At 40.2% G+C, this 60,948-nt stretch overlaps 4 protein-coding genes across 5 annotated transcripts in view; 1 reads left to right on the top strand and 3 right to left on the bottom strand.

Annotated features, from left to right (window-relative positions):
- Positions 1-708: 708 nt before the first annotated feature.
- LOC137258049 (gamma-aminobutyric acid receptor-associated protein-like 2) lies at positions 709-11,446 on the bottom strand. The gene is made up of 4 exons (XM_067795594.1): positions 11,275-11,446; positions 10,311-10,366; positions 5,392-5,564; positions 709-4,035 (listed from the first exon to the last, which is right to left on the bottom strand). The coding sequence occupies exons 1-4, from the start codon at positions 11,306-11,308 to the stop codon at positions 3,945-3,947; spliced, it is 354 nt and encodes a 117-aa protein (XP_067651695.1). The 5' UTR covers positions 11,309-11,446; the 3' UTR covers positions 709-3,944.
- A 588-nt stretch (positions 11,447-12,034) lies between these two features.
- Positions 12,035-41,126, top strand: LOC137257617 (serine/threonine-protein kinase PRP4 homolog). Its single transcript, XM_067794939.1, has 13 exons — positions 12,035-12,107; positions 18,185-18,772; positions 18,934-19,425; positions 20,227-20,311; positions 24,738-24,990; positions 26,219-26,298; positions 27,059-27,143; positions 34,239-34,386; positions 35,120-35,257; positions 35,629-35,782; positions 36,231-36,345; positions 36,936-37,174; positions 38,125-41,126. Exons 1-13 carry the CDS (start codon positions 12,076-12,078, stop codon positions 38,326-38,328), a joined length of 2,613 nt encoding a protein of 870 aa, XP_067651040.1. The 5' UTR covers positions 12,035-12,075; the 3' UTR covers positions 38,329-41,126.
- A 6,170-nt stretch (positions 41,127-47,296) lies between these two features.
- On the bottom strand, positions 47,297-55,574 carry LOC137258386 (insulin-like growth factor-binding protein complex acid labile subunit). Of its 2 annotated transcripts, XM_067796048.1 has the most exons (3): positions 55,452-55,574; positions 55,146-55,248; positions 47,297-51,206 (listed from the first exon to the last, which is right to left on the bottom strand). In XM_067796048.1, the coding sequence occupies exon 3, from the start codon at positions 51,200-51,202 to the stop codon at positions 48,650-48,652; it is 2,553 nt and encodes an 850-aa protein (XP_067652149.1). In that variant the 5' UTR covers positions 51,203-51,206; positions 55,146-55,248; positions 55,452-55,574; the 3' UTR covers positions 47,297-48,649. The 2 variants fall into 2 exon arrangements, with proteins under 2 accessions (XP_067652149.1, XP_067652150.1); XM_067796049.1 differs by lacking the exons at positions 55,146-55,248; positions 55,452-55,574 and adding an exon at positions 52,401-52,489.
- Positions 55,575-60,068: 4,494 nt separating this feature from the next.
- Positions 60,069-60,948, bottom strand: part of LOC137258644 (uncharacterized) — a 14,389-nt gene continuing 13,509 nt past the window's right edge. The window contains exon 2 of the mRNA XM_067796342.1: positions 60,069-60,948. This exon is cut by the window's right edge and continues 11 nt beyond it. Coding sequence (XP_067652443.1) covers positions 60,517-60,948 — 432 coding nt within the window. The 3' untranslated portion in view covers positions 60,069-60,516.

Here is a 60,948-nt window from a genome sequence, read left to right as displayed (position 1 = left end):
ACCTAGTAGAAGGTCGCGTCAGGTAACCTTTGAGCAATCAAATGACAGTCCAATCAAATGCGAGACAGTTAAATAGATTTAACCAATCAGACAATGGCTACTATTTAGGGATCGGAGGGACTTTCAAAATATTCAGGTCACCAACACAGATCTCTCCACAAACAAAAATCAGCATATAACACAGTTATTTGACCTGCAGTATATACGCTTTGGGGTTTCTGTTGACATGGTTACCATTAGCTAATATTTCCGCAAGATAACATCCTTGAATATTGTCAAAAACACTATTTTCAGCGACTGTTTACTCGCCGTTGTCATGGCAGTACGTACGCCGTGTGCATCACCCGGAAGCGATCGTAAGCTAAATAGCATTCGGAATCTTTCGGGTACGAACCTTTTCGAGATAAAAAGTTCATAAGGGATGTGCGAATGTGCACTTTCGCGATTTGGTAAGCTATGTTCTGATTGGTCAATCTCAAAGGTTACCTGACGCGACCTCCCATAAGATTTTGTTAGACTCGGTGGTGGAGTGTAACGAAAAGTACTGAGGATAAGTTTACATAGACTGTAACTTTTATCGTAGTCAATGTGTGAGAATGGGCTTAAGGAGTTCGTTGGGCTACGAAGGTGTCGGGAATAGCTAGCTTGGTATTTTAACATGTTACCAAGGTTACACCAGTAACCTTGAACAGACAATACAACGTAGTATTAAGTTTGAATACTTTATTCACAAGCATGAGTACGTCTGACACTGGGCAGGTGGACGTGACAAGCGTCCCCAGTCTGACACCAACCTTCAAACAACACAGTCCAGGGAATGGACACAGGTGAGAGACAAAAACATGGTCACTTTGGTTTTGAATACTTCCATTCCAAGCCTGCCAAACAAAGGCGCCAAGCAGATTGTGAGGTAAAAAGGGCAATATCAATCAAAGGTGATTGGATATTTTGGCAACTTCAGCAAGACGTACGCAGGAACCTTACATCACAACCTCCGGTGTTACTTTGGAACAATCAGTGTTACATGCATACTACAGGCGCTGTTCAAATAGGAATTCAGAATTCAAGCATATGGGTCCTGGATACATGTATGCTCCTACAGAAACCTTAATGCCTGACAGCTACAGAGGAAGAACTGCAACTGAACAAAGGCAACATGCACAAGCAAATCTTACCTCCAAAAGGAGCTGTTTCAGGCTGCAGCTTGTGGGAATGGGAACTCAAAGATCCCAACTAGAGGGTGTGCCCAGGTTGTCTAAACTGGCTCAAAACTGGTTTACCTTAACCTGATGGATATTTGTATATATTTTTTTTGCAACACAGTGATGGTACCCGGTGTACGATTTGAACAGGCATCTTGGCAACATAATTTATGGGTGTTAATTACTGCTTTCCAATTAGGTTGTAGAATTCCAAATATGCACAAGAATTATAAATACTATTTGGTGCAAAAACTGGTTGTGATAATGCAGATTTTATTTGGTTGGTAAAATGTTTGAAGTGGCACGAGACTACATACAATGCATCTGACCAAGTAAAAGTATCTCCAGGGTTAAGTAAGTCATTTTTATTTGAATTTCCTTCCAGGAAGTCTTATTCTATTTCACTTAGATGGGGATATCAAGCAAATAAATAAATAATCTAACAGTTTATTGTAAAAAAATTAAAATGAAAAAAGTTCATTACATATAATTCTGGCTTTGTCCCGTGGGTCTAAACGGTTGAGATAGAGAAATATGGCTGTTATATGACATCATTAAGGATGTTGTACCATTGTTGACAGGGCAACACACTGATTGTAGTGATGGGTACTGATGACAGCCGCTTTCTCCAGCCATACAAAGCCTCCTGAATCAGATATGGAGTGTTGAAGATTACCAACAAAAAATATAATAACACAACAATTACAAAGTAAAACATGCACACCCACTGAGCAGAGATTTTTCACATTACAAAACACCTCCTGTTCAGTTGACATGTTCAGACCTGTTCCCTTAAGTATGTCTGATATGAAATATTGACAGAAATATGTTAAGCAATACCAGTACTCGAGAAAAACCCTAACTTATAGAAAAGCCCAGCAAGGGTCATTTGATGGTGGGACTATCAACTATAGGGAGACAGAAGGCACAGCTCACCACATCTACATTTCACACATTAATGTGACCACCTCTTTGAAGTTCGCAACATCAGAGCTGATCGTGTGACCCAAAATGTTCCTGGAAGCCGTATGTTGTCTGCTGACAAAGCTCTTCTGACTAGACTAGTAAACCCTGACGCTTCAGCAACTATGCAGTGAAGAAGCATGTTCAGGAAAACACATAAAGGTCCCAGATTGTCGAAGCCTTCAAGCTACAAGCTCTGGACATCTAATTAGGAAGTGTATTTGTATAGTTCATTTTGACTTAAATTGTAGGTCTTCTAACATCTTTAAAAGCATTAGATTTAATCATCAAAAACTCAGCTTTATAACTCCTTCAGGTATTAGAAATCAAACTAACAAACCACTACACCATATCTGATTATATCAGTGTAAACTGGAGACATTTTTACTCCAGTTTGGAATCCAAAGTCTTGAGAACCACGTGTTTCCGCAGCAATGTCTCATAACGACCTTGTCACAATAATTCATAAAAACTCTATGCACGTCTCTAATGTTTGGTAAGTCAAGGATTTCTTCTACAAGACTACTTTATTTAAAACCTTGGTATGACAACATATCAAATGAAAAATTCTTGAAGTTAATTTGTAATCTGCAACATTGTCTACATTCATATTGGCACAGAAAGTCAGTTAATGTGACTAGGTGTTGCCCCACAATATCCTAAACACGGAAGCCATCACAGTGCAAAGAGTCAGATGATACTCCACACTGACTGGAATGAATTGAAATATTTTGTGCCAGATCAACTAAAATTGAAAAAAATTATAACCTGATCTCAATACATGAACGTCTATGAAGTCAAACTTGAGTGTATCTCCTAATACGCACACAGCATAAACAAAAACAAAAAAACAATTTCTAACATAGAAAGAAATTTCCCATTCCACAGGAAGACAATTAGAGATAACTCTCTTTCAAATCTTATGTAAATAAATCACCTATCAAAGCTAATACTGTGATTGTGGTCAAGCTGGATAACACTGTATGAGAGCATTTAGCCCAGAATATTGCTGTCATGTGTTCAGCATATAACATGCATTATAATATTTGTAAAAGTCGCCATAACACAGTTGATACATTTCCGATACCAGTTAATTATATCAATATTTGAAATGTATGTAGAATAGATATGTTTACAAACAGAAGAAAATCATCTACTTCCTGTACAAAGATATATACAGTTTCATAAAACAACACATTAAAACAATACTTTAATACTATATCTCTCACATGATAATACTAGTTTCAGTAAGCACTGGAATTTGGGATGCTTGGTTTTCAGCTAAATAAAAAGACGCTTTTCATGAAAATGCATCCCTTCAGATACTGAACATAAGATAATACATTCGTCAGGTTTTGATTCCCTCCCTCTTACAAAATACAGGATGCAACACCAGTTTTATTTGAAACAAGAGCTTTGAACATTTGAACCCTGATATATATAGAACCATAAAAAATGAAATTGACCACATGCGATACGACAAAATTTGATGCCATTGTTGTGTCTGTTGTTGAACAGGGAATGTCGGATTCCTTGGGCTTGGTATCCATGGTTACAAATAAAGGCGGAATGCAAACACATACATTAAATCACGGATCAACACTACTACAGTACAATAAGACAAATACTTTAACCATGTTCACTTTCAACAAAGATATCACATTTTTTTTCTGCCATCATGAATGCACTGCACGATATCAGCATCAGTGTGGCTTCCTGTCTCAAATCTTCAAGCATGACAGCATACAATGAAACATATTAGTCCAGCTGCTGACACAGCTACAAGCCGAAGGTGTTTTCTCCACTGTAAGCTATGTACAAAAATCCATCCTCATCCTTATGATCTTCATAAACCTGGCCCATGCTTGCACTGCAACAAAGTTGAGGGGGCACATGAATTAGTGTTTGGCAATAGGAAATCAAATCCACTATCGATAATTGGACTTGGAGAGCTTATGGTGAGCAATTTTTAAATATAATCAAAATATATATTTTTAAGGCATTCATCAGTCTTAAGGGTTTCATCCCAGGTTTTCTTTCTTTCTTTCTAGATAGATATTGTATCAAATTCGTGAAAATCTTGATTTCTTCAGTGTCTAAAATCAAACCAAGATATTCCATGTAACATTTCTGTTAGATTACTCTCAACAAAACCCAAACATTTTTGTTCATTGTTCATCACATTTACATAGTTTGAAAGCTAGGTGTTGTAGAAATATGGAAATATTGATCCCAAGTATGGATTTGCCATATACATGATAATGGAAACGCATCCCTACAGCACCTTCACTGACACCGGAGACAAGTGTTGGTGATTCACTTGAATCAATAACTCATGATACATAATACCGCTGCAGGACACACAGGTCACAGACAAATATACCTCTCAGGTTTCATCACTACACTGAATTACTCCATACTCTTTGCTGTACCTATATATATTAACACAAGTAAGTCTATAATTATCTGCCGGGGGAAACAGATATGGATGACAATGTTTTCAGTAGGTCTGACTGACCTACATATCACTGATTGTTCCAGTTGTCTACAGGGGTCAAAGCAATGAGATGTCATATGAAGCCATTGTCTGCTTAGCGTCACTGATGTGTTGTTTCAGTGTGAGATCAGCAGACACACATCTTGATATATGTTTTACGAAAATGACCAGTGGGTAATAAATAACGTAACCTACAAGCAACTTGCCAAGCCTCAGAGCATCTGAAGTTCACTCAGGATTCACAATCTGTGATAACTTATACATTGCAGGTAGTTTCTCAGTACGTTCAGAGCTTCAGGGAAAACTAGGACCCATCTCAAATATCCCTTCAGCAGTTGAGCTGCACACTGACCACCACATTTTCACCATTTTGGAAGACATTTATAGCAGGAGCAACAAGGCTCCATGTCCCATTAATATCACAGTAACCCGCAAATGATGATGAGGAAAGACGGTGGTTGATAGCAAGAGCACCAGTCAATACTATCAGGGTATTGCCACCATCATACGGGTGAACTACTGATGACTGAAGCATCAACAACATTGTATGGGGTAAAAGTCAACTATGTTCCCCTTGTGGACACACAATCCTTATTCAGTTGCACTTTTGACAACAATGAGATACTGGGGAACTATCCTGCACCTTTATACACAAATAAAGATTGAGATACCGGAGATGAATCCTGCCTGTGGACCAGATTCAAATTACCAAGTTAAAAACCTACTCACCTTGACTGAGGCAGTATTTTCCCTACAAAAAGAAAGATGGCTTTTTCCGACGGAAGTTGAATGCGTTTGCGTATAATCCACATGAACTGAGCCACTGAGATGTCATTAGGAACAAGGAACTTTCTCTTGTCGATGTTCTGTATCTGACTCTTGGGATCCCTCTCCACTATCACCTGCAACAAAAGTAGGGGTTAATTTGTTAACACTTTGAGTGACACTTTTGGTATGATCAGGGTAGGATAACTTTGTGACACTGTCAGTACAATCAGGTGTGGGGTAACTTTGTGACACTGTCTGTACAATCATGTGAGTGGTAACTTTGTGACACTGTCAGCATAATCAGCTGTGGTCTAACTTTGTGACACTGTCAGTATAATCAGGTGTGTGGTAACTTTGTGACACTGTCATTATAATCAGGTGTGGGGTAACTTTGTGACACTGTCAGAATGATCAGGTGTTGGGTATCTTTGTGACACTGTCAGAATGATCAGGTGTGGGGTAACTTTGTGACACTGTCGGTATAATTAGGTGTGGGGTGACTATGTGATCAGGTTTGGGTAAATGTGACACTGAGAGTACAATTAGGTGTGGGGTAACTTTGTGGCACTGTCGGTATAATCAGGTGTGGGGTAACTCTGTGACACTGTCAGTTTAATCAGGTGTGGTCTAACTTTGTGACACTGTCAGTACAATCTGTGATAGGGTAACTTTGTGACACTGTCAGTATAATCAGGTGTGGGGTAACATTGTGACACTGTCAGTATAATCAGGTGTGGGGTAACATTATGACACTGTCAGTATAATCTGTGATGGGGTAACATTGTGACACTGCCAGAATGATCAGGTGTTGGGTATCTTTGTGACACTGTCAGAATGATCAGGTGTGGGGTAACTTTGTGACACTGTCGGTATAATTAGGTGTGGGGTGACTATGTGATCAGGTTTGGGTAAATGTGACACTGAGAGTACAATTAGGTGTGGGGTAACTTTGTGGCACTGTCGGTATAATCAGGTGTGGGGTAACTCTGTGACACTGTCAGTTTAATCAGGTGTGGTCTAACTTTGTGACACTGTCAGTACAATCTGTGATAGGGTAACTTTGTGACACTGTCAGTATAATCAGGTGTGGGGTAACATTGTGACACTGTCAGTATAATCAGGTGTGGGGTAACATTATGACACTGTCAGTATAATCTGTGATGGGGTAACATTGTGACACTGCCAGTATAATCAGGTGTGGGGTATCTTTGTGACACTGTCAGTATAATCAGGTGTGGGTTAACTTTGTGACACTGTCAGTATAATCAGGCGTGGTCTAACTTTGTGACACTGTCAGTACAATCTGTGATAGGGTAACTTTGTGACACTGTCAGTATAATCAGGTGTGGGGTAACATTGTGACACTGTCAGTATAATCAGGTGTGGGGTAACTCTGTGATACTGTCAGTAGAATCTGTAATGGAGTAACTTTGTGACACTGTCAGCATAATCAGGCGTGGGGTAACATTGTGACACTGTCAGTACAATCTGTGATAGGGTAACTTTGTGACACTGTCAGTATAATCAGGTGTGGGGTAACACTGTGACACTGTCAGTATAATCAGGTGTGGGGTAACTCTGTGATATTGTCAGTAGAATCAGGTGTGGGGTAACACTGTGACACTGTCAGTATAATCAGGTGTGGGGTAACATTGTGACACTGTCAGTAGAGTCAGGTGTTGGTTAACTTTGTGACACTGTCAGTATAATCAGGTGTGGGGTATCATTGTGACACTGTCAGTATAATCAGGTGTGGGGTAACATTGTGACACTGTCAGTATAATCAGGTGTGGGGTAACTCTGTGATACTGTCAGTAGAATCTGTGATGGAGTAACTTTGTGACACTGTCAGCATAATCAGGTGTGGGGTAACATTGTGACACTGTCAGTATAATCAGGTATGGGGTGACTATGTGATCAGGTTTGGGTAAATGTGACACTGAGAGTACAATTAGGTGTGGGGTAACTTTGTGGCACTGTCGGTATAATCAGGTGTGGGGTAACTCTGTGACACTGTCAGTTTAATCAGGTGTGGTCTAACTTTGTGACACTGTCAGTACAATCTGTGATAGGGTAACTTTGTGACACTGTCAGTATAATCAGGTGTGGGGTAACATTGTGACACTGTCAGTATAATCAGGTGTGGGGTAACATTATGACACTGTCAGTATAATCTGTGATGGGGTAACATTGTGACACTGCCAGTATAATCAGGTGTGGGGTATCTTTGTGACACTGTCAGTATAATCAGGTGTGGGTTAACTTTGTGACACTGTCAGTATAATCAGGCGTGGTCTAACTTTGTGACACTGTCAGTACAATCTGTGATAGGGTAACTTTGTGACACTGTCAGTATAATCAGGTGTGGGGTAACATTGTGACACTGTCAGTATAATCAGGTGTGGGGTAACTCTGTGATACTGTCAGTAGAATCTGTAATGGAGTAACTTTGTGACACTGTCAGCATAATCAGGCGTGGGGTAACATTGTGACACTGTCAGTACAATCTGTGATAGGGTAACTTTGTGACACTGTCAGTATAATCAGGTGTGGGGTAACACTGTGACACTGTCAGTATAATCAGGTGTGGGGTAACTCTGTGATATTGTCAGTAGAATCAGGTGTGGGGTAACACTGTGACACTGTCAGTATAATCAGGTGTGGGGTAACATTGTGACACTGTCAGTAGAGTCAGGTGTTGGTTAACTTTGTGACACTGTCAGTATAATCAGGTGTGGGGTATCATTGTGACACTGTCAGTATAATCAGGTGTGGGGTAACATTGTGACACTGTCAGTATAATCAGGTGTGGGGTAACTCTGTGATACTGTCAGTAGAATCTGTGATGGAGTAACTTTGTGACACTGTCAGCATAATCAGGTGTGGGGTAACATTGTGACACTGTCAGTATAATCAGGTATGGGGTAACATAGTGACACTGTCAGTATAATCAGGTATGGGGTAACATTGTGACACTGTCAGTATAATCAAGTGTGGGGTAACATTGTGACACTGTCAGTACAATCCATGATGGGGTAACTTTGTGACACTGTCAGTATAATCAGGTGTGGGGTAATTTGGTGACACTGAGAGTACAATTAGGTGCAGGTAAACATTGTGACACTGTCAATAAAATCAGGGATGGGGTAACTTTGTGACATTGTCAGCACAGTCAGGTGTGGGTTAACATTGTGACACTGTCGGTACAATCAGGTATGGGGCAACTCTGTGACTGTTTGTACAATGAGGTGTGGGTTAACATTGTGACACTGTACAGTTAGGAGGTGGGGTAACATTGTGGCATTGTCGGTAAAATAATGTAAATTTCCACATTGAGACACAACCATCTTATACAGAGATGGGGCAATACACTGAAACTGTTGGTAAAATTAGGTAAGAAGCAACACTATGAATATTGGGATAAAATTCATGAATTAGGGAAGACATGAAGGCATTGACAATATTCTTGTCAATGGTGCAGACAGTCGGTGGGATGGGGAAGGGTAGAACAAATAAAACAATATTTATGCTCCACCTGAGAAAAAAATAATGTATGCAACGAAAACTGTCACTGTAGAATCTGAAGGCATGATTTTTTATTTCAGATTTTCATCGTATCGGTGATGGAATGTTCTGCTTGGTGCTGTTAGAACACTTCTGGAAAGAGAAGCGGAAGTCCAACAGCAATTACAAATCAAGCCATGAGACACAGTAACATCTCAGTATAAAGAATAGTAATAACTTAAAGCAAGGCTGGATGCCAGTATTTTGTAAACAATTTTCTGGACACTGTCCAGTGATAGTCTGGTCCATTATTGACAGTTGGTGATAACAGCAGGCATCACAGATATGATGTTGACATGAAACAAGTCTACATGGATAAAGATCTCCAGGTTACTTCTATTACATAAGACACCTAACACCACACCACTATCATTGTTTTCCTGGCATTTCACACATTAGCAAAACACTGAGACAAGAGACCAATTAGCTATTCAATTCGATGACTGACAACCAGTGTTAAACATGTTAAAGCTGATGTTGACATGGTTCATTTAAACCTGCGCAAGATGGCCTCCAGCTATGTTTAAGCAGCAGCCATCATGCCTCACTGAACTTGCTGACCATCCACTGATCCGTGACTAACCCCAGATACTAGCACTGTGATCAGTGACCCACTGGACGTGATGTAACAAGTGTAATTACTTCATCACACACAAACATCTGTCTCTGTCAAATAACACATAGCCCAAGAAACGGTTTCCATTTTCAAACAAGTACCCAATATTTCTAAACTGGCAATTAGAACTTGGGAGAGAAAGTACAGTGACGTCATGGACTCATGTTTTATGAAATAAAAAGTCTTTATCATTCCTATTGTGGTTTCTAGGAACCTTCTTGACCCGTCATCATACAAAAATGTTAAAAAAACACATACAAAGTTTTCAGTGCTGACTGTGTATACACCACTGACATTCAATGACCTTGGTAGAATAATGGCCAAGGGTTAACCTTCATGTTAGGACACAGTGAAAGTATCAAACTCAAGAAGTGATCTTAAAGTTCTTCATGTAAAATATAAAGTAACCTGTAACTGTCAACAAGTGCATGCACAGAAGTATGACAAGCAACAGCAGTATGATTTTTATTGTAAGGGTTTTTATCCAAAACAAACAACTAGGATAACACTTCATATAACTTTCACTCCATCCTGTTAACAAAATCACAATTTCAGTATTTATGCCAAGAATGACATACATAACAAATAAGACACACTTAGCTATCAAAGCAGAAATGAAAATGTTGAATTGGTCATGTTAATATTCCAAGTCACTATAGAAATAAGAAGAAGAAGACATAATTTATGAAAGTTGTCTTACCGGAATCCTTTCTGGATATTTCGTTTTGATCTTTGTTGACTCAGCTTTTCTTTGTTCTGCAAAAAATAAAAAGAAATACAGCTGTCAAACAGATTTGGAATGAATATGACTGAATGTTTTGCGCTTTGTCTGTTTTATGTTTTTTGTTACACATAAACACTGGATCTTTTGTAACAAACTGGTTCAAAAAACCCCAGGAAGTCAACACACAAGTTGACACTTAGTTAAGATCTCCTTATATGATATATATCAGGCTTTTACACATTACATAACTGGCACATTATTCATTCTCAAACCAGGAATCTCAGTTAGCCCTATATGTTACTGTACAAATAGGGAACAATGAAAGTTGCTAGTCAACACATTGGTCACGACATAACATATTCAAAGAATCTTGTAAAGCTAATGTTTTTATTATGCAGGCCATTATGTTAATAAATGCAGAGATGAAACGAGAATGTGTGTACATTAAATCTGGAACATCTAAAAAGGTGTTGTTTTACCATGTTTATGCTTGTGACAAGCTGTGTACATGTACAGTGACACGGACACTTTTGTTTCGTCGATTCAGTGTTGTGATGATTGTTAAGGATAATATATCGAAACAAAGCGTGTATTATGTTGAATCAATTTCCTTAAATGGGATTTTTCCTTGAGCTTACTCGCTGACATTACGATCAACATTTGGGAAGGACAATAGACACATCTGGGTCCTATCACTTATCAGGTTTCATTGTGCATGTCTTCCTCTGATTTTAGTCTAACAGCTATTTAATCAACGTAGTAAGACAATTCAATGCAACGTGACAACCTTTGTATCTGATAGTGTATCATATTTACAAACGGTGGTGATAATCAGGTTTGCATGTGGGATTGTTTACATTTGACAAAACAAAAACAAACCACTCTGATTGATACAATTCTACGTCTCTTCGACTGCCTTTTGTATCATATCGATTCTTACCGAATGTGTGTTCCTCCTTAAACTTGAATTTCATCTTGATTTCTGTTGTCGACTCAAAACGATTACAAAACTGGGCCTGTTTTCGTCTCGTGAGACAGCGCTGACAGTCTTTCTTGTGACTTGTTACTCACTTCGAGGTTGCTGATAGTGACGTCACCGGAAGTATCTATATTTGGATCATACGAAGTATTCCGGAATGTCGCGAAGCTACCTGATATTATCTTAAAACCTTATTGCAGTTGAAATATTGCAGTAGCTGTACCATATAGGTAGGAAAACGCATATGTATGGAAATATCATACAATGTAGATAAACATACAGAACGTGCAGGTTCAGAATCTTTTAAAATGAAAATTTCCTTCCTTGTTTTTCTCCAACGTTACACCCTGTTAATTATAAGTCTATCATTTGGATAGCCACTCTAGGTTGTTATTCATTTGTCTCGACCACCTTGCGCAAGATACATGATACAAGATAGTCTGATTGCGACGTACAAAGATGATGGTGTCATAAAATGATGCTTCAGTTGATTAAGTGAAAATGTGCGTGATGAAAATTAAATATATACCATGCCACGTACGTAAGTTGAATCATGTTATTAGTTCACATGATCAATACTGCAGTTTATATTCCCATTCATCAAGAGTTTTCATACTTTTATTCGACCCATGAGCATCCGGAATTTATAACACGTGTATGTATACAACTTGCCAGAAGCAAATGCAAAGGCGCGTTAAAACAAGTACAGTTAGTCCTAGAGACAGTAGTATATAGTCGACATCGCGCTGACGATCGTCTAACATGGCCGATGTTGATGACCCGATTGAAATAAGGTAACGTACTACTCTGTGACAGGTTATCACGCGGACATGAATACTCTTAAAAACTAGATAATATACATTTGCAATCGTAGTACTTGTTGTCGTCACGAAGGACCCGGTGAAATGTTTAATAGTTACTGCCTAGCAGCGATAAGATGGGGCAAGGTCACCTAATTTCGTTACATCAAAGTAGACAATAATGCGAACCAAATAGCTCTGACTGGCATCCGTTGCGATAGTGTTACATACTGTTTTTCTGTTGAACTGTAGAATGTTTAGAATAATTACTGTTAAACGGAGTTGAGAGAGGCAAGGTCACCACATTTCAAATTTGATACATCGAAGATAAAAATGAACCGATATTTTAATAGCAGATTGAGCTTTTCACATTTTTTTGGTCTAGTTTCGAGTCATTTGTAAGATCTGGAAACATTTTAGCTATTTAGACATGAACCCTGCCTGTTATTTAGTAACCTCCATTAACTACTTTCTGAGTCTCTGGCTTATCGAGGAATGTGTACCTTACTGTAAGATCAATTGAAGCGTTTCTTTAAAGGGGCACTGATGCGGAGCGAATAATGCTTCTCGCCAACAGTCTAATTACGAAAGCAGACCGCAAATTGGTCAGCGCCCACTCCTTCGACCGTGACGGACAAAGGAACTGGACTCCTGTCCATATTAGCAAAATTTCTTCACTTAAACAGTCAGGAGGCCGGATGCCCATCACATGCCATTTGTTTAAAAATATCCATGGTATTCCTTGTCTGATCGTAACCATATATCCCAGCAGTGTAGTTCTTTTCGGATGCTTGGATGGTATACTTACTGATCCAATTTGATCCTATTTCTGTGTTTTTAACCTCGATATTTAATCATGTTACATGAAAATATGATGTCTACAGGCACGTAGCAAGCCATTTGTTTCAGTACGGAAGATTGCAAAGCTGTATATTTAGGTAGTTTTGAGTGTTGGTTGAGCTGTGATAGCAAATAGCATAGGTAAATTTTGGTAGCTATGGTAGCTACAATGGTTTATTATTTATGATAATAAAACACACAGTTGATTTATTTGAATTCGTAAACAAAAAAACGATGACCTTGGCTTTGGTAGAGAAATCTGAAAATTGTCTTACGTACAAAAAAACTTATTTCACTTATTTACCAAAGTACACAGCAAATGCCTGTGTGTATTCCTTATGTAACGAAATTCCGTTGGTATCCTCAAAACAGTTTCGGCCCATAAGTGTTTTCAGGCTGCATGCGACACAGAGATTACATCTTCCTTGCTGTAACTCGCGTTTGATGGTGTAAACCTACACGTGTTATTTGTCATCATTCTCTTGATGGTCAATTCATGAATTTATAACAGGTATAATTAGTAGCAACACCACTTCCGTTACTCAACAAAGGTTCCCATTTGGCATTTCTCCTGTCTGGAGTAAATACTCAACATTATAAATTAAGGTCTGTAATGGCAAATGTATTGTATGTTATGTAATATGTGCATGTAAGTGATGCAAGAGGGTTTATCAGCTGAGTTACAAAAACAAACATCGATCAAAGGATTAACCGATAACACACTGATTGATTAATTACTTTTGTTCTTCTAGCGGATTTGTCAAAAGGCAGTGTGTGTAGATGACTACACCCTGTCGTAAAGTGTGAGTGCAAAAACAACATCCTCCCTTCAAAGAATTAACCACCCTTGCGTTGATTGATTGATTGCTCAACATTGGTCAACTAAATTACTTAGAATAGTGGACATCATACAATTAGTTGCCAGGTGTGCTATCTTGGGAGACCAATGAGAGGTTTATCTAGTTTTCACCAACGAAAGACGTGAAACGATGTGTTACTTTTTCGCAAATGAGACAGTTGTAAGACACGCGACACAGAGCAGGATTATTTACCAGCTGCAGATGAATGGAATACGATTTCTTTTACGTGGATATTGATGGATACATTCCTGAACAAGGTAGTAGCCTGACACTGTTGCTATAAAATTAGTCTGTTTTACGTTCATTATTTGCATTTTGTTTTAATTTATTTGTTGTAGCATTCAGCAGAATCTGTATGACAGAAAACACACACTAGATCGCGTATGTGTGTGAAATAGGATCCACATTGGCAATCTATACAATGTATAAATGTTGCTGTTATGTTTGAAATTTACTATGAGTATAAGCAAATCGTGTGTTCTTTTATTAATTTTCAGAATCATACAAATATGACAATAAACTAATTAGGGTTATGAGACAAAATATAGAGACGTACATTGGCTTCGTTATTTTTCCGTCCTAATAGTTTTTTACCATTTCTACCACTGGCAGATGATTAACCTTCAAAGTGTTTCATTTGTTTTCATAATACATTTGTAATGAAGTACAATTGACTTCACCTCAGTTGATCTGTCTATAATTAAACTATCAACTGCGCTTACGGACTGCGCAGCAGAGGTCACGAACCAGTCACGAATTCTGGGATATCATCCGGGTACTCACGGGAGAAAAACAATAACAAAAGTTTACACCAGTCCACGGAAAATGCTCCGCATCAGTGCCCCTTTAACATGGTTAACAATGTCAATGTCATGAAGTAAATTGACATCATGTCCAAACACTTGTAAAATGAAGAAATAGGGTCTTCATAAACCCCCTGACCACCAATTTTTTTCTTGTTTTCTTTTTGTTTATGGTTGTTTTTCATTTTGGGTTCTTTTATATGCCATTTCTTTTAAGGAAATATTGTCTTAGACATGTTTACCAAGCCAGGTACCATTGTCTCCAGTTGAATGTAGTTGTAAAGCACTTCTCTGACTGCTATAAGTTATGAATTTTTTTCGATAGACTGAACCTTTGCCTTGTCTGAAAGCCTGTCATACATCACCCGACCCCACACCACACATGCATTCAGTGACACATCATTAAAACATCATTGTCTCCTTAGAAGGTTAATAATACAGCATATTTTATTTGGGCTCCATGCCTTTAGGCAGGAGACCTATTGTAATCGTTGGGATAATTATTATTATTATTTTTTATTATTCTGCTGATTTTTGTACCAAACACAACTCCTAAACCAGTGCTCAGAATTGATTCAAACAAATCACCAAGAGGCCCACAGTGCTGAAGATGTTTGCACGAGAAACCCAAGACTCTAGGTCCCAAAACAAAGGGCAAATGCTTCAAATTTAATTCCAAAACTTCAAACTTTGACAGCAAATATCTCAAGAACCCATAAAAGGCGACTGTGCTACTCTGCTAGTCGTATAAGGCGACTAATGGGATCGGGTGTTCAGACTCACTGACTTGGTTGACACATGTCATCAGTTCCCAGTTATGCAGATCGATGCTCATGTTGTTGATCATTGGGTTGTCTGGGCCAGATTCAATTATTTATGGACCGCAGCCATATATTTGGAATATTTTGCTGAGTGCGGAGAAAAACTAAACTCACTCACTCTCCAGAACTAATTATTCCAACATGTCCAAGACTTCCAAATTTCTTGAGCATACATGCATTGAAATTCCCAACAATTTTGGCTGGACGAGTCATCACTAAAATGTACCATTTGACCGTTATTTTGTTTTTGTTTGCAGTTTTCTGAGTAGTTAGCCCCCTAAACATGCTAGATGTACTGAGCTCTAACCATCAGCTCTAGGCATTCCAAACTTTCCGTAACTGATGTCTAGTAACCATTGTGCAAATTCTGAACAAAAAGTGCCAGGATGTGCCTTCGTGGCTGTCATACTGACTGCTACTTCTGACCAGAGTTCTCTTCAAAAGCTATCAAAGACTTCTTCACAAGTTTTTCAAAGGAAACTTACCAGGGGAAAACTGCAAAATCTTTTTACAAAACATTGTATGTACGTGTCTGACAGCTGAGGTCCTGGCGATTCCAGATCACTAATTGTTTTGATTGGACACTAAATGACAGGTGAGATACGGTCTGGTAAAGATAGAATTATTTCTTGTTCAGAACAGCCCATTTATACCAGGCACTATTTTCTCCTACTTTCCCTCTGGGTCATGGGGTAAAACATGGTTAAGGGGGATGCACTGAGCTATAATGCTTGCTGAAGGAATCGCCCGTAATACCTACCAAAGACTACCACCTCTTGCCGGCTTTCCCATGTCCCACGGAGCAGTATACTTTAAGTAACAACTGATGTGTCTTCTGTTTGTTTGTAAGTGACCTGTTTCCAGGTGTTACATGTACTCCCAGTACATTTGCTTGCTCTGTGATCACGGTTGTGACATCTTAGAGTAACAGTGTAAAGAATGTAAGCACAGACCATGGACACACAGGATGGATACACAGATTCAGTAAGACAGCGTGAGAGAAACTGTAAACCTCTGCACCAGTGTTGGTAGACAAATAAAATTTGTCATTATTGGGAATTTGTCAATTTTGGATTAGCAAATAAAATCAAGCTGGGATATTTGTTTAGAAACCACGAACTGTCGTTATGTCATGTATGTGTTTTTTTAAGGCTTTTGTTTTTAAAGGTGGCAGATAATCTGATTCATAATTTCACAAGAAATTCACAAGATTTTTTGCACTTTTCCAATATATTTCCTAATAGACTCTTTTAATACGTTCCCGTGAGAGGAACAGTGTAATAGATATTGATAGTCTATGCAGCACAGGACATTGTGAAAATACAACAACTTGGGTGTATTTGAAATCTGAACATAAAGTATAGTATCTACCGACAGTTGATATGCATTACGACTCGTCAGGTACCTGCTGGTTGGCAACGCATCATCAGGATAACACATATAACAATGTTATGTGAAATGATGGAGAACTTTGATTACTGACAGGTTAATATGGATCAGGAAATGTCAGACACCTCCATCGCTAGGCAATGCATTACTACGATTAACAATACGTTGTATAATTTTTGTAACAACCCTTAGCGAAAAACATTCAACAATCTGCATAGAATTTATAAAGGTTGTCTTTCTCTGCAGTTACATAAGGTCAGGTTATGACTGTCTCATACCATCACTTTTCCCTGCAAAAGCTGTCGATTGTGGTGGTTGATTGCTAGTTGTCATACAGAATTACTTTTAAATCAACTTTAGAATGAGGTGCGAGAAAGACACCTTTGTGAAAGGGAGTGGAAAGCATGCTGTGAACTGATCGACTACCTACACAAAGGTGGAACAGGTTTGAAAACTTTGTGCAGCTTATTGGTTCCTTTCAAGTAATTACTTTCTACTCCATGATTCAGACGTGTCATGTTTCTGCTCCAGCATTTGTATACTTGTATCTTGTAAAGTGGACTTAGGAGAGAGTATAAAACTCTGCAGGTATTTAAAACTTATGTGACACTCTATATTAGGTAAACGGGGTCAAGTCATTCATTAACAAACATGTGAGATTGCCTACAATGTCTTCTATTTGAAAAGCTTTTGACTAGCAGTTTAAGTATGCCAAATGTTAGAGGAGATCATCCATTAAGCTATGGCAAATGATTAAATTACAGTATAACCTACAACCGTCATACATTTCTGCAAAGTTGTAGTAAAGTCAGCAACTATTTGAAAACCATAACTGTGATTAACCAAGACTGGAGAACACAACCATTTGTATCTGAAACGATGTTAGTTCCATTTTGAAGTTAATGAAGGAAACATTTCCTATCTCTGGAAGTGACACTGACATGATCCTCACAATTTTCTTATTTACTGTTCTTTCAGAATCAGGTGGCAGATGATATCCCAATTTCCTCTGAAATCATATCATATGATCTAAGTCAGTGGATTAGCCAGACTTATGGGGTTTTCTGTTTTCATTTCTATTCACAGATTTCCTGTATTTTCCAAACCAGAAATGTAACTATTGAAACTATAGTCATTTGATTGAAAAAAAATTCAAAGAAGAAAAAGACAAATTGACAAACTTCTAATGGCTAATTGAGTTCTGTTGGGGAACAGGCAAGAACTGCCATGGGGCCCTACATTGCTGCTAGCTGCTATATTTGAATATCATGCTTCCTAACTTCCTATTCTTGTTACTGCAAGTCTGTCATGATGCTGAGTTCTGTTTTGTTTTCAAATTCCACTGTTTCTCATTCCAGTGATGATTCAGGCAGTAGTGATGAAGGTATTTTGAAAGAAAAGAAAAAAAAGCACAAGCACAAGAAACATAAGAAGAAACATTCCACCAGCGACAAACACAAACACAAACACAAGCGGAAGCGTCACAAACATGATAAAGGAGATGTTGATGAAAAGGAGAAGAAGAAGTCTGGAAAGCTTGAGGAGAGTGATCTTGAAAGACTGGAAGCAGCACGGGCTGCGTTAAGAGCTGAACTGAATGGTGACACCAGTAACGCTATAGGCCTGATTGCCCAGGGATATGGAAGCGACTCTGAAGAGGAGGGGGAAATAAAAGACTTGAATTATGCTGAGGAGTCAGGGTCAGCAGAAAAACGTGCAACGAAAGAAAGGTTTTCTAGCAAAGCAGATGGAAAGGATGATATACTGGATTTGATACGTGAAGCTAGAGAGTCACAAAGACATCATGGAGAGCAGGGTCATAGTCGTGAGAAGAAGAATGGGGTCAAGGATCGAGGGTCAAGGTCACCCAGCCTAACAGAGTTTGCTGATACATTGCTTGACTCAGTTGATGTGATCTCAAACAAAAGAAGAAGTTCCCCTCACAGGTGGGAGTTTATTTCTTTATTGTTTGTTTCAGGAGAGAGAAATGTATATGAGACATGTCTTTATTAAGTATGTCTGTTACATTGTACGAGATTGAATATTTTTAGTTAGGTCTGTAACCAGCTGTCTTTCAACTGTCACAATAAGCTTTATGTTGTTGCAGAAGAAGAGACAGTTCGCGAGATCGGGACCGAAGATCTAAACGTTCTACCTCACCCTCACGCCAACATTCCTCACGTGATGAGAGACGGGACCGAGAGAGTGACAGGCGAAGAGATGAAGACAAGAGGAATGAAGACAGAAGAAGAGAGGAAGAAAGGCGACGTGAAGAAGAACGCAGGGAAGAAGAGCGACGAAGGGAGGTGGAGCGACGACGGGATAGGGAAAAGAGGGAAGAAGAACGTCATCGAAGACAGGAAGAGGAGCGACGTGACCGGAGGCAGGAGGTAGATAGACGGAGAGAGGATGACAGAAGAATGAGACACAGAAATGGGTCAAGGAGCCCTCAAAGACGACGAGATGACCGAAGGGAACGCAGCAGGTCGAGAGACAGGCGTCGGCGTCGCAGTGATGATTCTTCTAAACCCAAAGACAAATTTAAAGACAGTCTCTCTGAAGGCATGACCCTTCAGAATGAATCATCTGATAGTGAAGAGTGAGTTTACGTACTGTTTATGATAATGTTATTCCTTATGAAGTACCTAATGTGTATTCACTTGCCTTGCCTTTGAAATGTGTTGCTTGCATCCCAAGTACACTGTTGTTAAAACTCTCCATTGTGCTCGGTGCCATTGGTTTGGTACCTCCTGATCTCTTGGCGCAGCTCAGGAGAGTGTCACAGGTTCTCCACCGGGAGCACAGAACTTCTGACACTCTGGGTAATGCAGAAGGTTGCAGTGTTAGGGCGCCTTTATGTTCTGAAAGTTCTTGGTGGATTCGACTAAGCAGTGTTTCCTGGAGAAGTCCCATTCACTGTCTGGGCTGTTTGTAGTTTGGGGCAAGGGCCCTGAGCTGATGATGAGGCATACCAGCCTGACTGTGCCAGGATCACCCAAACCCTCTCTTCTGCATATTAGAAATATTCAGGGGGCATTCAGTCAGACTCTAGGTCTCCAGACTTTTATGATTGCATAGTATAATACAAGTTCCCATCTTCCATAGCCCAGTTTTGGTTGCTGTGATCTATGATATTTCTGTGAAATTATTTATTCTCTCATTTTTTTCACCTGTCCTTAATTTTCAGGCTTAAACTCTTTTCTGGCTAGATTTATGTTTAAGTGTGAGATGCTGATAGTTCTTCTACTGTCCTTTGATCATGCAGATAACAGGATTGTAGGAAATATAAATGCAATACGTAGCCGTGGCACAATATGCTGAATATATAGACTATGTAAGCTCACTGACTCACTCAAATGTTGTTGCCTGTTTTTCAACGCTGTTTTCTTCTGTTGTGTAGACTGGATGTAGAAATCCCCCAGGATGAGTCTGAAGAAGAAGCTGAGATTGCAATGAGGAGGAAGATGAGGAGAGCTTTACTAGTGGTAAGTGTCCACAAACACTTGTACATGTGCCAGATGGTGTCAGATGGCTCATAGTGCATGCCATAAGGTTTCATGTGAAAATAGTGAGTTTAGTTTTACGACTCTCTTAGCAGTAAGCCAGTATTACCAAGGTGGAGAACACCAGAAATGGACTTCACACATTAAACCCATGTGGGGAATTGTACCCGGGTCTTTGGCATAACAAGTGAATGCTTCGGGTCTTTGGCATAACAAGTGAATGCTTAAACCACTACTCCACTCCCTGATGTGACAATATTGACAGGGAAACACACTCCTCTGTTGTGTTGCTTCATGATGGAAATAGCTGAAAGACTGTGAGACAGACAAACGTCTATCCTTACTTTGGTTAACTGAGGCAAATTACATGCACACATCCATATACATCTTTGATCGATATTTCCTCGTTTCCGATATCCTTAAACCAAAGTACAAGCCCTAAACAGGCCTAATAGTCTATGCCAGGCTTATGCCGCTTAGAACTCTGTTGAGGTTATATCCCCGGGATTCCGAATATTGTGCAAGCGAAGCTTACATTTATGCATATTGAAGCTTTTTATAACTTTTGTATAAACCTGGAATTGGAACCCACCATCATCAGACAATTGTGGCGTCTAGAACCACTGGCTCCTCATCTGTGCAGAAGAAATCGTTTCTCATCAGCATATGTTGAATCCCTATTGGTTGTGATGTGTTACCTTGGTTATTGAGCATGCATTTTTATCCCTCCGGTATGTAATGCGGGGGGATATAGTCGATGCCTCATCTGTCTGTCTGTCTGTCTGTCCGTCCCGTCCGTTTGTAGTTATTTTGTTTCTGGAGCATAACTCAGAAACCGTTCAATATTTTTAGACCAAACTTGATAGATATGATAACCTGAACCTATGGTTGTGCCTTTAGCTATTTACAGATTTTTGGCATTTTGATTTTTTTTGTTTTTCCATGGAACATGTTGGTGTTAGTCTAATGGTGGGGTGGACTTCATTTCTGGAGCAGAATTCACAATCCGTTCAATATTTTTCTGCAAAACTTGGTAGATGTATCAATCAGAACCTAAAGTGGTTCCTTTTGCTATGTACAGGTTTTTGTGATTTATGATTTTCTCAGTTTCCTTGGAAACATTTTGGACATGGTCTCAAAAGTGAGAGGTGTGTTTCGTTTCCGGAGCAGAACTCAAAAACCGTTCAATATTTTTCTGCAAAAGTTGGTAGATATATCAGTCAGAAGTTAAAATGGTGCCTTTTGCTATTTACAGATTTGTGTGAGGGATTTTGGAGGGATGGGCTTCGTTTCCGGAGCACAACTCAAAAACTGTTTAATATCTTTCATCAAAACTTAGCAGAAATCCAGAGTTGCGTTTCTGTTGCTGTTAAGTATAGTCATGGTAACTGGCTTGTCACCACTGTCTGTTTGTGTACAGGTGGGATTATGGTGAGATGTGAAGTATTACTGTTTCACCACTGTATGTGTGTGTACAGGTGGGATTATGGTGAGATGTGAAGTACAGTAAAGTTCACTTATAACGTACACGCTTACAGCGAATTGCCGGTTACAACGAACAAATTCAGAAATCCCGACTGCTTTCCTATATGTTGTTATGAATTAACTACCGTATACACCGAACACTGATAGTGTGGGGGCCGGGACTCAAACTTTCAATAAACCTTGTCAGTCTTGTTTTCAGGAAGAGTCAAACACTTCTTTTCATTGAATAGATAGCTTTTTATTCATGGGTTTAAATGTAGTTCAGCACAATACTCTTTTTCACTAAGTAGATCCCTCTCAAGCTTAAGGTTTATGTGCATGGACCAGTGTTAAGGCAATAAAAGTATGACCTATGGCTTCAGTGGTAGTCACTGTTATGTAGCTATAGTGATGGCTTAATTATTTGGTAATCTGAATAACTCGATGGTTATTAAGATAATAATTTGTGTCTGTGTTCGAAAAGTGCAGTCTATTTATAGCATCAGCTATTATAATTGTAAGGACAAGGGGAACTTTCGAGCTGAATTATCTGCCCTTAGTTTGAGACTGACCTGTAGACTGCCAAAGTCAGAGTGACCCAAACTGGATTGCATCATATTTATAGGTGCGAGAAAATGGTCACATGTCAGTTCTAGACCAATCAAATCACGAGATATTACGTCCCGTTACGTCCTTATTCTTTTGAGGGATCTACTTTCACAACATGAAACCACTGAAATAAAAGGGAAGACGCATTACCTCAGAAGGTAATCTGATACGAAAATGACTATTTTTACCCACCAATTAATTACACGTAATTAATTCATTAAATGCCCTCCAATATCATAAGATCAACAATTGCGTCTCTCTACATCCTGCTACCTCCTTGCTGCCTGCTCAGGGGGACGCAATAACAGCGAGCGACGTCGACTGGGAACTCGGATGGACAATTCAAAGAGGAAGATTACAGATGTCAGGAGGCAATTGGGGCTTATCTGACACATACGATGTTTAACAACATGACTCAGTCGCTCATACAATTTGACAGTAGCACTGGAAGTCGTATTTATAGAAATCATGTTCATAAATAATAATGCTGAACATCGCGTATGAATACAACAGTGGGAATCACATAGTTCCCGTTGTCAGAATTAACATTGGCTTTGCAACATGACCTGACATATCATCAAATACAATTCTGGGTTCATCTGTTCGTAATTCACAAGATTACGTAAACTTATAATGCAAAACACTAATCTGAGTCAAAAGTAGCGGTAACCCCATTGCGACATAGGCTGGCTGTCACAAAGTTAAAATGGCGGGCGTCACCGAAACACGTAGCTCGGCCCAGATCACAAATTCACCAAAGAATGGTTAATTAACAAGTGTCACAGGGATTATGTCACAGTTTGTCGAAGGACAAGGTAAGATTAATCCATATCTGGTAGTCAGTTTTCGAAACTGAATGCTTAGAACAAGGAAATATTAAAATAAGTGTGGTCAATTCAAAAGTGCTTGAAAATGTAAACAAGATCGTTTTGACAGGCGACATTGTTGACATTGACTCTTACAAAGTACAACTGTGTTCTAAACCAATAGCATAATGTGATGACAATAGCTTATGATATTTTACGAATGGCAATACATTATAATGCTTCAAACAACATGCTACGATCTTTGACAGATTTCTTACCAAAAAGAGATTTCAAAACACTGAATTACGTGAAAACGAGGTTGCCAATAATATTAGTATATACTCGCAAAACTAATTACATGATAATTATGGTAATAATTTCTGCACTGCCATTAACTATAAAAATTACAAAAGGAAAATACATAAAAAGATATCTCGTAATGACTAATCATTTACAAGCTTTTGTATCTTATAAATTTTGCAATTTAACTGGAAAAGAAAAAAAATTTCTCAATCTTCGTGATGGCCATCACAATAGTACGAATTATCTGTTACAACAAACAAATTGACGGGTCCCTCTGTGCTATTTCACGCGTTATTTGACGTGTTTACAACGAACAGCTGATCCGAATCCATTCGCGTGTCATCTCACGTGTCACCAAGTAACTTGTGAAAACAAACTGGCTTCCTCACATGGGATCAAGGGGATGATAAAATAAACTTACCTGTGAATTTTTATCATTCATTTAATCTTGTTAATCTTGTTGACATTGTCAAGGCATAAATAGCGATCTGGGAAACGTAAAGCTCTAGATCTCGACACAAAATACCAAATCATCCAAGCTGTAGATGCAGGCGGTAAATCCAAGACTGACACTGCAGCAGACTTAGACATACAGATTTCAAGGCCAATCAGTCGTGGTTAGAGAGATTTAAGAAGCGACGAGGGATATGTTCAGCCATGACACACGGAGAAAGCTCGTCTGTTGACAGCAAGTCAGTTGATGATTGGCTGACATCATAGAAGCACAAAATTACCGATTTTGTTAAAGATGCATAATAAAATACATGATCGATGATGAAATGAATGATCCATGACAATTATATGTTCGTTGGTTTTGTCTTATTTTATTTTCTCTGTGAACATGATCTTGTCTGCAACCAGTGGCGTGGTGACGATTCTTGGTAATTTCCGAATATTCACGAACATTCCCGAGTCGCTTAGAACGAACTTCGCTTACAACGAACTGAAAACAACAGTCCCTTTGAGTTCATTAGAAACGAATATTACTGTATTACTGTTTCTACAAAACAGCATCACTTTGCACTGCTAGATTTTTTATATTTATGCCCCTGCTACGAAGTATGTGACATGTATATAATGTTTAGTAGAGTCAAAGAGAAAGTTTTGTCAACTGCTGATCCTTGTCACTTTATATATCAATATCACATCAGTCATTTACATGTCCGAAAGTGGGCAGCTGAGGTATGTGAGCTGTGCTCACTTCTACACTTGTTCTCTACCCACAGCGACTTGGAGCTGAGGGGTCCATTCCTGGGTTAGATGTAGCACCCAGCGAGCCTACTCCACCCCCAGAGGAAGACAGAGCTGAGGAACCGCATGGTCATGGAAGTGAGGACTCCTCCTCATCAGCCACCAACAGTGACGACGACGATGAGATGGCCAACAAGGTGCTGAGGGACTTGGAGGAAGAGTCCCAGGACTTTGAGAAGTCAATGGATGAGAAGAGGAGTGCGGTACGAGAAAGCATTTCTGACACAAGTGAGTAGTATGCGGCATCGTGTTTCATCATTCCTGAAATTTTTTATATATCTAAAGATAACATGATCCTAAATAATAATCAGTAATATTGCCCAAACAATATTATCAACCAGTAACATAAAGTAACTTATAAACTTAATGATTGCATCTTACCCTACTCTACCCTACCCCAAACAACCCTTCCCTGCCCTGCCCCTTACGCTCCCACGCTACCCTTGTTTGCCCGAGACAACCCTACCCTGCCCTACCTTAGTGATGACAACCTTAGCATATTTTACCAAAGACAACCCTATCCTGCCCCAGACAACTCTACTCTACACTACCCTACCCTACCATTCCCCATCTACCCGAGAAAACTTTACCCTTAACTCCCCTCGACTTCCCAATCCTACCTACCCTAGACAAGTTACCCTGTCTGCACTTCCTACCCTACCCTAGGCTAGGTAACATTAACACTACTAGTAGTAGGTGAGGTAAGGTAGTGTGTCACTTTCTCTTATCCTAGACATTCCCACCCTAGACTTCCCTACCCTACCTTACCATGCCCTAAACAGTCCTACCCTACCATACCTTACCTCCCTACCCTAGACATCTACCCTAGATATTCCAACCTACCCTACCCTAGACCAACTTATGGTAGACATTCCTGTGCCAGACTTCCCTACCCTAGACATTCCTATCCCCAGACGCTCCTACCGTATTAGACATTCCAGCCTCACCCAACCCTACCGTACCCTAGACATTCCTGTCCAACCCTAGACATTCCTACCCTATCTAGACATTCCAACCCTACCCTACCCTAACCTAGACATCCCTACCCTACCCTACCCTACCCTACCCTACCCTACCCTACCCTACCTAAACTAGACAACCATTCACTGCCCTGCCCTGCCCTGCCCTGCGACAACCTTACCCTGCCCTGTCCTAATTACCCTACCCTAGACATTCCTAGACATTCCTAAACATTCCTATTCTATCCTATCTTACCCTATCTTACCTGCACTGCCCTCTCCTTCCTCAGGTAACCCCACCCTAACTTTCACTACCCAAACAACTTTACCCTGCCTGCTCTGCTCTGCCCTGCCTTCACCTTACCCGACCTAGGCATTCCTATCCTGCGCAACCCTACTCTACCCTAGATAATACTAGCAGTTTGGTAGTATTTGAGGTATGGCAATATGTCACTTTTCTCCTGTAAAACAAATTAAGTCTGTTTTTATGGTCCTAGATGCTGAAAAGAAGAAAAAATCCAACGGCACAGCAGACATGTTTGCAGAAGATAACGACATGTTCAGCGAAAACTATTCAGTGAGTGTTATACAAGGTCTAGTTAACTAATGCCAAAACATGTAACCTTTAAGACCTACTATATAGATGTCAACAGTTTTCATGACTGTGGAGTACTGAAAGATGTTAAAAATGGCATTTGTTGTTATCCTAGCTTCATACCAGCACGAAAGACACAAGACAATTACTGGTTGGCTTACATGCAGTAACTCTCAACACACGAAGATCTACTCACCTTCGCAGACAGTCGCGTCAATTCAACTCTGGGATACCATCATCTATTTTTATATTTACCTGGCATTAATGATGAAACATTCAGGCCAACATTCTGTATTTCTGTGTCTCAATAACGTGAATCATGTCTACACCAAACTGTAAAACAATTAAGGGCACATATTCATTTTGTGAGGGCTTTTCATTGTAAATCTTATATTACTGAACTGAGATATGGAAACTGAGTGTTTCTATGAAGATGGCATTTGGTTGGTTCAAGAACCTGACCAGCTCTCATTTCGATTGGGTAGTCAGACTGGACTAAAGGTTCACCTGTCACAAGCTGCTACTGAGGTATGTGAAGATGTTCATGCAGAGAAGGATGTTTGGTGTTTGGTGACACTGGTTCTGAATGAATATAGCAATACTTTCACTCATGGATTCCTCTTGAAGATACTGAAAGTTGCAGCAGTTTTATAAACAGAAGCGTTATTTCACACTGATCAATGATATTGCTAAGAGCTTCATTAATTGATCTTCAGCATTGTTCACACTCATGTTACTTCAGAGTCCCGGATTTGTGCGCCCGTTAGGTGGTGTCCATGACAACCCCAACTTGATGGACAACTGGGATGATGCAGAGGGCTACTATCGTGAGTTGACTTTCCTTGTGATGTATACTGTAGGGCTAGATTGTTGACATATATCAGTGTTCGCGTTAACACACAAACCTGCTTTTTCCATGCAAAAAGATAATAGAACCATGCAAAAAGTATCTGTGTGCATGTTTTGGACGCATAGATTCTGATCTACATAATTTTGAAAAGTACCTTAAAACTGCATAACATATAGACGTATAAACATATAGACACACGATACGTTTTAACATGATTCAGGATTTTAATGAAAATTTCGTGTGCAAAAGATTTGGACTGCATATTTATACATTTTTCCTTATCCTGACTCATGCTTATTGCTTATCTCCTCTTCCCTGGCGAAGTAGTGGAATACCTGAAATCCCTTGAAGTTCCCTTCTAAAAGAAGCGCACGTAAAATACACTCACCCACCAGTAGCCTCCCGTTTTCCTGCACAAACGGTTAGCTGACCGACCATGCTTGTCTCTCTCTCCTTATCACCAGACGAGGGCGGCTGGAGTTATGTGGAGTCTCCACTACGGCGATATGTTTTTCAACTATTTCGGTCCTTTAACTATATTTATGTCGTATGCAGTATTTGGTTTATGTATATGTATCACAATTTGTTTATTTGTGATTATTGTGTATTGATATGGCACGTATTTCAGCAACTCAGACTTAGTTTTGGTTGATGAAATTGTGTTTACCGTGTAGATTACGGCTGTCAGTGGTTGACCCGCTCTGGTGTGTAAGCCCTTATGTTCTCCCACTATTTGCTGTGAATTTTACAGAGATTTATCTGTTTCAGAATTTATTGTATAAATTTGTTCTTTTCAAAGGCTTGCGAGGGACAGGCAACATGGACTTTCATTAGTCATGTCTAATTGGATGATTTAGATTCGGGTAAACGTTTTTTCATTAACTGCTGAATTTCATTCCAGTTACTAGTCAGACGTGTTCCCGGGGTTATACCTAGGGTCCAGCGAGTCATCCCCTAGACCACAGAAGAGTGCTTCATCGGGAACGGGGTCGTTGCAGCCTATGAAGTCTAGATCACCATCGTCATCGAAGACGATGCCGTCTGCAACGAAGTCATTGCAGAATCAACATTCTTCAACAAAGAAGTCCTGTGGTGACAAGATCGTCCCTCTACAGGAACGACATATCTACGATGAGCCGCTGTTGATGCTACAACACTTCAAGCAACATAGACTTTGTCATCACAGTAGACATCTCTACGAATCAGCCGTCATTGGCCTCAACGCAGCTGTTTGACGCAGACGCCTTCATGCAACATGAACTTTGAAAGGTCATGTTGAAGAAGTATGAAGACTACAGTCTTCAGCTATGTTGACAGCTGCTCCAAAATCCACCACGACTACATTGTCACTATTCTTAATTGTCAGACATGTAGGATGAAGAAGGAAGACATGTGTTGACATTTCCGGCAATAGTTCCGATATCTACGATTTCTGAGAAGTTATCTACGGCATTTAAGTCAGCATCCAAGTTTCAACAACAACATATGCCACCTTTCAACGCTCATCGCTTCCCTCTTCCCCATGTGGAGCCCTCCATCAGAGCACGAGGCATACAAGATCATCAGCAGTACCCGCAACGATCTTACAAGGTAGACGACATTCGGACGGGCTCGATTTAGAGCCATCAAGGAGACTCTCATCTCAAGTTCATCAATCCTGCGAATGAAGAAGAGTGAATGATCCTGTCAACTTTCATCACTCAGAAGAAGGATCAGCATTTTACATCCGAACACCTCGTCTCAACTACTGAGGGACTGAATCTACTTCCTCGACAAGATTGAAGAGGTCGCAAGGATGATCACGCAAGTCATGATGATCAAGTCCGTCGACACCTTGACAATGGTGCTCAAGCAGACAAGTCAGCGTTACACTGACAAGTCCAGGTTCTCCAGAGTCCAGAGAACGAGAGATAAGAAGTTTAATACCAGAGTGTCCAGGAGGTAAACATTGAAGATCAGGGTCAGAACAACTGGAGTTTTCCACCCTCAGGCCTTCCCTTACAACCGTCCCAAGTGGATGAATGTCTTCAACTCGACTGGAAGCAGCTGGGAATTCTCAACGATGAATACGTCACAAAGATTCTTCGAGATGACTGCAACATACCACTGCAAACTACACTTCTGATTACAAGAGATTACGGTATTATCTTCGTTGGAAAAATTCTGACACATCTACCTGGAAGACAATTTGTCTACATCAGCTTCAAGCGGCGGACGTTTTTTCGCACGCTTTACTCATCTCGACACGTGCTCGCCAAACAGCATGGTTACGGTCAAGCCTAAATGCTAGCACGGGTATCACCGTTTGAACAAGATTTCACGATGATCAGTTATCTGCTACACCGGTGACGCCACATCTACAATCTGATTGGTCCCCAAGAGACAACGCCCTTCAAAGAAAACCAGTGACGTTACACCTACAGTCTGATTGGTCCTCGAGAGAGAACACCCTGCGCAGAATGTGATGTTATTATTCCAGTGTCAGGAAGTCTACATTTGACTTACTGTCATTCACTAGATACTAGATTAGCAGTCTGCAGTGTCATTTGATTCTTCAGATGGTGGCATAGAGATCTTCTAACAGCCTACTCAAAGTTGCCTGTCAGGAGGCTTGCAGCAATGAATGGCAGTTTCTGATCGGACAGCCAGCCAGCTATAAATAGACTTCCTTGGAATGTAAACTCGTTCATAATGAACAGCGTTGATGATCTGAAGACGAAGAATGACTCATCTTCAGCGCATACAAGCTCATCATGGGAGAAGTCAACTCAGTCTACAGTTGGAGTTCACTGTCAGGCTACTAACTCAGCTCAGATGACTTTAGAACCTAACTCCTCGGGATTTGATTCATCGCTATGTTGAGATACATCGCTGTCCCAGGATCGGTGGGTCAAAGTTCAAACCGATGATAGAACAAGTTCTACTCTCTCTGTTATCACTATGTCAGTGATAATGCCTACTAAATCTGCTCACATCACTATGACCAGACGAGGACGCCTACTACTACATCTATGACAGCGGTTCCTGAGTCACGGTTTCATGTCCTGACCGTGTTGCGAGGCTGGACATCATGAGACCATACCTGCTATGGTATACTCGCCATTGAATTTTTGCGCAGGAACTTACATATTAGAGCCGGCATTCAACAAAAATCTTTAGGTAGACACATCTCTCCAAGGATGGAGTGCCCATCTAAACAACGAGGTTGCAGCAGGATTCTTGAAGAAGGAAGATCGAGCTCTTCACATCAACTATTTGGAGGTGAAAGTGGTGATACATGTTATCCATCATTGGTCGACAACACTGAGAGACAAGCTAGTGATGATCCAGACAGACAACTCAACAGTAGCCTCTACGTAAACAAGGGTCAATGAGATCTCCATCTCTACTACACCTGACGTTTCTACTCTTTGATGTGGCTGAGAGTCTGAATCTCCAAATAAAAGTCTCTCACATGCCAGGAGCCTGCAACATCATGGCAGACGCCTTATCTCGCCCTCTTTGTCTATCACCAACAGAGTATATGCTGCATCAAGAGACGTTTCAACTAATCGGCCGGAGGTTCAGATCACTGCAAATAGACTTATTTGCAACAAAGTTCAGCTAACAGACAGCAACCTTTGTGTCACCGGTACCAGATCCATTAACTTTGGCATCAGACGCTGTCAGCATCTTGTGGGAAGAACTAAACGTATTCATGTTTCCCCTCAGGTGCTGCTACCAAGAGTCATCGAGAAAATCAGACAGCTGCCAGGTCAACTGGACAGACAGTTCCGCATACCGGCCTTGTCATCAATACTTGGACCTCATGACTACTGAGACAGCTGAAGTCAACATATCCGCAGATAGCAGCATATTTATTTCACTTACGACATTCCAGAAGTCTGAAAGGCTGTACAATTACTACATACTTGGCAGCTCTCAGCGCAGTGGTCACCATGGAAACAGGAACCAAGCTGACTAAACTACCCGAGCTACTTGCCTTACGACACACCTTCAAGTTGGAAGATCAACAACATGGGATCTAAACATCGTACTTCAACATCTCACAAGTGATGTGTAGGAACCGTTTGATCGGACCTCATTTGAACTGCTAATTCAGAAGACGCTATTACTTGCCTTAGCTACAGCTGCATGCATGTCAGAAATTCATGCTCTAAACTTCAACGCACGAGCTTTGATGCAACTCATCAGCAGACAGCTCATCCGAGTCTACGATGGGATTTTATTGTGAAAAAGGTCAACTGGATAGACAATTCCACATACCGGCATTATCTTCGATCCTGGAACCTCATGATACTCGAGATTTATCATTATTTCCAGATAGAGCATTGAAGATATACGTCGTACGTACCAAGTCTCAAAGACAACCTTTCAAGTGCCTGACTCTGAGGGATGCGGGTTCGATTCCCGGATGGGATTCAACCCAAAAAGCACTAGAATTTGTACTTTACTAAGAAAGTGTTATCTCAAATATGACATATGTTGCATTTGACCAGTTTCTAAATGGCATCGGGTAATCATAGCTTTCGGTTGTGGGAGTTGTGCCAATTTACGCTTATCAGAGGGGTACACAAAGTACGCAGTCTAGACTACCAGTTGTCCAACTATATGTTTGTGGAAGTTGCGGTGGCTGAGTGGGCTAGGCAGCTGACTTTGTGTGCTGGCGATTAGGTGCCTGACTCTGAGGGTGCAGGTTCGAATTCCAGATGGGACTCAACCCAAAAAAGTAGTAGAATTTGTACATTACTAAGAAGGTGACATATCTTGCTTTTGACCACTTTCTAAATGGCATCGCGTAATCAAAGCGCCTGTTTATCCCTATATCCACTGAGACACCTGCGGAAGTATCCCGCATCACCATCTCAGTGTAGATCAGAGCTGTTATATTGAGAGTTTATAAAGCAGCAGGATTGGAACCTCTACGAGCTGCCAACCTACACGAAGTCAGAGCTGTGACCCCTACGCTAGCGCTATATGGGAATTGCTCACTATCAACTATAATGGAGGGCTGCTTTTGGAAGTCAAACACGGTGTTTGCCAACCATTAATTGCGAGTCATAGCCACAGAGGACGTCTCTGACATTCATCAGTTTTGGCCTCTTGTCAGTTCCCCGAGGGCGCTGACTTTACCCAACCTTTTTATCACGTGACTTGTAGAAGCCAGACGCTCTGCGGAGTATAATGGTGGAAAGTCCATGCACTTGTCTTAAACAGACTAGCATGAGTGATTAGGACCCTGTACTCGTAATGAAGATACTTGAACATGAAGAGGGGTCGCAACTAGTCTGATTACAATATCTTGACATTTAGTTGCATCAGAAACTAGCAGGATGCGACTTACTTTCAACTTTGGTCACCACATTCCAGTCAATGAAGCCCTCTGTTGAAGACAAGTTTGACTGGATGTGATCCCCCCAGAATCTACAATGAATATTAGAAGAGTAGGACCGAATTACTGAAGCATGAGTCAGGATAAGGAAAAATATGTAATTTTCTGAATAAAATTGATATTTTATACTTATCCTGACTCATGACGAAAGCCCTCCCAGGTGCCCCTCACAGGCACTCTGAATTCCTTTAATTCTCGTGTCGGGTGATTTACAAGGAGAGAGTAACAAGCGTGGTCGGTCAGCTGGAAAAGGGGAGGCTACACGTGGGTGAGTGTATTTTACGTGCGCTTCTTTTAGAAGGAAACTTTCAGGTATTCCACTACCTTTGCCAGGGAAGAGGAGATAAGCAATGCACGCACTCGTACAAAACCTGAGCGAACACTGTATATATAGTATCATTATTTCTTTTACTCTAGTGTCATTAAATGCTAGTAACTTGGTTTCCCTTGTGTGTCGAAGGCCTCTGATAGTGGGTTTGAATCTGGTGCCTGTTGATTATGCGTCTAGGTTTTCCCACTCCTTCCCATCACTCTCAGATTGTGAACCTGTTTGTTAATTAATCTTTTACAAAAGAGATCCTCACCAATTTAACTGAAAGGAAAATGTAAGGCATGATGAAAAACAGATGGAAGTACCACCAAGAGAACTTTTTAAGGAAAGCTGTCTAATACATAGCTACCAAATGAAAAATATGTGAGTGCTGCAAAGAACCACCATATTGCAAGCCGCATGGCTAGAAGAGAAGCGACAATTTACAATTAAAAAAAGGCGAGCGCTATACATACAACATTTGCATTCTTATCACTCATTGTCAAGTCACTAGGAAATTCTGAGAGGAACCATGCAAATGTCTGAAATCGTTCACAACAGCATAATAAGTGAGGTACAAGGTTCACACTTAGAGTTATCTGCTTTTGGCTGTAGTGGGTGTGGTGGGGCCCTATAGGGGTGGTAGCACAAGACGAAAATAAGTTTTTTTATTTGTAAATATTTTATTGAAAAAATATGATTACAACTGTCATAGGACTTGAAAATGGGCATTTTAATGCTTATAAGTAGCCCAATGAGAACTCTTTTCAAAGAATCAGAAACCTCTGCAGGTTTGTTCGCATTTGGAAAGATTATGGTAGTAAACATGATAGAAGGAATCACAGACATGGAACAGCATCTGTTCTTTGAGTTGATTTCCAATTCCAACTGTGGTTACAATCCTGGTAGTCAATCTCACCCAATGACAAGTATCAAAACTGAGCACAAGATTTTGAATGGGAGGAAAGTCTACCACCTCTGTAAACTACAAATTTGAGTACTTCTTTGGTTGAGTTCCTCTGTGACTGAAACCCACATTTTCAGAGTTCCTTATCACCAGCACACAGTCAGTGATCTAATCACCCGGTCCATGGGACTTTCACAAATGGAAGTCACACATCTTTTCAAGATCACATACATTGTACACACTTCTCAGATTTATAAATGGGCATGACAGGTTAAAGTTAGATCAGCAGTTAAGCTGATTCAATACTCCTTCACAATCATTATCTATGTGTAATATACATCCATCTTCTCCCATGACTGAAACTGACTGGAACTGTTGAAAGAAAATTAAAGGTTATTTGCCCTAAGAACTGAACTCTCACTCATATTTGTGTTGATTACAGCCTGTTTTTGTGTGTTTGTAGGTGTTCGTATTAGCGAGACGCTAGACAAGCGATACAACGTGTATGGCTACACTGGTCAGGGCGTGTTCAGTAATGTGGTGAGGGGCCGTGACGCTGCCCGGGGGAACCAGGATGTGGCCATCAAGATCATCCGAAACAATGAGATGATGTGAGTAGGCGCTATCTAGCACTGATACCTGTGGTATAGTGATGAGACCTGACTTTATATTTGCAGTCTATTGAGGTAATATGATACTTTACTACTGGTATGTGGGGTCAAATTTGGTTTAAATACCTAAGCTTACAGGAAGCAGCTATCTTAGGTTTCTGCATCATGTGCATTTCATTGCTACCTGTGGTATCCATACATGTTTTTTTGTCACAGACTCTTTCCATGATTTGCAAATGGTTGATTGGTGCCATGAAAACCGTTTCTATGGTTACTCAGGCATCAAGGATGTAAGGTTAGATTAAAGTGGCTGTTTTCCTAAAGAGAGGTTACCATCATGTTTCAAATGAAATGTTTCCAATATTTTATATCTCCAATTATCAATTTATGTTTAAGTGAAGTTGTGAAATTTTGTGATCCATAGCAAAATGTGAGTAGTATATATAGTTCATATATAGCAGCCCACCTCGATATCTATCGATTTTTTTGTTTTCATTTTTTGTCATTTGTATCTGCCTCCACATTTTGACAACGTAATCCAACATTTTCGTTGAAGTTACTGTGGTCACATTGCATGATGAAGCCAGTTGGGATGGGCTTTGCTTTTTCAATCACAGCATATGAACTGCCAACTTCTGAAATTCTGACATGCAGAGTCAGCAACTAGGGGGGACAGGGAATCTTTGGTGTGTTGTTATAAGTTATAGAGTTATTGTACTGCTTTGTATTTCAGGCACAAGACTGGTTTGAAAGAGCTTGAGTTCCTGAGGAAGTTGAATGATGCTGATCCTGACGACAAATTCCATTGCCTCCGACTGTATCGACACTTCTTCCACAAGAACCATCTTTGTCTTGTGTTTGAATCTCTCAGGTCAGTTGGATGTTATGTATAACCCCAGAGAAGCACCGAGGACACTTAAGCACCTCTCCTTCATGTTGATGTATTTCCAACTTGCATGTATGGTTTTGAAGTAGTGGGACAGGGGTGACCCACATGGCTGAAGTGCAGTAGTTCACTGTACACGTATTTCCCAATCTTCGGAAATGTCCAAGACGCGCTCCCCTCTCATATGAAGCTGATGCACTGTGATATAACTGGCAAACAGTTACATGCTGTTGAAAGTGGTAAAGTGGGGTCAGTTACATAGCACTTCAAGTTACGTGATAAGTTCTGACAGCTGAGAATGTGAGGCAGGAGTGGGTGATAGGTACAGAAACTGATGACTGGGCATTGTGTTTCAGTATGAATCTGCGTGAAGTCCTCAAGAAGTATGGCAAGGACATCGGCCTGCACATCAAGGCGGTGCGCTCCTACAGTCAACAACTTTTCCTGGCACTGAAGCTGCTGAAGAGATGCAGCATTCTCCATGCTGATATTAAACCAGACAATATCTTGGTAAGTATATGCCTTTATCTGTCAGCATTATCTTGAAGGCTTGATGGATCTATGAAGATCCGATCAGATCCATGAAGATCCAGGGTAAAATTCATCTTAGCAACCCATGCGTGTTGAAAGAGACGAGTAATAGGATCAGGTGGTCAGGCCTGCTGACTTTGTTGATGCAGCTCATTGTATCTTATGTGCTCATGATGTCAATCACTGGAGTGTGTGGACTAGACTCTGGTATTTACAGATTGTCATCCTACAGCTGACAAATTGCGAGCCATTAGTTTACTTCCCAAGGCACCTGCTAAATGTCCCATTACCACAACCATAACATGCGAAGTATTGAAAAAAAGTTTGAAACTAAAGGGGAATAACTCTTCCTGGTATGCTTATCTGTAGAAAAATGTTTTTCCTTTGTTGTCTGGCAAGCTGTTTCATGTTTCCACTGTTCTTGCAGGTGAATGAATCCAAACTGGTGCTGAAGCTATGTGACTTCGGCTCGGCGTCTCACGTGTCAGAGAATGACATCACACCCTACCTTGTCAGTAGGTTCTACAGAGCGCCGGAGATCAGTGAGTGATATACATTTGTCAGTTAAACGTTTTGTCATCAGTGTCACCCTATTCATGAATAATAGTAATCTTGTGCAGTTTTCTGGGTAACCTTGAATTGGTGCTCTTAGATTTTAGTTAAGGGACCTTTAATGTTTCACATGAATGTTATGGCAAGAATACTCTGACAAACTGATGGTGGCAGTGGATACCCAGGTGCTTAAAGCATTCATTTGTTAATGTTCAACTGTGTTAAACTAGGAGTACAGAATTTCAAACAAATTGGGTAAAAATACAACCTTGATTCAGTTAATGGTATCAGGAAAAGTTTATTTTGATATGTTTTCTAATGTACCTCACTACACAATTGGATGAGACGTAATGATTCAGTTAAACCAAGATTAATGTTTAAGATCTGTGACACCAAATTGATTTCCTCATCCTTGTGTACATGATGTAGCTGCCTCTGTGCTGCGTGGAGCAAGTGGCCCAATCATCTTCAGAGTTGCCTCCCCTTGTTCATGAGTTCAAAAGTATGTAACCCAATACCTACACTGTTTCTGTGGATTTCAGGAAAAGTTTGACATGGATTTACTGTTGATTTTTTCCAGTCATTGGCATGGGTTACGACCATGCCATCGACATGTGGTCCGTGGGCTGCACTATCTACGAGCTGTACACAGGCAAGATCTTATTCCCTGGAAACTCCAACAATGAGATGCTCAAGTTTGTCATGGACGTGAAAGGTAAAATGCCCAATAAGATGATTCGCAAAGGGATGTTTAAGGAACAGCACTTCGACAGCAACTACAACTTCTTGTACCATGAGGTGGATAAAGTCACGCAGAGGGTAAGTTACTTGTTCTGTGATAATGATTTAGAGATATTGTGAAATTAGGACATTGACATCATGTATTGGACAATCTCCGGGTGTTACTGAGTATTTGAAGCACTGGAATTTTTTTGAACCAATGACGTCAGCCAGAGGTTTCAAGTGAAATATTCCCATGTTTCAAATACTCAGTAACACACGGAAAATGGGCAACACATGATGTTTATCAACATCGTAAACAAAAAAGTAAACCAAAGGGTTTTCCTGTCTGTGCTCGTTTGCATTGAGTATGACTACAGCAGTGAAGTGTCATCAGCTGGCCGTTTCAGCTGGTTCCCATGGTAGCATCTGGGGCTGCTCATTTGTAACATCATTCTGACTTTATGTCACCATATGTTTTGAATGACGTCACCACTGTTGATGACACAAGAAAACAATTGTTTGCAATGTTTCTATGTGTCAATACCCAGCAAATAGTGTCGCAGTTTCTGGGAATCGAATACCATTTGATCATGTTTTTCAACCAATCAGATTACAGAACATAGTGACTTTTGTTTTATAATTACACATATCTTTAGCACAATGGGTTTTGGTTGTGAAAAATTGCTGTGCAGAGTTACGGCCCCTTGGCATGCCAGTATCCTAAGAAAGTAGCTTTGAATCTCAAATATCTGCAAGCAATGACTCTTTGTTATACATGCAGATGGAAAGTATCAGCTATTCTTGAAATGTTAGTGAAAAAGCACTGCAAACTTCTTAAGCCTATTCTTAACACACTGGCTACGATCAAAGTTGATAATTCTTAGGGCTATGAGCGTTTTGAGAATAAGGGCCCTTGCATGACTATCACTTCAGTTTTTCATCCCAACTTTAGCTGACCTGCTTGGTGTGTCTTGAAATATTTAAGCCAACTGAAACTGCCCACTGAGAATGGAGTAAAGCTAATGAGAGTGTTTTGTGGCTTCTAGGAGAAGGTCACAGTGCTGAGCAACATCAATCCCAACAAGGACCTGCTGGCAGAGATGGTTGGATACCAGCGGCTGCCAGATGACCAGCTGCGCAAAGTTGCTCAACTCAAAGATTTGTTGGAACGGACAATAATGCTAGATCCCTCCAAGAGGTTATCAATTAACCAAGCGCTCACCCATCACTTCATTCAAGAAAAACTCTAGACTTCCTGTGGCAACTCAAACCAAAAACATAGACTGACTTTTTTACAGGAGTTAATTCGTTGAACTAGCTTTTGTTTTTGAATGTACATATATTATAGGATTGTATTAGCTTTTGTTTGTTGACAAGTGTTGGTGAACTATATCTTATGTTGAGTTCAGTAACATTTAAGGATTGGGATTAAATGAAATGGTCAAGAAATATGTACTCTGAACTTATTAATTCTGCAATTTGCAAGAAAATCTGATACTGAAACATATACATTAAGAATGTGCTACATGTAGTACAACCTTTTGACAAGTGAATCAAATTGACCCTCATTGACATCACTCAGCCAGATGATTTTTTTGTAAAGCTTTTTGAAAAGATTACCGTAAATGGCCAAATATTGAACATGTAGTTTAGATGTATACAGCTTTATTGGTCAATATATATGATCAGAGTGCTGTGTGTGAATATGGTGTTCTTATTGAATCCACCTTTGTTTCAGATGATTGCAGTGGATGGTTAGGGTTGTGTTTTGCCACCATTCAGATAAGTGCACATCCAGATAAGTGGATTTCCTTTATCCAGTCAATCTGTCCGATCATAATCTCCTTGGCAACATGTTTTGTTGTTATTACCATATGCACTGGTCTGTAGTGGGGCTGTATTTTCCTCATTTGCATTGTTGTAGATTCGACATATTCTGAAGGAACATGTTTGTCATACAATCAAAGAGCAGCTCATGGCAGGGTATGTTCAAACATGTACACATCAAAGTATGGGCTTATTTGAAACCTAAACCCTGCCAACATCTTACTTCTCATGAATAGCAAAATGTTGTTGAACATGTTGAAAGTTGCAAGAATTATTTTGGCACTGTTGGAGTTATCAGCTGATGCAGTCGTAAAGTACAGCAAGTATTTCTGACTTCTCCAAGTTTTATGAATCACACAAGACCACTAGACTTAATACTGACAACGAAGCCGAAAATGCATTAAGGTATTGAAAATAACCTAAAGTAGCTTTTGTGTATTTGTAAGGAACACTTTAGACAGATTTTTAGCTAAGTGTTTCTAGATTGTATATTTCAAATATTCAAAGAAACATTGTACTTTGCAATCCTGTGGCGAGCATGATATTTGTATATTTTTTAATTCAAATATTTGATGTTTGCCAGACCTGATGAAACATTATGTGATAACCACATCTTTAGTCATACGTATCTTCTGTCAAAAAATAAAAGGGGATGGTCTAGCCCAGTTGGTAGCTTGTTGGCTCGCTGAAGACATGGGTTCAATTCCACACATGGATACAATGTAGGCCCATTCTGGTATACCCCGCTGTGATGTTGCAGGAGTATTGCTAAAAGCTGTGTAAAACCATACTCACCATACTCATTCATAAAGGTAACTCGAGAAACCATGTTTGCATTAACTGCCTCATCATGTATAGTAGTAAGTCAGCAGATGCCATGTTTGTCAACCCAAACATCCGGAAAACACTGCCTTATTTTCTGGTTATGTCAGTCAGTAGTCTAGTTAGTGAGCATCACTGAATATATTACCTACATTACATCAAGTTGTCCCTGTGAGCTGACTGTGTGTCAGACTGAAATTGTTTTGGATCATGGCATCCCATCGATGACACTATTCCTTACATGCTGACTGGTATCCCTGCACAGAAAGTTTATGGTAAGGTAGAACACACTATCATGTATTGTTGGGTCATTTATTTCAGGGGTGTTTAGATTATCCTTTCTCAATATATATCTGGTAAGATTTTATGGTTTGAGTTTTACATCTTGCTGTTTCTTTCTTTAACTACAGAAGCAGTGAAAGTTACGATAAAGAGGAAATGGTTTGTGTTGAGTGTTGTTATGAACTAGTTCTTTTTTAAAGCAGAAATGTTGGACACAGAGGTTTCTGTTGAATATTATCTATATTATGTCCTATTTCTAAGGATAATGGGTTCTTGTTTTACTGAGTATGAAGTTGACATTGTGTTTGTTTAATGAATGGGCTCAAGCATATACCAGTGATCAACCATAAAATCAAACAGTCCATCTTCATTCTCCTGATTGATTTGGTACTCCATGACCGCTGTTCTGGTCTCAATCTCACAAAATCGAGTCCTCAATCAACCCAATCAACCTGTCCCTCAAGAAAGCCATGATTTGATGAATCATTGTAATCATTTTTATACAGAAAATAGAACTGTTTAGGATTGAGAAGAGCATGAACAATAGTTTGCAGGGGCGGGGTCTGGGAGGGGGAAAAATTTGGTTCTTGTACATATCTTCAGTGGATATCATCATCTATCATCCAAAGAAACATGAATGTATCCTTAAAGGATTATGTATTCCACATGTGTAACTATGGATACCGTAGTAATGTACTGCTTGGTAACCATGGTGACTGTATGATTGTTTGTTTCTTTGTACAGGAACTACCATCTCTGGATGCTTTGTCAATTAAAGACTTAAGCTGCTTTCAGAAAGTGGTAATAATTTTGATTTTTATGTTATTCTTGATGTGTGACATTTTCTCTGATATTAATGTTGAGTTAGAATCAATTGATACCTCTGCCTAGGACTAAGATGCATTGCATCCCTTCGGCTGTATAAATGGTGGAGGGCAAGCCATTTTTGTGTCAGTCTGTGACAAGTTGACAAATGACACATTTGCAAAGAGGTTGTTCAGTATGTTTCATAATGATTTTGTAAATGAAAATCCATCTAAGTTTGTGAATGGTTTGAATTTGTACTGTGTAATAAATACAATCAACAAATGGACTTACCTTCATTCATGCTTGGTAGGCTAGGTTTTAATGGACCCTATATACTTTCAGGTGATTAACAAGACTAGCCAATAGAAAAAAAATATAAAATCACTTTCAACAATTTTTGGCCACAGTAAGTTGAAATGAATCACTTTTGTTCATAAGAAATGGTTACCAGTATGCCTTAAATGGAAAATAACTCAAACCATTGCCATTGGACCACATACCTTATTGGCTTAATGTTGTTTAACCATCTTATGAAAGATATATGGCCTACACACAGGAAGTTCATAGAACTTAATTCTAATTGTTTTGATTTCCTTTCGTTACCACTGCATTGGCGGAGATTGACCCCTGACAGGATGTGTGTCAAGGTCATCAATCAAGCAATCACAGAACTCGATACAGTTGGGAGCTGAGGAAGTCTTCAGTTTTGAGTAATGATAAGTAGTGGCTGATATTGACTACCGTGAGTGATGTTTAAGATGCCTGTTGTCACAATAGCTGATGTATGTGTGTGTGTGTGTAGAATGAAGCGTTCACAGTTTTCTTTATTGGGCAGCATTGTACTGGTCATTTGTCAATTGTTTTTGTAATCACTTCATAGTGAATGTTATATTTAAAACATATTTTTGAATTTATTCAGTTTGACAAATGTTTGAAGTAGCTTCTTTTAGTATGAATGATGGTTTAGATGGTAAATTGTAAATCTGGCCTTCAATTTCTTATTCAATACTTTTCCTGTCTCACACGATTGCATTTTAGGGGCAGTGAGGTACCCATTTGGTTTAAAGCATTTGTTCATCATACCAAAGAACAAGGTTCACTTCCCCACACGGCTTCAATGTTTGAAGCCCACTTTTGGAGTCCCCCACCATGATTTTGCTGCAGTATTGCTGAGAGCACTGTTAAAACCATACTCAAGCACTTATTCTAGCCATATCTGTTCAAACTTGCACAGGGTTGAACTGCAAGGCTGTTAGAGAATAAGTGAAATTTGACAAATATGAGAACTTGTCAATTTTTACTTATTCTGAATTGCACAAGATTGCAGTGGTGCATACCCCACCAGGGTCAACCATGGAGACGTGGGAAGTGTTTAGGTGGGTTGTTTTGTTTAGAAATTGGTTCTGAGGCGTTTCCTTACCAGGACTGAAGGAATGAAAGCTTAGTATGAGATAGGACAAGTATAAAAACAGAATCTTCACGGACAAATTCTGAAAACAGGATGGACTTGATTATGGTCACACAACTAGTAATTACATGGTGACCACTTGTATTGAAAGTAATGTTGATCTTTGCTATCAAAATTGACCTAGCATTCCAACATGTTTAACATTTGAGGAAATTTTACATTTTGAACACTCTTGTTATTTCTTTCTTCTTCACACAATAGGCTGCACCACAGAATGATGCACACGTATGTAATTGACAAATGCGGAGATCGAAAGGAGTCATTGCTTTGTGAAACACCATATGCGATATCTGGGATGTTGAAACATGAAGGAATTTCTCGCACTGTTCGAGATCAATGCAGTAGTTGTTTGTGGCTAGTACATGGGAGAGTCATCTACACGGATTTGAACCAAATAGTGTTGAGATGACAAGTCCCAAAATGAACAAAGGTGTCTCTCAATGAAGGACCTTTGTGAAATGTAGACTTTGGATGTACGACTGATCACAAGATGTTCATTAGCTCTACAGTCCTTGTTTCAGATTATTTTCCAGCCCCGGGACCTGCTTTTCACTTACTATTTCTCAGAATATGTACTAAACAAGATATTTTCATTTCTAGGTACAGTCTGGGAGCAGGAGGCTGAGGATCTCTTTATAAGGTTAACACATAAAGAAATGAGTTGCCATGCTGGTAATGCTAGGGTGCATGGAATGCATGTATATACAGTACCCAGTACAATCAGGGCTCCAACATCTGCTACTTGGTTTATATGTGTTACAGTCAGATTGTGAAATCTGTCATTTCATGAATTGAAGATTTCTGTTATTCCGTGAAGTGACTAAGAGCGTCAGCCATTTTGCGCCATATTGTGTGACAACAATCAAAATACTTCTGTCATTTCATGAAATTTCATTTCATCTGTATGTGATGGACAGGGATTGTTAGGTGTGTCAACTCTAGAAAGAGCAAGTGTCAAACCAACAGGTGTAAATGCTTCAAGGCCAAACTGAAGTGCAACAGTCGCTTTCTTAATAGTTTTAACTGTTAGCGACAAGAAGTGATGTTGGAATTGCGATTCACTTTCGTAGATGAAGTTATTAAGGGAAATTTCATGAAGTGACGGAAGTGTATTCATTGTTGTTACACGAAATGATGCAAAATGGCTGATCCTCTTACTCATTTCATGAAATGACAGAAATTTTTAGTCATTTCAAGAAATGACAGATTTCACAATCTGACTGTAACACATACATGAGAAATTTTCAACTTTTTTGTGTTCTTTGTAAATATGAAACAAATTTGTCCTTGGTTCAAAGCATCATTTTTTATGTCATCCGAGAGACTGGGATTGTTATGGAATATTACTCAGTAAGTGGAGAACATTGTAGTTTCAACTGACAGTTAGTTGTGGTGCACCAAGTGGATTCATCTGATTTGTCTTATATAAGGAAAAGTTTCGGAGACCTTACGAAAAGACATTTACAAATATTACAATTAGTGTTGTTAGGATCAAGGTAAACAGTTTCAAGTTTATTGTGCTATTCTGTCTGTGTGTGTGTCTGTGTGTGTCTGTGCATGTGTCTGTGTGTGTGTCTGTGCGTGTGTCTGTTATACAATAGGCTAATAGGCTTAGGGAACCCATACCTAGGTATTTTTGTCTCTATCCTGCACATACCTTGATGATGTCCACCAGGCATAGTAACAAGTGTTACTACATGTATTTAAAATCAGTCCAACCACATTTCTGCTCAGTCAGCAACTTGGTCCAGTTGACAATCATTGACAGTGGATACTGGATGATGAAGTAATCACTTGAGAGCAAGACCCTGTGTATTGTTTTGCAGATTGTCGTTAAGCACAATATTCTTCAAAGGGTGATAAGTTTGTGAGAGCTGAAACAATACATTTATTTGAAAACAAATTCCAAGAATGTAGAAATGGTAACAACTTTGCTGTGCTTATCCCGTGGTATGAACATATGTTTGCAACTTTTTTATTAATTGTATTTGAAACCCACAATCGTTTGGCAGTCTTGGTGCATCACTGGGCCCATTGTTTTGGATGGCTATTGATCACATCCAAAAGTTGTGTTTTATATAAAAAGGTGAAAGTATGTATGTTATGTGGTATCAGTGGGTGGCCAATCCACTTTCTCTCAGTTCTGCCACCAGCTTAATGAGGTCATCTCTGTTTTAATTCCACAGGTAGGCCACTTTTCTTTCTTCGTTACATACAATGCTCCTTCCGTCAAGCCTCATCACTGTTAGCCATGATGTGCATCACGTGATTACAATCAGCCAATGAGCATATGGGTGTCTGTCATGTGACCAGGCAAGGACGTGTCAGGTGTCACATGATTTCAGGCCTGAATGAGATGCTTCTTCATTCTGTTTCAACTTCCACCAGCGAGGTGGAGGGGAATCATGTGACCAGCAGTCACCTGAACAGCCAGCCCTCCAGACCAAAGACTGCAATGAAACTGTTGTATGTGACGTATGGTTACCATTTTATGATAGCAGACAGTTGTGACTTTTGTCGGCTTGTTTATGAACTGCCACTTATTGTCATTGAACATCATATGAGTTTTTATGTAGCCAGACTGCTTTTGTGAAATTTGCAGAATATTGACATGAATTTGAAGAACTCATATATTTTGCTGTCAAGAAAAGTGTCTGAAATAAATTTGCTGGTATGGATTGACACATTTGTGGTTGTTTTCTGCTCCAAGTTGTCAGCTGATCAAGCAAGAGTTTATTGAACATTCACCTGTGAAGATCCGGGTTAGAATACGTCCTTAGCAACCCATGTAGTCAGGCTCGCTGTTATTGACACATATCATGGTGTCCCAATTGTCTAGATCCATACCCATGTAGTCAGGCTCGCTGTTATTGACACATATCATGGTGTCCCAATTGTCTAGATCCATGCCCATGGTTTTGACCACTGAACTGTCTGGTCCATTGAGTGAGTTTAGTTTTACGCCACACTCAGCAATATTCCAGCTATATGGCGGCGGTCTGTAAATTAACTCATAGGGCCCGGAGTAGAATAGGCCTTCAGTAATCTATGCTTGCCATAAAATGCGACTATGCTTGTCGTAAGATGCGGCTAACAGGATCGGGTCAGGCTCGCCGACTTGATTGACCACGCCATCGTTTCCTAATTGTGCAGGTCGGTGCTCATGCTGTTGATCACTGGATTGTCTGGTCCAGGCTCGATTATTTACAGACCGCCGCCATATAGCTGGAATATTGCTGAATGTGGCGTAAAACTAAACTCCCTACAACAGTCTTAGGTGATCTGCTCTAATAAACTTTAGTGGTCGAGGTGGATTCGATATCAGATTGTGTACCCAGCAATATTGATCACTGGATTGTTTGGCCCATAATGCTGTCGTGCAGCTGGAATATTATTGACAAGTGCAGCCACGAACGAGCATGTTCAAAGAAACCGATCTTATGGTACTGATGAGTGACAAAACAATGTGTATTGGATGCCTCTAACTGGGTGTATAGGTGCTCTTTTTTGTCATTTTCCCAGACAGTGTAAGGGCGCCGCTTGGTTGTATAACAAATACTGGATTAACATTCACCCCATCAACCACTGGGTTTACATTTGCATCGGTAGAGTTGCAGTTCCACCACTTCTCTTATAATAAACTACCAAAACCTTCGTTTATTCATGAAACATGTCCTACAAATACTAGTACATGCCACACAAACATCAATGTATAGTTGGGATTGCTTTTACAATACACACTCTAGTTCTTTTTTAGTGCTGATTCCCATCCGGATTCGAACCCACTAGAAAGGCACCTAATCGACAGCACAAGTCAGCTATCTACCCACTCGGCCACCGCGACTTCCACGAAATGGAAGTCGGACAAGTGATTGTGTAGATCACGCATTTTGTGTTACTCTTATAAGCGTTAACTAGGACAGTGTGCATCACCGAAACTTTGAGAGCACAATTCACAAAGCAGCGGAAACGCACACACTCAAATCGAGAATGTCAATCATTTATTTAAGATGTAGGCTATCAGTGCAAAGTCCAGACAACACATTGTGTTATTACAACACATTGTGTTATTACATAACAGATGAAGTATTCAACTCTAATATAATACTAGGTGCTCATGTTAAGAACTATAGGATAAGAAATCAGAAGAAAAAAAACATGCCTAATTACTGCCTTTCTATCCAGTATTTTATAACTTGCAGCTGAAATTATGCAACCAGTAGCCAAGGCTGTGCTCCACTGCTGCAGAAAGAATGGTATTTGTGGATAGATGGGAGCTATCCTCTGTTGTGTAAGGACAAGCACATCAAAATGTCTCTTACTTCTGTTAAAGTGTCTGCTTCAGGACAGCCATGTCCAAATATTTCTAAAGACCAAAATCTACGTAGCCAGGCCATATGGTATTCAGTTATTATTGTTCAGTCTGCATTCTTAATCTTTATCACCACTGCAGAGTACATTGTTTTGTCAGCTACCCAGTTCCTCTTTGTCATTTCCACTGAATTATGCCTTCGTATTCATCAACGTATTCATTTGTCTTCGGCAACTTAATGTTCATTTTAATCATGAGCTAATCCCCAGTCAAAGCCCTGGATGAAGGAGGAGGAGTGGGTAGCACAGAAGTTTTAATTCATCAGGCCAAAGATTCAGTTCGATTTTGTGCATGGGTACATTGTGTGAAGCTCGTTTCTGACGTTACCTGTTGTGATATTTTGCAACGACTTTGGTTCCCTTCTTCCTTTCAAGATATTTCTTAACACATTCCGTTTACTGGCTCGGGGAAGGCTCAGTTGAATTATGACGTGTAATGTGTATCAGATATGTTCCCCTGTAACGAAAATGTTTGGTATAATTCCAGCTTCAGGTTTACTTGCAAATCCCCTTTCCACGTTGTGTATGTATCTGAATATGTTTTATCACAACAGACGGCTCCTGAAAAAATCATCCACAAAGAAAATATGGAAACGTCTATAAAAAATACAGATATGCTAAGCACAACAACAACAAACACAAAACGTCTAACTTTCATTCAGATATGATGTATACACAAACACAAACAACTTAAAAAAACACGTATTAGTTCATTTTGCTACAGGAAACTAGTCACTGCATGGGTGAATGACTATGGTTTTACGTCGATTTTAGCAATATTCGGGCAATATCACGGCTTGAGACATCAGAAATTGGCTTCATACATTATACTCATGTAAAATATCAAATCCCAGTCTTCGGCGTGGCGAGGGAACGTTTAACCACTAACCTACCAAACCGCCCCCGAAACTACATGACGTCATGTGAGTGAGTTGAGTTCTACACCGCATCCAGCAATATTTGCGCTATGTGGCCGCTATCAACTATAGTATCGTGAACGAATGAAGTTTTTTCTACTGACTACATACTGATCGTAAAGAGATTGGCCATGGCCGTTTTTACCTCGTTCAGATCTCTCTTTGAATAGTTTGTCAACAAACCTAAGGCTTTGGGTTCATGAAACAGATCAGTTTACACAAACTAATCCCCAAAACCTCTGCTGGTTCAGTCTAACAATTCACAGGGAGAACAATCACGTGAAAGTCAGGACAGTATATAATGGTAGGGACGCCTCTGCGCAGTGTTTAACACTGCAAACAGAGTAACCTTAACAATCCCTACACAATGTTCTGTGGTGTAACATGCTACTGCTCATGCAGTACTGGAAATACTGTTCTATGTACATGTACTTTATATTCTTGTTGAATTAAGGTTCTACTCTGAGTTCATGCTAGAGACCAAATAAAACAAGAACTTTGCTAAAATCAGGCAGAAAAGATGTAAACAGCTTAAGACACAAGTGACACAGGCAAGGCTACTACAGGAGTTCAGAAAGCTATGATAATGCATATAAAATGTGTAAGTAAGGTTCATTTGTTTCTTGTGATCCCTCAGTATATGTTGTGACGTATAACTAAATGCCCACCTACTCCTGGGGCACACCTAATTCTCGATCCAACGTGCTCCAGTGATCTAAATTATTCCCGAGGTTTGGACTGCACACGTTTCGTATAAAATGTGATTTGTCAACATTTTTAGAGCACGCCCCAGTGATATTCTTGCCCAGGTGCTAAGTTAGTTTTTCTATGATCTGATATTTTAGCACGTCCTATAATCCACGCCAGTCCCAGGTGCAATCTATGTAATCAGGGATCTAAAATGTCCACTTGGACCTAGATGTACGGGTCCAGTAACTGTTATAATGTCCATGCATTCTAGGTTTTCTACTCTTGAAGAGCTGTCACCGATGTCTGTGATTTTTGCAGATCTAATTTCAAAATCCTCAGTTTGCTGTCACCCAGCTTGGATACTTTTCCAGGATCTACCATGTACATTCATGCCTGGATTGCACCCCCTACTACCTTTGGAGCTATCTGATCAGTTACTCTTTCAAGGAAATTGGCCTCCGCAGTGTCCTTACTTATCCATTCTATGTATTCATGTCTCTGAATCATCCTCTCCATTAATTTGGGGATATTGCCGTGTAAGTTTCCAACCTTGACCAAAATTAAGGGCGAGATGACCTTCTTCACCTGGGCGTCCACGAGGGTATCAAATTCAAATTGGCACCATTTGCACGTGACGTATTCATCTGTGGCGATTACCATAGCACTGGCGCTTGCATTGATGCACTCGTCCATGTTGGAAATATCTCCTCGGCCTGGATTAAAATCCCTTTCTTTGAAACAAGTTCTGTATTGACCTTCACACTTACAGCCAGCACACTCTCCTTCATCAAACTTCATGATGATGTTTTCAAGTACCCACTCTCTGTCCTTATCTGCGTAAGACACGTAGATGTCGTATAGCTTGTCATTGCCTGGAAGACGTGTGTAGTCCTTCCGAGACCTTCCGACTCTTCGGAGCCCTCGTTTGATTCTGAAGCACCTGTATCTCACATACCATCTGTACCTGTAACAAACTAGAAATATAACAAACGCAAACATGCACCCTCCAAAAACTGCTCCTATGATATAGTACACGGTATAATCAGTACAATCAATGTCAGCCTTGCAGTAGGAAGACATGACCTTTCCTTGCCATGCTGGAGGCAGATTACACGTATACAGAGACCGCTGTGGAAGGACAATGTCAGTACTGTTCATCCAGCCGCAAAACCACCTAGCGCCGCATGTACAAGCAAAGGGGTTGCCAGAGAGATTCAAACTTTGAAGAGAACCTAGATTGCTCAAGGAAGTTTCGTTGATGAGTGAAATCAAGTTCATACTGAGATCAAGGGTGCGTAGAGATTCTGTGGACACAAAGAAATTGTGTTCCCAATGGGACAATTTGTTGTTGGATAAATCTAATATGGTTAATGATTTCTGTTCAGCAAGCATTGGTTCTGGAAGGGAGTGGATATCATTGCTCCGGAGGTGGAGCTCCTTGAGCTTGGCCATGCTTTGAAACAGTTCTCCTGATTTGTCTTTGGCTAAGAGAGGCCCAAGCTGGTTGTTATCGAGATGCAAATATACCAGACTCTCGAGTGGGTGAAGGAGATCAAGAGGCATCTCCGATAATGCATTAGAATCGAGATTCAGATAAACCAAGGAAGCCAAACTTGAAAAACGGCCCTCGCTTTCAGGGATAAATTTGATGTTATTGCCATTCAGTTCGAGGGATACAAGCCTTGTTAACATGTTAAACAACTTTCCTGGCAGGGTCGAAATCCGATTTTGGCCTAAGTGTAATTTCTGTAACTGCATCAGGCCCAAGAAAGCATATTGTTGAAGTTCGGAAATAGAATTTTTTACAAGATTCAGCTCTTCCAGAATTTTAAGGTTATCAAAGTCACTGTTCCTAAGTTTATCAATCTGGTTCTGGTTCAAGTTGAGTTTTGTAAGCGACGACGGTAGCCCGCGGGGAACTTTTGCTAGACTGTTGGCATACAGAAATAGAGTCTGTAGAACAGTCAAGTTCTCAAATGCAGATTCGGAAATCGTTTGGATCTTGCAACCTGACAGGTCAATCAGGATCAGCTTGGGTAAGTTTGCAAAAGCACCAGAGGGTATATTTGAGATCTGGTTACTCTGCATCTTCAGGGAACTGATTGGTGTGTCGCGTAAGAGACGAAACGTTTCGGAAGGCAGCCTTCCACCCAGACTCAGGTTCCGGATATCTAAGGACACTAAGCTTGTGTGGCTCAGCCCACGAATGACATTCTGCAGCTGCAGACTATCTAAGGGGTTGTATCCGATCTTCAGCGACTGTAACATCTTCAGTGGCTCAAAGGCCCCGCTTTCAACTCTCTGTATGTGGCTTCTTGATATTTCAACTTTTTTAACATGAGAGAGTCTCAGTGATTGAAAGGTTGCATTGGTAAGGCTATCTAATGCGTTATTGCTCATGACAATGTCGGTGAGATCCGTGTTTGCTGAATAGCTCTCTGGAAAAGTAGCATTCATGATCTTGTTTCCCTCCATGATAAGACTCTGCAGATGAACAAGAGGAGGCAGAGATGGAACATTGCTCAGTTTGTTTGCTCCGAGCGATAAGTAGGTAATTTGTTCAGATCCTTCAAAAGCTTCTGGGTGGATAGTTTCTATGTGGTTAGCAGTAAGGTACAACTGTTGAAGTTGGGAACACTTGGCAAATACACCGGCTTCAATGTGTTGAAGGTAGTTCTGTCGGAGGTCCAGGTACATCAGTCGGGAGAAGTTAGAAAAAGCGTATGGACCGAGGGCGGTGAATTTGTTGTTGTTAAGATACAACTTTTCTACCTGCAGAGGTATATCGTCGGGCAGGTCTGTGAGGCGTTTACCCCCACAGTTAACAGAGGTCAGATGAACGTTACAGAAACACTTGTCAGGACACTTTGCAAGTACTCTCGCCCCCTGGACGACGATTACTGCAAGGACCAGCAGCAGCCTCATCTCGGCAACAGACATTGTGCTGAAACAGAAAAGGAATCATGTAAAGCCAGTGTGCAAAGTTTTAGTGTGACACCGCCTGGAATAGTATCTTACGAACCGACAATCATAGGGGATATTTTCATGGTTCACCGGATTGTGTTGTGAGCTGTGTTGTGTCGACCTCTTTTATGCTGACAAAGAATACGGCATTCAAAGTTTGAACGTTACTGAGGCTGAGGTGTACATTTACAATACGCTGGCTTTGCATCTGAGCATTGAATCTGATCACGATGAACGATTATATGCCGCATGTACACGTTAGCACAACCAATAACTCAAGTGAATTGATCTTTGCCATCAAAGTGGTGACATATATAGCTCAACATGGATAACACACAGAATCTATTTTTCAGACATGTATACTTTTAGGTGATAATCATGTGTCAACTTAAAGTTCACATGCAATGCAAAAAACAACTTGCAGATCCAGATACCTTTCGGAATGACCTTACAGAAACAGATTATCAAAAATGCGGATTTATCGTAGAAAGTTGAAAAATGACGTGATTAACCCCATTTGCACGAGACTTATTCGTCGAGACATAGGGCATGCGCAAAGATACACTCGGCTTGAACAAAGATGCCTGGACGGTTTGAACTCGAGGATCATCCCTACGGTCGAAGTTGGAGAACAAAGATTTTTCTTGTGATTACAAGCATCTTGGTAACAATACACTGGTTACATACTTTCGCTTATATTTGTCACATTAAGCTTTTGTTAAGGGGGAAGAGGGGGGTTGGGGGAAGAGGACGATTTGCGATTTGAAACCAAGTTTTCAAGGAAATATAGAATTAGAAAATACGTTTTTTTTATCTCCTCTTTCAGTGATGATACAAGCAACACATACATCAAACAATGAGATCAGCAATGAATACATCACTACTTTTTACTACTTTTTTTTTACTGTTTTTATCATTATAGTAGTGAACAAAAAAAGTTCAGAGAATACTCAGTGTCCGTTGTATTGACACCTACATGTCTGTCTGCCTGTCTGCTAATGACAATATGCAATACTCAGTTTCATTCACTGACAACATGCAATTTGAATTTAACACCTATCAGCTGGTACACCAAAAATGGCTCACCATCTCAGTATTTGTTGACTGGATCGAAGGCAAATACAGAAAAAATGAGCCAGTATTTACAAAATCCATGACCTACATATACACACACCTGAGCGTATCGGCACATGAACCAGCCAATGAAAGTCTTCGTCACCCGCGCTGAATGAACATAACGTCGTGTTTAATTGATTCTACTGGACCCGTCCATTAAGAGAAGTAGGCATTAGCTTGAGGATCAGTTGTGCACTGAACCACAGGCCAACTGTAGCGCAAATGGGATTGCGCAGCGTAGAGAATATGACAAGTCTTCTTATATGCGAGCGAAGCGAGCAAAGGTTGACAACGTACTTTCCTCGCTTCGGATCGAAAAATATTTTCATGTCAAAACAAAATACCGCCACCATCAAAAGTATACACTCATTTCTTCACCGGGTTGTCCTCTCACATTTCCAACCCCATGTTTAGTAATTACTCTCGTGAAATGTGTTTTATTCAACATTTTAAGCGCAACTTATATCATATCTCGCATGGCATGTCATACCGTTCGTCGCCACCATTCCCCCTTCCAGCTTCCGGGTCAACGAAATGAAGGAACGTGAGGGTATTATTCTATACTGAATACTTACAGTTACCTCCCCTACATCATTCACCCATTACGCCAGAAGTGTTTTGTGTAGAATAAATGTTACCAGAGATAAATATAATAGATGGTCTCTGATGTTACGAAAATTCTTACAATTGCGACGAAAGATCAGACAAAATAAACTCCATCAGGTTCACAATAAAATTAGGCAATATGGTATAATATCTTTTAATTTCTGATTATTCTTGTTCCGTCACTTCGTTCAACTGGAGGCGAAGAACGATTTGAATACCACGAATGTCGCTTAAAATGTTGAATAAAACATATTTTATGTGAGTAATTACTAAACATGGGATAAGGAATATGAGAGCACAGCTAAGTGGGGAAATTGGAGCGTACCTTTGATGGTGGTGATATTTTGTTTTGACACGAAAAATATTTTTCGATCCGAAGCGAGGAAAATACGTTGCCAACCTGTGCTCGCTTCCCTCGCATACAAGACGACTTGTCATATTCTCTATTCTGCGCAATCCCATTTGCGCTACAGTTGGCCTGTGACTGAACCAGCTATGTTGTTGTTTTAGAGGTGTCTAATATATGGCGGTCCAAATTTTGGGAGATAGCCTCTGACAGTTATCCCTTCTTTCAAGGGCAGTAAACAAAAGTACTAAATACTGCACTCTTGATTTGGGATTATACGTTTATGGTTTTGTTTATTTGGGGTTTTTCATGATGAGAAATATATATTATATGTATTGAATAAATGATAATTGTTTTGTAATTATGTTTGTCTGTTTTGGTTGCATGTAAGCTTTAAATATGATGTATCTGCCATTGAATGAAGTGAGTGAGTGAGTTTAGGTTTATGCTGCACTCAGCAATATTCCAGCTATATGGCGGAGGTCTGTAAATAATCCAGTCTGGACCAGACAATACAGTGATCAACAGCATGGGCATCGATCTGGGAACCGATTGGGAACCGATGACATGTGTCAACCAAGTCAGCGAGCCTGACCACCTGATCCCGTTAGTCGCCTCTTACGACAAACATAGTCGCCTTTTGTGGCAAGCATGGGTTGTTGAATGAAGTGAAGAATGTGATATCTTCGAGTTACGGGATAACAGACATATCTCATTTCATAAAACACATAATCTATATTATGATATTTATTACGCGCTTCCAGATTTGTTAAATTAAATTGAAACACAATTAGTCCTAGAAAATTCGATTAATGAAATCCAAAGTCTTCTAACTACAGACTAAAGAATGTTCACTTCTTTATCCAGCCACACACACAAGACATTGCTCGGTTTACGAAGAGAAAATTTAACTCAAGACAACACAATCTGTACCAGTTTATGTATATGCGTGTTTGAAGAATATCAACGCTGACAACAATATCCATCGACCGATCCCTTTGATCTTAACATAAACTCGGTGCGGGTGCACGAAAACAATAGAACCATAAACAAACAGCTGTACTCGATGCATTTAATTGCGCTATATTTGAAACGATCGCACAGAGTAAGGAACACTATGCGGTGCGCAATACCCCTTGAAATAAGTTGAAGGGGAACATGAAAAGCTCTGTTTTCTTTTCTCAAGTATCACCTGGAAATCTCCATACACATTCCCCCAAAACATCCTCCGATCCTCAATCGATCTGTCTGTGCACAACTTTATGAATGAGTGTGGTTTTACGCCGGTGGTTAACCAACCTCCTTGTCCTTAATGAATAACTGTATAGTTCGGGTTAAGCGGTGGTCAGTTTACATCCCTCAGCACAAGTTCAAATATATACAGGCCCATGTATCATAATATCAACTGGGTATTAAGAACACAGTTACTGAATGCACTTGATACGACATTGTTGCAATATATACTGTGCAAGAGAAACTTCCTCAGACTGGGCGATGCAGTCCCAAGAGGAACTGTCCGGTATTACAAATGTCCGGATTCATACGTTGTAATGATAGTAGTGTGGTAGTCCCATCTTTGGTTGTTGTCAAAAAACGCGATAGTTCCGGAATAACAAGGTCTGTGCAAATTTGTTTGTTTACTGGACTGCGCTGCGATTAACTGTCAGCCCAGCGTCAACTCGCGTAACTGTCAGCATAGCCCGACCTCAATGTAACCAGTGTGCACGAGAACACTCACCACACTCTGCAGACACCACGCACGGTCTGGTGGTTCGGGTCAGGCTGACACAGACAGCCGATATAACTGCACCGTCCCCGTAAAACTGCATGTAAGAATTCTGCAGTACCTACCTTACAAGTATGGTGACACACTGAAGAATTTGTCCGACTGCGAGTTGCACATTCGATTCCTTGGCCTCCTTTCTGAGATTGTGTAAGGCGGACAGCAGCGTTTCTGGTAATAGATTGGATCAGATGACGTGGCGCTCCACAGTGCAGGGCTGTCAGGTCAGTAGTGAAAGAATTGTGCACAGAATGTAAACCTATTTACACGACGTGGATTGAAGATTATTTACCCTGACATTACTACTTTTAAACGTCTTTGCACTGGCCAGCAGCTGACTGCAAGGATGTAATTTAACAACACAAACCACCTACCATCACCCCCTGTGAGAAATGTCGTCTGCCATTTATTCAGAAGCGTGGGGTGAGTTTTGGGAAAACCCTATGATTTCCTGGAATGTCCGATGGGCTTCCCACCAGAAAATCCCAGGCAACAGACGCTACAATGTTATTAATTGCGCAGGTCCGGAAACAGCGTTTAGGTGAGGAGGGATTTGGCGTGGGGTGGGGTTGGGGTTTGTTGTACATGATAGTCCCGAATCCAAATTTTGTAATTGATAAATTATTAATGTACTTATCAGAAATATTTTTTTACTTGTCAACGGTGTGTCCTTACAGTGTATCGGCTCACCCGCATCAGCTAAAAGTAACATTAAATGCCCCATATATCGTGTACATACTAGATATATGTTTATAGGCCCACATTCCCGGTCCATGCTGTCAAAATCAAAAACTCATTTCAAGAGCGTTCATGGGCAAGTATTATCCATGCACATCTCAGATTCTCACAGGAGCGTAGCCACCATTACTAAGTGTTTAAAAAGCCCGGGCTTAAACGTGATTGTTGCTAAAGAGGCTGGGCAAGCCCACAATCCTATCTAGACTTACAAGTAACTCATTGGGTTTTCACGACAAAAATGGCTTGCTACCATAATGATGTCTCAAAAATGGCTGTCTCAGATAATTCGTCTGGAAACAGTTATCGGATTGTACAAATGTCAGGATAATTACAAAATATCACACGCTAACACTGTAGACATTCTGTAATGCTTTTTGCATGAGACGACTATATCGACCTGCTCCTCTCTGACTTGCTTTATGCCCATTGTGCATGGTGTGTGCATGGTGTGTGCATGGATCGAGTCGTATTATGTCCGCCACAGGATTATCTATATAAGACAGCAGTTACATAGTCAGAACATTTTCGAGTGTGGTTTTAAACAAACAAAATACAAACCTGCCTATATATGGTTTATCAATTAATTATTCATGATGAACAAGTTAACGCTTTAATTAACTGACAATCGGTTACACGCGGTTTTCCACATGGACTTGCGGTATTATGTACAATCTGAGGTGGTGACAGTGTTTGCCCCTGGCTTGAACTTGTCCTCGAGAACCTATGGATACCAATGAGGGTACAGATGACAACGCATTAATTACGACATATCAAAGTACTCCAACATGGCTACGTTACCAACGTTCTGTAGATCGGGACCCATAGGCAGATCCAGTAGGGTAGCAAGGATGCGCTTTCCCCTTTTGTGCTGAAATTTTGTTAAACTGGGTGAAAATAAAGTGTGGACTCTCCCCCTCCCCCACCGCTTTTCTCAATAGTGTGTAAACCCCATCCAACCCCACCCACTTTTCTCCAAAAGCTGTATCCGCCCCTGGGCCCCTGGGTTGCAAGGAATGAACTTAATTTGAACGGTTTGCTCAATTAGGAGACGCGTTGTGACAAAATGTAATCACTGACCATCGAGCCCCTGTTTCTACGCCGCCTCATTTACATATTTACATACCCAGAGGAACTAGTGCTTAGTCTCTGAATATATATAACTTTGATAGTAACAAACTAACCTACGTAAATTGAAGAGGAACCCCAGGGAGACCAGAAATTCCTCAAAGTGAGGAAATCTGGCGCCAGAGGAGAGACAGTAGACGTTGACACAAGACGTTTATATTCTGTGTAATAAAAGGGATGTGCGTCAACTCTGTTCGAAGGTTACCAGACACAAATTACACCCAGTCATTTAAGTCAAAGCACGAGTGTATCTGCTAGGCAAGCTGCAATGTAAACGTGACTTTTTGGCTTTAACACTGCCTCTCCCCCCTATCCCCCCACCAAACTCCAAACACACACACCTTGATATCACTGTGACATCTGGAGCACCTCATCCGGTGTCGTGACCTGCATCTGTCAAGGTAGGAGCTTTATCTCGCGCCAAAACAAGGCCACGTGTTTTCACTTTTATTAAAACATTACACCGCGTAAATTGGAAGAAAGGCTTGCGATATGACCGCGAGACACTACAGTACCCACCATTACTACCTACGTAATCACAGAATAACCGAAATAACAGGAACATTAGTGACAAAATCACCACGACAAGCTGACTACTGTAATGTGAAACAAACGCCACTACAGGTTTACTGTAGTAGTGTGAAAGAAACCCCACGACAAGGTAACTGTACTAATGTGAAACAGACACAATGACAAGTTAACTGTACTAATGTGAAACATACGCCATGACAAGTTAACTGTACTAATGTGAATCAGACGCCATGACAAGTTAACTGTACTAATGTGAATCAGACGCCATGACAGGTTAACTGTACTAATGTGAAACAGACGCCATGGTAAGGTAAATACAGTAATAAGGAAGCCTGTTACGTCATGAATACAGTGTCTGTGATGCCATGGTTTTTGGTATCTAGGATTATCATGCTCATTACTCCATGCACCATGCATTCTCGAAGCGCCCGAAGAATATGATTATCATTAAGTCGTTTAACCCAAGATGTCTGTTAGGCTAGAAGGGGGTTACATTACTTATTCCATCAGGTACCCATTTTCTGCTGCTTTTAAACAAACTCACTTGCCTGAGGTGAGACTACGTGTGTTATGTGCTTGGTTGTGGGGTCCGAGAAACTGTCATAAGTCACGCTGCTGCCAAACACGGTCACCCATCCAAAGACTGTCCGGGCTCGATGGTGCTTAACTTCAACTCAGTCGTGAGCCACCACCGCAGGTCCACACGCCACCACCGCATATAGATTATGGTTGATATAAAACTATAAGAACTATTTAAATTCAATATGAAAAGACGATTTACTGAAAGCCTGGGTATTAAATTGTACACATTATAAACGCTTTTTATTCAATTCAGTTTCTGAGCATGACAGATAACCACTACAGCAAAGGGCCTTACTAATAACATACACACGAAATGCATTTCACAGATATACAATAACGTACTGAAGGGTGCCATCACCCCGCCCTTGACCCTAACACGACGTGTACACGCTTTGAATAAATGTTGTATCAAAGTACAACTGCGTAGTTTTTATCACACTCCTCGCTTCAAAGTACTCTAAAAACAGAAACTCGAATGCAGATTCATATCAGACACCTCGCATAGATAATCCCAGCGCAGCACTTGGCGTTAGCCCTTCACGACATATACAAACGTATCGGACGGTACGTGAGGTTAGCGAGCAGTTGTCACCACGTGCCATGACTTCCTGTCCGGGTTAGAATTGATCTTCAGTAACCCATGCTTGATGGTTGGTTGACACATGCCACGCTATCCCAACTGAGTTGATGTTCATGTTTTTGATCAGTGGATTGTCTAGACCAGTGGCGATTGTTGTCATACTGTTCCCTTATGTCTGGAACATTTCTGGTTGTTAATCAACAACCACTCAATCAGTCTTGCTTTTACTAAAGGCAACAGTCGTTCTCCAAATTGGGATGTTTCTGCATGTTTATTGTAATACTTATTCTTTATAGCGGAAATACTGCTTAGTGCGACGTTAAACAACACACCAATCAACCTGGTGACGTAGATACGTGACAACCGTGTTAGCGTTCGCCTTGGCATTACCAGACATTATTAACAAAGAAAACGTTCAACTATATATATATATATTCCCATATTATCATCAGCCCCTCTATATCAAAATCGTCTTGACAGCAGTGAGGTATGTCGATCGAATGAAGAATCAGCTGTCAGTTAGATTTCAACACAGAGAACACAGACTATTTCATCTGAACATACACTGTGTTAAATAAGATACACTACATTCAGTGGACGGACGTACACTGTTTTATATGAATATAAACTGTTTTAATTGATCGTGGGCTATTTTAAATGAACATGGACTGTTTTAAATGAACATAGACTGTTTTATACGAACAATGACTGTTTTAATATGTGAACACAGTGTTAAATGAACATGGGCTGCTTTAAATGAACATAGACTGTTTTAAATGAACTTGGGTTGCTTTAAATGAACATAGACTGTTTTATATGAACTTGGGTTGCTTTAAATGAACATAGACTGTTTCATATGAACATAGACTGTTTTGAATGAACTTGGGTTGCTTTAAATGAATATAAACTATTTTATATGAACATAGACAGTTTTAACACATGAACATAGACAGTTTTAAATGAACATGAGTTGCTTTAAATGAACATAGACTGGTTTAATATATGAACATAGACTGGTTTAATATATGAACATAGACTGTTTGAACATGGGATGCTCTAAATGATGTGGTGAAATTTAAAGATAATATTGATGTTAATATTTTTTAAAATAACGTGAAACAATTAATCTTATGTAAACTGAACCAGGTTCAGACATACAAATGCCACGACATTCTTCAATGTGCTGCATGCACTCATAGGAACTATCGTATGGCTAAAGCCACATGTGTATTGTGAATACCCGACTGTTGTGTTAACTGTATTGTATAGATATCTGCGGTTCAGTAATACCCCCTCTTTAACAGTTCTAATAATGGCTGTCAAGTAGCATACGCCAAAACACGTCCATCTTTATAACAACGTCTTCCATATACTAAGTAAAGACAAAAACAAAGGAATAATGAAATAAATACACATAATTTATTCATAACGAGTCGCTCAAAGTACAGACGCGTGTACAGTTGCTCTTGTGATTATAGGGAAAACACCAGTTGTCATGTTTCTACCGACATCGCTCTATCCACTCTTTCCTAAATCTGGCTTTGCGAACTCGAAAGTAATGACACCTGGTGTTTGGGTTTGATGAATTTGGGCACCTAAGCCCCCTTCGAACTCCCGTTTTGAGTATTGTATGTAGCGGCAATAACGGGAAATCACTGCACTTCCATATAAATGAATGCACTGCAATCAAAATAGAATGGTGTAGGTCTCTCCAATATGACGTCACGGTTGACGAAGCAGGATGTCGATATGCACAGGAAAATTGTGGGATCAAGTCGTTGTAAGACAAGAATGAAATCACTTCTGATTTTATCAGATGTATACACGTGAACTTTGTGTGACTATCTAACTCATCTCCTTCAAACATGAAGTTTCTTGCCACGTCAGTCCTGGTACCACTGTGATATGTCGTAGACCATGAATCCAGGCTGAGTTGTCATGGACGGATTGCATACAGATGCCAGCACACACGTGTCGCCTACTCCATGCGCGAAGGCCATGCAGACTGGGTCTCCGGTGCATGCCACACTGCATCCATGCAGTGACAGACCCGTCACAGAGCTGATGACGTCACTGGCGATGGTCGATTGAATCCCAATAATCTGGAACTGATAGGTAACGCCAGCAAGACTGGGTCTGACGTTCTGAGCTGATGTGTCCAGCTGGAGTACAGCGGAAGGCATTTTCACAAGGGGACACACTTGGTGGACAATAGTCTTGGGTCCAGTTTTAGGTTTGCCGAGGCAGCGGTAGATCTTCTCTATGCGGGAGACGTCCGTTCTCAGGACGTAAGTGTCACAGTCAATCTGCTCTCC

This window comes from Haliotis asinina, chromosome 12 (genome assembly GCF_037392515.1).
Source record: "Haliotis asinina isolate JCU_RB_2024 chromosome 12, JCU_Hal_asi_v2, whole genome shotgun sequence".
Lineage (NCBI taxonomy): Eukaryota > Metazoa > Mollusca > Gastropoda > Lepetellida > Haliotidae > Haliotis > Haliotis asinina.
The sequence above is the reverse complement of the archived record's forward strand: the minus strand, read 5'-3'. Positions and strand labels throughout refer to the sequence as shown.

Excerpts from the sequence above, each read along its gene's own strand:
- LOC137258386 (XM_067796048.1), bottom strand. The coding sequence starts at position 51,202 with ATGTCTGTTGCCGAGATGAGGCTGCTGCTGGTCCTTGCAGTAATCGTC.
- LOC137258049 (XM_067795594.1), bottom strand. The coding sequence starts at position 11,308 with ATGAAATTCAAGTTTAAGGAGGAACACACATTCG. Across the intron at positions 10,367-11,274 it reads TAAGGAGGAACACACATTCG|AACAAAGAAAAGCTGAGTCA; the intron begins GTAAGAATCGAT and ends TATTTTTTGCAG. Across the intron at positions 5,565-10,310 it reads AATATCCAGAAAGGATTCCG|GTGATAGTGGAGAGGGATCC; the intron begins GTAAGACAACTT and ends CTTTTGTTGCAG.
- LOC137257617 (XM_067794939.1), top strand. The coding sequence starts at position 12,076 with ATGGCCGATGTTGATGACCCGATTGAAATAAG. Across the intron at positions 19,426-20,226 it reads GAATCATCTGATAGTGAAGA|ACTGGATGTAGAAATCCCCC; the intron begins GTGAGTTTACGT and ends TCTGTTGTGTAG. Across the intron at positions 20,312-24,737 it reads TGAGGAGAGCTTTACTAGTG|CGACTTGGAGCTGAGGGGTC; the intron begins GTAAGTGTCCAC and ends CTCTACCCACAG.